Source organism: Populus nigra, chromosome 15 (genome assembly GCF_951802175.1).
Source record: "Populus nigra chromosome 15, ddPopNigr1.1, whole genome shotgun sequence".
NCBI lineage: Eukaryota > Viridiplantae > Streptophyta > Magnoliopsida > Malpighiales > Salicaceae > Populus > Populus nigra.
The window spans coordinates 4,927,588-4,978,200 of NC_084866.1; the positions used below are offsets into that span (position 1 = coordinate 4,927,588).

Consider the following 50,613-nt stretch of genomic DNA (forward strand, 5'->3'; position numbering starts at 1 on the left):
ATGATCAAGACATTAGATGATTTCATCTCTTTTTTCTTCTAGCAATCATATGTCGTAGGGTAACCGAGCAACTCTGAAGCAGTACTCTCAAATCAGTGCAACACTACATATTCATCTTCATTACATATACGCTTACATATACGCTTATGATTGCAACTCGATGTCAGAGTGGGAAATGCATTTATGGGTTTTGATCAATGGCCCTAAGGACAAATAGAGGCATGTGCTATGTAGGGTACATCAACCTTAACCTTAAATGCAGTAAAAAAAAAAACATATTGCAAGCTGTGTATATAACTGGTATTTCTTCATGGAGTTAATTTCGATCTGGTAATGGGGCGAATACAGCAGATACGGATTTGTCATACTGAGTCGAGTAGTAGCAGTCTACACCTCCTTGTAATTTGTCTTCATATAATTTGTTTGCTTGGGTGACATGTGGTCACGTGAAAGGCTTTCAGGCCTCTTCTTGCCCTTTACCCCTTCCTTTATAAGACTCCTGCTATTATTAATTAAAGCCCTTTTGGACTTGCTCGCTCGCTATTCTATCCTATCCCATATTGTCCATCTTTACTGGACAGCGGGTGCAGCAAAACTCTCTATTATCTTTCTCCCCCTCGCCCTCCATGACTCCCGTCTATCTGAACCCAGCATCCTCTTCTTTCCCTTTTGTGGATCTTAAAGAGGAGCAACACCTGCAGCTCTTTCTGTCACCACATCAAGCTGCCACTTCTCTCTCAGGTCCTACTAATTTCTTTAACACGACTCATGATCAAAGAGAAAGCAAACTTGCAGAGTCGCGCCAGCATGATGATCATGAGGCAAGGACAGCATATTTTAATTGCATGGTTTCATTTTTCTTTTTGTCTTACCATTTTATTTTTCAATGTGATCTCAACTTCTGGTGTAGAGAAGCACTGTGTGGTGCCCGTACATCCTTTTCTAATGCCAATATTTACATGATCATAACATGATGAGTGTTTGTGTCGTGTAATTAATCAATAACTGTTTGCATTTAATCTCACAGAATCTTTTGATCTTAGTTTTTTTTCTTTAATTTCATCCTCTACTAATTCTTAAGTTCCATGAGGATTAGTGTTTATTAACATTCATGATATATATAATTGTAATATTCTTTGACCAATTAATAGGTGTATGTATGGCCTGCTTGAGTAACTTTGTATACTTTGATGTTGATCTGATCAGGTTGACAAGTACAGCATATCACTTGGCAGATTGAGTGATCATAAACTATTTCCATCATCTTCATTCCAACCTGTGGTAAATGATGATGATGATAGCAATTTCCGCAAATTATTCTCATCGAAAACGGAGGACGGTATTGAAGGAAGTGGTGATAGTTCAGTCAATTGGATGCCCTCAAGGATGAAGACGATGCAAGAAATGACCAACTCAAATCGCTCAGAAACTGATCATCAACCAATGAAATTTATGCTCAAGTTTCACAATCAGCAATGTCAGAATAACGACATCAACTCCTCCAGCAACAGCAATATTAGAGTCTGCTCTGACTGTAACACCACCTCAACCCCACTTTGGAGGAGTGGCCCTCGCGGTCCTAAGGTTTATATATATATAAGAAATTATAAACCAAAGCACACACGATAAATTAAGGAGAATTAATGATGTATGCATAAAAAATGATTGCTAAAAAATGCAAATTTGTTTTTTTTTATGATGCAGTCACTTTGCAATGCCTGTGGGATTCGGCAAAGGAAGGCCAGACGAGCTATGGCAGCGGCTGAAAATGGCGCGGTTATTTCCGTTGAGGCATCATCTTCTACGAAGAGTAAGGTAAACAGCAAGGTAAGGAAATTGCGGACGAGCCATGTTGCGCAAGGCAAGAAACTGAGCAACAAGCCTCCTAATCCACCTCTTCAGAGCCAAAAGAAGCTTTGTTTCAAGAATCTTGCATTAAGTTTGAGTAAAAATCCAGCCTTACGACAAGTGCTTCCACATGATGTGGAAGAAGCTGCAATCCTACTAATGGAACTATCTTGTGGCTTTATTAACAGTTAAATCTTTTTTATTTTCTTTTGATCTTTGATTTTGTTCCTAGGAATTTGTCAGCTTGTTTAATTTCTGTCAGCGAGAGAGATCTTTTTTTTTTTCCCTGCATGCCGCAAACAAAGTATGGCTGGCTTCCTATCAGTCTGTCTTGAAATAATTGAAATCAGTAATAATATCTAAGGTCTTCCAGGCACATCTATCAATATTGATTCAAATTCTTGCAGCTCTTCTACCACTTGTATATGATACTTCAATGTCCTAGAATGTTAGATTAACTAGCACAGTCCATTGTAAGATATTTTTCAGCTATATTCTATGATCGATGCCTAAATCTTCTGAAACATACACAGGTTTTTTTGTTCAAGTATTGTCAGAATGTACAATCAATCAATTTAATTTTTTGGCTAACGAGTACAGGTTATTTTTAAAAGAAAAGTGTTACATAAAATTAACCAAAAAAAAGAGAAAAAGGCAACGTATACAAGCACCGTACGTGGATTAAGAGCGTACAAAAACAAATGTACATGCGCCACAAAAATTGCTCGAGTTTCTTGTTGGTAGTTTTGTGTGATGCTGAAGTGCCACAGACAAGCTGATCCATGTCGAAAACCTTCCATTGTAGCAGCATTGACAGCGCAGAGATAGTGAAATGATTGGTCTCATCCTCCACATGGAAAGAAATCATGGAAAAAAGAAATCCGAAGCTAAGAAATAGGGCAATGGATCAGTAATGTTTGGTTAGTTTTCGAGGATAAGGTTTACAGGCCAATGAACAGGAAATTTTTTTTTATTAGTGTCGATGTTGGCCTGAAAGGTGAGTGAATTTGGCATGGAACGATCGAATGGTTGTGTTTCACAATATGAGATAAGGAAGGGAAAAAGGAATTCTTGCAAAGGTATCACAGCTCACAAGTCATTATTGTAAGTAAATCAATGTCTCTCCTCCAAAATCATCTTCCACGCCATTAATAGCACAAATACAACACAATTTAAATCAATTTTGCTCACTAATAGCTAAATAAATTACTCCTCGCTTTGTTTTTTTAGTGTGGCTGAAACTTATTCCAAGGAAAGACATGGTTTCCTTTTCATTTTTCTCATTATTTCAACTCCATCACACCCTATTATGGTCCGCATAACTCAAATTCAAGCCAATTCACATTTCCTCCAAATTGACTCCTAGAACCCTAACATTAATTTATAAAATTAAGCAATAAATTTTTTTCCACACTTCTCTTTTCTTCCCTCTTTACTGTGAGTTCTCACTTTAGAATCACATGTCTCTTCACTTGTTCTTCTTTAATTTCATGTTTTTGAAAAATTAAACACTCTTCCCTTCTTAAATAAGCTCTAAATCTTGGTTTTTCTCTAAGCGTTTTAGTATAAAATTGATAAAGAAAAGAAAAAATATTCTATTTTCTCTCTCTACTAAACTGACAGCTTATAAAAGATGGAAAAGAGAATTTGTTTTCTATTCTATTACCATTTTACCCTCCTTTAACCCATGTCTCTTAATTTTCAGGTAAAATTTCAGACTTCCGGTGTAACCCCAATATTAAAGTTGATTTATTTTATTTTTTACTTTCTCATGGTAAAATCCTCATTATGATTCATTTACTGTTATTTAAAATTCTTGAGTTTACAAATATATATCCTCTCTATTGAGAGAATTTGTTGTGAAAATAAAATCATCATTATAAAAACTTTAAGGGTTTGGTAAAAACTCTTGATATTGGTGAGGAGATTTCACCAAAGAAAAAAAAATCTTAAAGAGGATATATCTTCAAGTAGAAAAAATCTTGAAAAAGGATTTTTTTCAAGAGTTGTAAAAAGCTTTGTGTAGATTCATCAAGTAGAATTGTACTCTAAGTTTGGACAAGTAAAGAAAAACAATACTCAAATATGATTTGGTATTTGAGGTGTGGAAGTAAACTTGCTGAATCATGTTAACATGAATTTGCAAATTCCCTTCCTTAACTCTTTACTTTAAATACTTTAATAATATTGTTGATTATTATATTTACTTGAAGTAATTTGTCTTAACTGTAAATTTTAATGATACACCAATTCACCATTCTCTTAGGTGTTAAATTGCTTTAATCCTTGAATAATAATTGGTATCAGAGCTTAGTTCTTATATATAAAGTTTTCTTAAACTTTGAATAGAATTACAACCACTAGTTATAATCTCCAAAATAAAAGATCATGTACATTTATACCATATATTTTTTTATGCTCAATGCATATTGGAAAGCTAGAGTGATAATTTATCTTCAATCTATTGATTTTGATTTGTGATTTTATGTAGAAAATAGACTTCATAGATCTATTAAAATTGAAAATAGTATTGAGTTCCTAAAACTAGAAGTGAATATATGAATAATGATAAGAAATTGCTTCACATGGATGCAAAAGCCATGAACACCTTATATTGTGCTTTAAGTAAAAGTGCATTAAATAGAATTACCTCATGGAAAAATACTAGAAATATTTGGCATGCTTTGGAAGTAACTCATGAAGAAATTAACCAAGTCAAATAGTAAAAAATTAACATGTTAGTTCATCAATATGAGTTGTTTAAAATGCTTTCTAGTGAATCCATTACTAGCTTGTTAATTAGAATGAATACCAATACAAATATTTTGGAGGCACTTGGTAGAACATACATTAATACCAAAGTTATAAGCAAAATTCTTAAGTTTCTACCAAAAACTTGGGAAGCAAATGTAACAACAATTTAAGAAGCTAAAGATCTCACCAAACTTCCATTGAAGGAGCTTATTGGTTTTTTGAAGACTCATGAGATCACTATGGATAAGCAAGAACAATAAGAAAAGCCAAAGAAGAACTTGGCATTCAAAACTATTCATCACATTGGAGATGATGAGGAGGACGATGATGAAGGTGATCATGAAGGCATTAAGGAGAACATTTTCTTAATCATAAATTACTTCCAAAGTTTTTTAAAGAAGAAGTAAAGTAAGAAAGATCCTCAAACTACAAGAAAGATTCAAGCAAATAGCTCTTAAGATGCTACAAATGCAACATAACTGGTTACATCAAAGTAGATTATCCACTTCTTCAAAACAAGAAGAAGAGTCATCATTATAAGAAGGCAATGAAACCTACTTGGAGTGATGATCCAGATTTAAGCTCAAGTGATGAAGAAAAACATGTTGCAAACATGTGCTTTATGACAATAAAAAATAAAATGATGTATAATCTTCGCATGATAAATCTGACCCTATATTTGATGAATTATATGATACACGTGAATCTATACGATTAATTTAAGAAATTAAGTTCAAAAATAGTACCTTGAAAAAGAATTATGTATACTAATTTATAGAGAAATAAACTTTAGAAAAGAAAGTTTGCATTGTGATTGATAATAGCAATGAGATAAATAAACTTGAAGATGAAAACAAATCGTTAAGAGAAAAAATAAACAAGTTGAATAAAACCTTAGCAAAATTCACAGAAGGCTCTAAAATTATAGAAACGATGCTTTTCAAGCCAAATATGTGTTTTTAATACAAAAAAAGGTTTAGGTTATCAACTTAAGAAGAACCAAAAGTATTTAAAGAACTATTTTGTTAAAGCTAAACAATCTTATGACCTTAACTATAAATGTAACTATTGTAAAGCTATAAATCATTTGATTTTTGCATGTCCCATTAAAAAGGATAAAGTTTATAATGTGACTTGGGTTTCAAAAGGAACCACCTCTAATAATAAAAAACCCAAAAAGGTATGGGTACAAAATGCTTCATCTTGATTTTTATGTGTAGGAATCAAGGGAGTATAGGAAATAGTTTTTGGATAGTGATTGCTATATATATATGATCGAAACAACTCATTATTTTCAAGCATTACCAAAATAAATGGAGGAAAAGTCATATTTAGAGACAACTTAAAAGGAAAAATAATTACAGTTGGCAATATTAGAGACAAATCTTCTCCTTTCATTGAAAAAGTTTTTCTTGTTAATAGCCTAAAGAAAAACTTGCTTAGCATTAGTCAATTATGTGACAAAAGCTATAAAATTGTTACTAATCATACAAGTTGTTTAATTCTTGAAAATGATAAAGTAATCTATGTAGAAATTAGAAAAGAAAATATCTATAAGATTAAAATTGATGCATGCATGAGAATAAAAAGTTGTCTTGTTACTATTATAAATGATTTTTTTTTTTTGCATAGAAGACTATGTCATATTAGCATGGACATCATTTCTATGCTAGTTAAAAATAAACTAGTTAAAGGTCTCCCACATATAGTATTTAAAAAGAAAAATTTGTGTGATGCTTGACAAATGGGTAAACAAGTGAAAACTTCTTTTAAGAGCAAAAATCACATTTCAACAAAAAAATCTTTAGAATTACTACACATAGATATTTTTGAACCCACTGGGACTAAAAGTATTAGTTGTGATAGATATATATTTGTAATTGTTGATGACTTCACAAGACTTGGGTATTTTTTTAAAGTCTAAAGATGAAACAATTTATGAATTTATAAAGTTTTTAAAGAAAGTTAAAAATGAAAGAGTTTTTCTATATAAATATAAGAAGTGATCATAATAGTGAATTTATAATTGATTTATTTGAAATGTTTTTTTGAAGAAAAAAGATACCTTACCTTCATAACTTTTCAACTCATAAAACTCTCCAACAAAATAGAATTATGAAAAGAAAAAACTAGTCTCTTCATAAAATGGCAAGAGCTATGTTTAAATAAATTTGACACACTTAAATGTTTTTGGGTATAAGCTATAAACACTAATTGCTATGTTTAAAATCACGTTACTTTGATATCACAGTTGAAAAAGAGTCCATATAAGCTCTGAAGATGAAGAAAACCCAATATAACTTATTTTAAAGTTTTAAATTATAAAAGCTTTATTTTCAATGCTAAAGATAATTTAAATATGTTTTATTCAAAATTCAATGGTAGAATTTTTCTTGGCTATTCCTCCTCTAGCAAAGCATATAGAGTTTATAACAATAAAAAACTTTATCTTGAGGAATCCAAGCATGTTGCCAAGCATGTTGCCTTTGAGGAAAATTAAAATGAAAAAATTGTTGAGATTCTAAATGAAATAAATAAAAGTATTTAACATTTAAGTCTTAATGATAAGAACCCTGTGAAGGCAACCAACAAAGGCATAGACAAAGACTAACCAAGCTCATGCAATCAATTAGAGATGGTAAGTAACTCCTTGATGCCCCTAAAAGAGCTGATGTATGTAAGCTTTCACCCTCATAAATTAATTATCTAAAATCATTTTGAAGGGACACTATAGCTTCATTCGAAAATATTAGTGGTCATTTTGAATTTGTTTCTCAAATAGAACCTAAATCATTTTAGAAGTAAAAAAAAAGATAAAGAAAAAAGGATTTTAGCTATGCAAGATGGACTAAATCAATTTGAAAGAAACGGTGTTTTGGGAACTAGTCCCTAGACCTAATAATCAATCAATAATTAGAACAAAATATGTGTTTAGGAACAAGGTTGAGGAATATAGGACCATAGTTTTAAACAAAGTCAGACTAGTTGCTAATGGTTATAATCAAGAAAAAGGTATAGATTATAAGAAAACCACATGTTTTTGAAATTTTTCATTTTCCCAATCATGTTTTCAAACTTAAAAAAAACCTTGTATGATTTAAAATGAACACCTAGAGCATGTTATGATATACTCAAGTTTTTTCTTATTGATAATGATTTTAACATTGGTAAAATTAAGAGCACCATTTTTAGAAAAAGAAAAGACAAAGATATCTTGATTGTACAAATTTATGTTGATGCTATTATATTTGATGCTACTAATGAGTATCTTTGTAAGGATTTTGCAAAATGCTTGCAAGATAAATTTGAAATGAGTATGATGAGAGAGTTGAACTTCTTTCTTGGATTGCAAATTAAAGAAACAAAAGATGATATTTTCATCAACCAAAGAAAGTACATCAAGGATCTTCTAAAGAGATTTGGAATGGAACATTTCAAAATAGTCGATACACTAATGAGAACATCAATAAAGCTTGATATTGGTGAAAATAGTACGAATATAAACATTACCAAATATCGAGGTATGATCATATCACTTTTATACTTAATTGCTAGCAGATATGATATTATGTTTTGTGCATATTTTCAAACTTGCCTTAAAGAATCACATGTTAGTGTCGTAAAACACATTTTATTTTATTTTCATGTTATTATAGATTTAGGGTTGTGGTATTCAAAATAAAGGTAGTTGAGTCTAATAAGTTATTCGAATACAAACTTCACCGGATGTAAAGTTAATAGAAAAGGTACTAATGGATTGTGAAGAGAAGATTGTATTACCTCTTTATGTCTTGGCTACAATCAAGCCATGATTCTTTTAGGTTTTTGTTAATGTAATCTTAATTTTTATATTTTAGGACTCGATGGTGATGGTTTCCTAAAAAATTGCTTATTTCTTATGAACAAAATCATACAAATAAATTAACAAGATATTGTTCCCTTTTCATACTCAATCAACAATTTCATTCCATACAAATCAATGATATAGAAATTTCATAAATTCAATACTTTTTTTTTCAACCATGTGCAATTATATTGTATTGTGTTAAATTGTATTGCAAGTCTTTAGTGGCATTTGCATAAACAAAAACATATTATATTTAATTCCATTCATTGGCTCATTGAATTCAAAAGAATTTATTAGTTGAAAAAAACAATATATAACAAAAAGATTTAATCTAAAAAACAACTAACAATAATGTCATGGAGATATAGTTACCTTTTCAAGCCGGTTCAATCAAGATGGGAGAGAGCACTCACTCCTTCACGTTTGTCATTTGCTCCAGACCGAAACTATAGCATATAGATAGCCTAATTATGACTAGCATTTTTTTTTAATTAACGTGAGTATCCAGAATAACTTATGTACACCTTGATTAATCTTACAAGTCCTAAAGTTAACAATCATGTAATTTTTCTGTGATCGTGAGGAGACTCGAACTATAATAATTAGGAAGCAATCTCAAAACCTGATAAATTAAAACTCAACTTTGTTTTTGTTCAAACGAGAAGAAGTGATTGGTGAGGCGTAAAGATAAGCAGAGTGTGAAAGTGCTTATGCCACCAAAGAACTTCAGATCTTATGGATTTGCATTTGCATGTATTAAATATCAGATAAAATAGCTGTTGTCTGCAATGAAATTTGAACGCATCTTGATCCATGGATACCAATCCCTTTTGGTTCAATAACTTCCTTTCGTTTTTTTGTTTTTTGTTTTGTTTTTTGTTGAGATCTGCTAAATTTCTGCAGATTGTGATATCCTCGAAACTGTCCTTTTCCTCTAGTTGCCTTTGCCACTCACCACCATCGGATCTTGAAGCCTGGAATTTCTTTTTGAAACTTGGATTTTCTTAAATATTAAACACGCACACACATGACACAACCAGCCAACTTACACCATAAATATTCCAGTACTAAAATCTATATTGAGACAAAATTCACCCCAGATATTCCATGGAGCAAAAATAATCATCACTTACCTTCAAACTTTATTTCCTCCCTCCCTCAACAAACCTATTTCCTTTTTTCCTTCCTCTCGCAGTTATAACAACAACAAAAGCATTGAACTTTCTGTCCTTTTCTGTCCCTCTCTTTTTCTCCGCGTGTGTTCCACTCATGGAACGTGCAAGGAGGCTAGCTAATCGTGCCATCTTGAAAAGGCTGGTTAATAAATCAATGCAAAGCCACAACCAGGCCATAAATGAATCATCTTTGTTAAATTCTTCATCTTCTGTATCATGCACTCCTTCTAGGTATCTTTCCTCATTGTCATCATTTGGCTCTACACGTCCTAGATCAGGTTTATTTCCTGGAAACGAAAATAGTATATCCCATAATGTTGCTGCTGTTTCTGCTGGTTATTATGGTGTTGGGTCCCAGATAAAGATCCATTTCGGTTGAATCTTCGAAACCAAATGCTGTTGGACTGAAGAAACTTGGGACAGTTGAAGTACAGGGCCTTCGCTTCTGACACTGTGAAGTAAGTGTGTTGATGTAACTGCAATTGTTGATGCTGCTTACAAAAGCGAGATAAATTTGAGAGTTATAGATGCAAACACTGTAAGTGTGATCCCATCTGTTGTGTAATTTGACTAATACTCTATGTCATGCAATTATGAGAACATGGTTTGCTTTCAGATTACCGTTTCCTTTGATGAAACAACCACCTTAGAGGATGTTGATAAACTTTTCAAAGTTTTTGCTGGTGGCAAGCCTGTGAGTACTAATCTGCTACTGCATGTTTCTATTAAGGTTGTTACCATAAATCATAATCTTGAAAAAAATACTATGCACTTCTTTCTTTCAAATGTCAGGTCCCTTTCACAGCTGCATCTCTGGCACCAGAGGTTCAGAATGTGATCCCATCTGGACTAACAAGGGAGAGCCCTTATCTGGCTCATCCAATCTTCAACATGATAGACTATTCCTCAAAATCTGAACTACTCAGGGTTATTATTTGGAAGCCACTCTGATTTCTGATTGATTTTATCAGGTACCATACCGGCATAGACTGCAATCAAAAGATCTTTCTTTGTGCCACAGTATGATTCCACTGGGATCTAGTACAGTGAAATTGAATGCTACAAGTGAAATGATGCCAGTGACATTTCCTAATTTCACTGATATTCACCCTTTTGCCCCAAGTGAACAGTCTCAAGGTTACCAGGTAGATAGTTGCACGTGTTTCTTAAACAGAAATTTGAGACATGCTATGCTTTTTGGTGTACGTGAACAAATCTTGTGTATGATAAAGCAAATTAACCTTTGTTCAATTCCGGTATTGTCTCAGGAAATGTTCAATGATTTGGGTGAACTATTGTGTACAATTACAGGGTTTGACTCTTTCTCATTGCAACCAAATGCCGGTGCTGCTGGAGAGTATGCTGGGCTTATGGTTATTCGTGCCTATCATAAGGTACGGTGATGCCAACTGCAGCTGTTGCTTTTAAGAGTGGCCTTGGCAGAAATGCTTAATGCCTTCTTATTTGAGACTTCATTTTCTGTGGAGCGAACTGAACTGCATTGAGTTATACTCATCGAGACTAAGTGAAAGCATGCCTCAAAGTCAAACCTCGTTGTTTTGCTTTGACTCTCCGTTAAAAGAATTCTCACATCAGAGAGTATAGGTTTTAAAATAAGTTGTGACCCTTTTTATCATTAGAATCTTGAAAATATCTAAGCCTTTTAGTGTAATTGACAAAAGGATAACTCTTTAACATTAAAGATTTTGATATCGTTTCTTTACTTGTGTGCACAAGGGCCAAACCTTACTGTACATCATCAAATCTCGTGGGGTTTCTCTGGGTTGTGTATATGGCTGTTTCTTATGATTCTCATTTGAATGAATACAATAGGCAAGGGGAGATCATCATCGAAATGTGTGCATTATACCTGTTTCAGCGCATGGGACAAATCCTGCAAGTGCTGCCATGTGTGGAATGAAGATTGTTTCTGTTGGAACTGATGACAAGGGTAACATCAATATTGAAGAGCTAAGGAAGGCTGCTGAAGCCAATAAGGACAACCTGTCAGCACTTATGGTCTGAAGCCAATAAGCCAATAAGTTTGATTCCTTGATTGATTTAAGTTTGTACTGGAAAAAAATCAGTGGAAGAGAGGTTGGAAACTTCTTATTTGGCTCCGTTTTTCTATTAAATTTCAGGTTACATATCCCTCGACTCATGGACTCTATGAAGAAGGAATCGATGAGCTATGTAAGATAATTCATGACAATGGTGGTCAAGTATACATGGATGGGGCTAACATGAATGCTCAGGTCTGTGTTCTCAAATTATCTACATTTGGTTTTGCCATTCCATATATTGGTTATTAACGTCTTACTTCCTGTAAGCTTTCCTGTTTGATATGGTCATTTTACTTCATGAAATATTTTCTGCAATAACATAAACAGCTTCAACACCCTTCGATTCTTATATGCACCTTTTATGCCATGAGTGATGGTTGTTCTTTGAGTAGAGAAGGTATCAGCATCCTAATGTTCAAAAATTCATTCTATGCCATATAGGAAGAGTTGCACTTTGTAGGGTTGTGAATCAGACTGCTAGCCAGACCATGATGTCTTCTTAGTAATTCAAATCAGGAATGGCTTTGCATCATTTTCCTTTATAGACTGCATTTCAAATTTATGAGCAAATTATAGGAAAGCAAAGATGTGGATCTGAACTTTTAGTTTTCTTTATCCTGTGCTTTTCATGCTTGAAGATTCATGGTACCTCCATAAAGCATCTGGAGGGTTAACTGAATAGCTCATGTCATCTGAATATCAAATTTCACGGAAATGTCTGGATTAGAACTATGTAAATGAGAAATCTGTCAGTAAACATGTTACATTTTGATTTTATGTACTTCGTCCTTACAGGTTGGTCTCACAAGCCTAGGCTTTATTGGCGCTGATGTTTGCCATCTCAATCTCCACAAAACATTTTGCATTCCACATGGAGGGGGTGGTCCTGGCATGGGCCCTGTTGGTGTAAAGAAGCACTTAGCACATTACCTACCTTCACATCCTGTCGTAACTACCTCCTTCACCGTGAACAACTTCATCCATATCTTCAGACTTGTTTAGCTTCTAACTAAGGAATGATGTGACACTGATGGGAGAGATGCTTCCTTAATTTTTATCGGACTTAAGATATGCATGAAGAAACTATTTTCATTCTTTATTGCATTCAGCATCATCCAGTTGGTAATTGGAAGATGCTGCTTGAAATTGGAGCAAATCATTTCTTCTTTTGTGAAGTCATATTGCTTGATCTGTTTTTAGTTGTCATCACTCGCGTTGTATGTTTTTCTATGGAATTGTGGCAGTTATGACTACAAAATGTCTTCGACATCGTGTTTTCATCGTTCAGTTTTTAATTTCTTTGCCATTGTTCTGTAGATATCTACAGGTGGTATACCAGCCCTTGAACAATCTCAGCCACTTGGCACCATTTCAGCTGCGCGTTGGGACTCTGCACTAATCTTGCCAATATCATACACTTACATAGCAATGATGGATTCTAAGGGCCGAACTGATGCTTCAAAGATTGCTATACTGAACGCAAACTACTTGGTAAAGCGTCTGGAGAGGTAATCAATCTTTCCTTGATTCGCTTTCTTGCTGTTAACGATGATTATTCAATGTGGCCACTGGGGAGGCATTCGAAAATTCAAGAGAAGATCTTGATCTCTTGGCAAAAAAAAAAGTGTCTTTCATAAATCACTAAATACACCTACTCATTGTTTCTACTACCCACTTTGCTTAGTATGCATGGTGGCTTTTCTCTTTGTAATAAGACTTGGGGGTTGTGAAATTGCTGTTGAGATTAATTTACAAGTATTTTGACTCTCTGATTTCTTTGTTATTGGTTTGCTTCTTAGAATTAGGACCCCATTCTTTTCCACGGTGTCAATGGAACAGTTGCCCATGAAAATTCATTGTGGACTTGAGAGGCTTTAAGGTAGTTGTTATTACATGCCTGTTTTTTATTTATTCCCCTTCTGAAATGAAGCGAGTAATCGAAAACGTTCGTTTTGCAGAACACTGCTGGCATTGAGCCTGAAGATGTTGCCGAACGTCTTATGATCTATCGATTTCATGCACCTACAATGTCATGGCCAGTTCCAGGAACACATAGGATTGAGCCCACTGAGAGTGAAAGCAAGGTAATATCTGGAGAGGATTCCTCGTCTTTTTTCATAACCCAATCCCGTCCCGCCTCTCCCTTTCTTACATACTGAGTTCCAATCGTATTTGACATCTTTTGCAGGCAGTGTTAGACAGGTTCTGTGATGCACTTATATCCATTAGGGAAGAAATTGCAGAGATTGAGAAAGGAAAAGCTGATATCCACAACAACATCCTTAAGGTGAAGTTGCTTGTTGTTTTCCTGCTGTACCCTAGAAAGCACAAAGAGCATCTTTAGTTTGATTTTTTCTACCTGCATTATATTGATTCATTTTGGCATCTGTTGTTATTCATCGATTTTGGAGTGATTGTGGAAATCTAATGCAGGGAGCTCCTCATCCACCATCTTTGCTCATGGGAGATGCATGGACAAAAGTGTGACAAAACCATATTCTCGGGAATATGCAGCCTTCTCTGCTTCTTGGCTCCGTGTTGCCAAGTTCTGGCCTAGCTCAGGTATGCATGCCCATCTTACTGTTTACTTGCTTCAAACTTCCCATTTTATCATCTTTACATTCAGTTGCCTTGTTTAATCTTATCCTTTCCATTGCTTGCTTTCTTTCGGCATGGATTAAGTTTACTTTCGTTTCTGATAAACTGTTTGTCACGTGAACTACATAGTCCATAAATTGTTATTATTTTCTTAGTTTTACAGTTGTTTTTTTACTTCAAGAACATAATAACCCGAATCCAGCATACTTGCAAGCCCATCATCTGCCAATTATCTGATCGATACTTCTTTGGTGCTGTTCTATCAGGTCGTGCTGACAATGTTTATGGTGACCGCAACCTTATCTGCACCCTTCTGTCAGCATCACAGGTTGTTGAAGAACAGGCTGCAACTATTGCTTAATATTCATTTCCTCATTATGCGATGCAAGATTGCTCCACAGACATCAAAGTCGACGCTATCTGCTCTTCCTCTGTAAATAATTTCATATGCTCATTATTGCAGCTGGTGAAATTCGTTTCTCGATATACTGGTGACCAGCTGCTCTAATAACAATGGTGTTGCTAATTGCAACTCAACTTTGTAATTATCATTGCTCCCTCTCTAATGAAAAACAAACATTTACAGAGCTTGTCTAATTAAAAGACACTGCCTTGCCAATGCGAAGCGGAGTTCATCATGCAATCGGAACTACCTATTGCATGCACTATAGTCTGGTAACTTTCCGCTATCGAACCCCTTCTGTCAGCCTGGAAATGGGATTCCAAGAAGAAAATGTGTATGCCATTCAAAAGGGTACACAGACTGAATTTTATTTTCTCCGTAAGATCAAGAAGCTCTCCAGTTCCAGTCCATAATAACACAGAAATAGGGAGTGGCGAGAACCTGGTTGGCTAATAAAAAAGTCCATGCTCTGTTTATCAAAATCAAATATGCGAAGGAAACAGGTTACATATGTTCTCTAATTACAAACTTCAGCCTAATTCATAACCATAAACTATTTTTTTTATCCATAATCATAACATACAAGAGGGGGAAAGGGGCTCATTAGCATCAATCTCAAATGTTCTACCTCAAAAGTAATTGCAAGAGAACAAGGAGGAAGAAATAGGGCGAGGTCATTGTTCATTTGGATTTTAGAGAGGCGGAAACTAGAGGTGGAGGCTGCCGACGCTAAAGATAGACAGATCAGGGCGATAGAGACTGGAGATAAAGAGTGTCAGTGTCTTCGGTTTTGGACGAACCGACTTTAGAGGTGGATGCTGATGAAGCCCTTGAACAACTTAAGAAAATAAGTATTGATTTGGGACCACACCGAGCAGTCAACTGAATTTACTTGCAGCGACAACTGTCAAGCTAAAAAATATAGAACCATGGGAGAGAACAAGAGAGAGAGGGGAGGGGGAGGTGGGGTGTGGCTGCAGTGCTCAGTAGTTATTTAGGGTTAGGTCAAACTTCCTTTTATACTTTTTTTTTTACTTTTAATTCAATTGTGGTTGAACTGATTTAGTTCAATCGGTTTTAATTTTCTTAAATCAAAATCGAACTAGAATGAATGTTTTATTTTTTATTTTTGAATCGGTTTGTTTGAATTTTTTTTATCTTGGTTTAGTTTTTTAATTATTTTTTAATGGTTTTTTAATTGGTTGTTTTTTTAAAAACACCCCTAATTTTAAGATAAAAGAAACAAAAGTAGTGGATTCAGAGAGGATTTAATCTCTTGCACCTCTTAAAATAAAAATAAATTTATTTTATATCTTAATCTCCATCATTCCAATAAAATATTTTTTATCTTTTTTGCATTTGTCTTGGAATTAGGTGTATTAAAAAAAAGTGACTCATCTATATTATTTTTATTATCTTACCTAATTTGACGTGTTAAAGTTAGATAATATAGATATTTATGGATGATAGTGAATTAAAAAACTTAATAAATAGATATCATGGGTTAAGTGCGGGGTGAGATTTTTAAAACTCACTCAACTCGTATAATAACTTAATCTTTCATATAAATAATATTCTCCCTTCTATCTTTATTTTTTTTTCTTTCTTACTTTCACACTCACAACAATCTCTCATTCTTTTAATCTCTTTCCTTTAAGGTCTCCCTTCAAACTTTATTTTCTTAATTTATTATCATTTTTTGTCTTCTAGCTATCTAACTCATGTTATTTGCAAGTAATGAGCTTAAAGTTTCTTTTGAATTTTGATATACAATTATAATTTTTTCTGTTTGGTAATCAAGAGTCCATGAGAAAACAAATGAAAATATCAAGAATTCAGATTGAATTTTTTTTAGTCAAATTACAAACCCATAAATATTTTGTAGTCTCTTCCTACTAATTTGTATTTGTATCATATTGCACCCTAACTGTTTGATAAAATACTTCATTGTATTTTTTGTTTTGTTTAGGTTTTTTTGGAAAATGTGATAGTTTTTGTATTATCCCTAATATATGCATTCTAGGGGTCTTATTTAGTTCAAACAATTGCAACCCATTTTTTTTAAAAAAAGTCATCAAAGAATAAGAGAATTAATACATCTAACCTTTGGATATTTGCAATATCCACAAAAATTTTGGCCTAACCAGATTTATCCAACCCATTCTAATTCAAAAAAATTAAGTAGGATGGGTTTGGATGCAATTATGTGTTAAAACTCGACTCACTATATCCATAAACATCTCTACTTGAAATACTAACCAAACACAATCATACTCCCCTACCTCTATTCCATACTAATCAAGTTCATGGTGGTGAGGAAAACTTTTTTCCTATTGGTTGCATGGAGGTACGAGGATCTTTATTAATTTAAAAATATAATTTTTATTTTATTTTTAATTAATATTTATAGTTAATATCCAATGAAAAATTTAATATTAAGTACATATAAACATTGAGTTTTACATGACTATCATATAGTTAAATATAAATTTAACAAATTCATTTTGAAAGATGAATTATTCTAGATATATACAAGATGAAAGAAAAAAAATAATATATATTAACTAAAACTAAAAGATGTGGAGAAATCATTGTTCACATACCTTTATTGCACTATTGATTACATTAATAATTCATAATGTATTGTTTTTTTTTGTTATTGAATTTTTATTAGGATTTTTTTTTCAATTTTTTATCGATTCTATCTTTTAATATTGGGATGGTTGAGAATTGAGTTTGTAATTTATTTTGTTTTATTTTTTTCTTTCTATAGATTTAACATAGTTTGTGGGTTTGCCAAGTTAACCCAAGTTGCTCCAATTTATAAGTTTGGTTGGGTATCTTCTATCTTCTTCTATTTTTAATTGAACTTGATTTTTTATCGTTTATTTTTTTATATAGTTAAAAAAATAGTTTTAGAGAAAAATTATATTATTAAACTTTATAAAATCTATGAATTTATTCATAAATTTAGGTGATTGGGGGTTCATGAATTTGGCAAGATTAACTTTTTTTTAATTAACAGTTTTTCCGATTCTATCTATAGATATTGGATTAATTGGGAATTCAGTTTCATAATTGGTTTCATTTTGCTTTCTATGATGTTATCACGATCTAAAAAAAAACATCTCGATATTGACTTAGTATTTAATTTTATGATTGTCTAATTTTATTATCATATAGTTAAATAAAAAATAGTTTTTAAAAAATAAATTATAATTCCAGTGCAGCTTGGATTACCTGATTCACAGGTTTGATGAATTTACCCACCGATTATATATGTTTTTTTTATCATTTAATTTTTTAAATGATTTTTTTAAAATTTTATCAATCAATATTAGATTAGTTGAGAAATAGACCCCCAAAAAATACATCAAGCATATATATATATATGGGTGTCTAAACTAACTTGCACGTACCTCGACTAATCTCATGAGTCCTGAAGTTAATAACTATGTAAATCTCCAATGATCCTGAGGGGACTGGAACCCATCACCATTAAAAAGTAAATCTAAAATCTGATCAGTCGAATTACCCCTTAAAATTATTACATGAGGCATAAATTTCTCCGAAAATATATATAGATATATATATATATATATATATTTTAAATTAATATAAATATTTGGATCAACTTCCATGTATCTTAACTAATCCCGTAAATTATATATGTTTAGTTACGCTGGTGAGGGAAGAAACTTGATCTCTCTTGCATACCTCCATACATTGGACTCGAGATGTCTATAGGACTGTCGATCATTCCCTCGTACATAGACATGGGCTCAATTTGTGTCCTTTCTTTATGGACCAGCCATGAGTCTTTCTAGACTAACCTAACCTTACATTTCCCCGTGCTTAGACCTTGTTTCCTCCTTTGGTGGGCTAGCCACCACATATCCTCCTGGATTGACGTTGCATCCTTCCTTGGCAAACTGGCCACGCGTCCCCTAAGACTAACTTTGAACAGAGAAAAAAGAATGAAAGAAAGGCTGAAGTACAATGGGTAATAAGAGGCAAAAGCCAATATTACAGATATTTTGAATTTATGAAGCCTAAGTTAGTTTAAACAATTTGTACTTAGATTCCAAAATTGTATCTGTTAGAATTTTATTTTATTTTATTTTAAAAAGAGACCACATTAGAGTGAACTTCTTATTTCACATGTCCTTATGACCACAGTTTTTCAAGAAAAGTAGTAAATTTTAATGTTGTGGGCTATGGGACTCAGGATTGGAACCGATTTTGGTTTTTTTATATATTTTACAAAATTTCAGTTTAATTGTTTTTATAGATAAAAACCAAACCAAACCGAAAATAATTATCCATATAACAAACCATAATATTTGATTTGAGTATCTGAATAGCTCCATCCAAAAGGCTAATTAAGAGACCTGAAGCTTGGTGGTGATCACAAAGATGTCAGGACTTGTTTTCGAAATCAAAATTCACTCTTAAGGATCTACTTTCAAGCTTTTTATTTTTTTTTATTCGATTTGCTTAACTGGCCCTGCTTGTTTTTGTTGAGAAATTACATCTTTCTTACTTATCGTTTCCTTGATTTCTATATACATTTGAATATTTTGGATTTCTGGGTGATTTTTAATTTTTTTATTTTGTTCTTATTTGTCCAGGATAAATTATTTATAGTATAATTTTAAAACTCGGTTTGATCCGGCGGATCGATCAGGAACCAGCGACCCGGAGTTGGAACATATATAATTGATTTTTTTGAAAAAAAAGAAGATGACAAATATTAAAATAATCTCAATTTTGTGAGGTACAAAAACATGGCCCAGACAATGAAATTAAAAGAGAGATAACTATCAATTTCTCATGTAAGTGGAGCCCTTGAAAGAAATTCTAAAACCCGCACCAAATGTCAAGATCTGAATGAAAAGAAGAAATCACTGCAAATTTATGAGGAAAATTCAATTGCAATCATCACAAAAATGTCTCAATTCTCTCCTCCCACTTGTCCCAACCCCATTTGTTCTTCCTCACATTTATCCAAATCCCTTTTGTCTGTGTGGATGCGAGCTTGCGTGTTTCGAGTTTGGACACTGATGATTGCAATTGTCAAGATCTATTAATTATAGCCACCAATGAAAATTGAATTTCAATTTCCTATCTATAATCAAAGTTTTAAATCTCGTCCGGTTTAAGATTTGGTTTTGGTTCATCTAAATTAATATTTTAAAATAAATTTAAAATAATATGTTTTCAGTAAAAGAACAAAAGTCAATAAGTTACAATTAGATTTTTGATCAGGTCTTGTTGGATTAACCGGATTACTTCAGATTTTTTTTTTCTTTATTTTTTTAAAATCTCATTTAATTTCAGTTTCGAATCAGTCGGATTTTAGATTTAAATCAAGTCTACTATAAAAATTATGATATAAAAAACTTTGGATGTGAGATGTGCTTAACCTTGCCTTGACAATTATTAAACAATTATCTATGGTGAATTGGTCAATTTTATTTTTAAAATTATGCCACATTCCTCATTTGTAGACGAAGATACGTAGCATAAACCAAATATTCCTGCTTCATTCATTCATTCGACAAAAGGGCATTCAAGTGAGTGAGTGAAGCATTGAAAAAAAAAAAACACCAGATGCTCCAGTCATGGGGCAAAGGATAGGAGTTGAATAATTGATGATTGTCAATGTAACAACACTTTTCAATCCAACAATAATTTAATAATTTTATTTATTATTTGAGGTTTTAAGAATAATTTTATATTATTTTTTAATATTTTTTAGGTAAAAATTCTTTGAATAGATTTGAAATATTTTGTGTTTAATTTTTTATTAATTTTTTTAGGTCTAGAAATATATTTCTTGTATTAATTATATTCTACTCCTTAATTTCTGAAATATATTTTATCATGTCATACTTAATTATATCATCCCAGATTAATTTATGATTAATGATTTTTAATGTGTGTGACCCATTAAGTTCCTAATATGTTGGCTTAAATATAAATTATAATTTTGATTAAATAGAATTAAATAAATTAAATAATTTATTAATTTGTATTTGGATATCAAGTGGTTAACAACGTGTCATGATCCCTCAAATATTAAAAAAGTCATTAGTGGTTTGACTTAATCTTTCAGTGACTGATATTTTAGTGTAATTAATATCATTTCATCAATAATATTCTAATTTAACATTAAAGCATGAAGTATGTCTGCCATGTTAAATCATGTTTTTTCTCTACATAATAGTCATTGATCATTTGAATAAGATTTGAAAATTTTTTCAAATCTTACTCTACTTTGTCCAATAATTAATCGGTCAATATTATTTGTGAACAAATGAAATTTTTTTCCTAATTCACCTAGGGTGATGAATTTTCTTTTGATCACTCAAGTACTTTCATATAATTCATGTTATACCTAATGTCTGCCCCTTCGTTACCTCAATTAAGATAATATGTAACAAGATCAAAACATAACATTCTCTATATAAAATAACTTAATGATCTTAAGTCTAAAAATCACTTACACAACTGTCATGTGAGTGTTTCCATAGATATTGGTGATCTCTCCGTATGAAATTCTCATGCAGGTTAGTTTAGCATATACGTCTTATGACAAACACCTACATATTAGTTTTAAGTATCTATTATACCTCAACTTATGAGAACAACTACTTCCTTTTATAAAGAAAAGAACATATTTAAGAGAGCATCAACTAAGAACAATTTAGGAACAATGCTTCGATGCAATAAAAATCTCATAATTATAACAACTTTATAATTTACTTTGCAAGGTATTTTTATCGGATGAATTTTATTTTTACTCTAAATTCATAAATCAAATATTAGATTCATTAATATAATATTATATGAATATTAAAAATAAATTACTTCTTTATTACTAATAAATATATATTTATATAAATATAATAATAACATGTATAACCAACTATATGGTATAATAAACTAACACCACCTGATCTGGTGACCCCACATCCAATCGTGCCAATAAACAATCTTTGCCTGTTCCACTGGTGCCAGAGGTAAAAATAGTATAAGCAAAGGAATCACAGGAAAGCCATTGATGAACCTCCCTAAAGCCTTAAGAAAAAAGGCAAGCAATGACAACGCAGAGTGTCAAAAACGGAGAAGCAATATATAGCAGAAGGGAGCGTCAAACCTCAACACAAAGGAAGCAAGCAAAACAAAACAAAACAAGCAGCAACCTCAGCTGCAATGGGGATTCTGGACCTGCATGCAAGGTAAAAAAAAGTTAACTTTCTTTTTTTTTTAAAAAAAAAGCATGCAATGGAAAAGTAAAATGATATGAAGGTCAAAATGTCTATAAATGAAAGAACAATGAAGAACAATAGATTCGCAGGTAATAATCAAGGAAAGTAACAAACTGCTAAAATTGTAGCAGTAATAGCAAGCTATCTCAAATCTTAAATGGACTCCTCTACTGGTGCACGATAAACAGGCACAGCTCCAATGATCGGATTATCCAGGAAGAATGATTCAAGGAATGGCAGCAAGCCAATTCGAACGGATAAGCAACGGTCACATTTTTGAATCAACTGTATCCTGAGCCCGCCTTCCTTTGACATTCTTCCTTCTCCTGTTGAACCTACAGCATCTACCCTGGAAGGATCAAACAACTTGCTTTTTCTATCAACCCCCACCAGATAATTAGTTGTCTCCTCACAAACCTGGACAGCAACCAAAAATAGTTTAGTTAAGGCAATAATTACTGAAATGAGCTTCAGGAAGTTTATAACATTCACCGTAATCGCTATGGTAGTAAAAAAAACATAACTTGCTTCCATTAGTAGCAGGAAAATCCTTTTTTTCAGAATTCTCTTTACTTAAAGATGACTTTCTTTTTGTTTATGAAAAGAAAGCAAAAAAAGATGGGTTGCAGTTCAAATTCTCACGATACTGTTAATAAAAAGATAATTAAATAATACAACTCATTTCTGTGTAGTTTCTGTCATGAAAGAAAAGGGAATCAAGAAATATCATTTTCCCGTGGTTTGCTGCCATGAAAGAAAGAAAAGAAAAGAAAAGAAAAGAAAATCAAACTTACAATTTTGTTGACTTCAATTTCTTGATAAATTCTTTAAAGCACATCATATTACATATAGGCGGTCCTTGAGTCTAAGGGAATTTGGAGAAAATCTTCTTTAATTAATATATGACAATTTATTGTTAAATCAAGAAATTTATTGCTAAATAAAAAACTCCAAGTCAAGTACTAAATTTATTGACTAAACCGATTGATTGATCGTTTCTGAATTTTTCAGAATTCAAAATCTGATTTACTTTCATCATTACACCCCCAACATCTCCTTTTACAGAATATTGGTAGTTTCATGTCCATGTAGAGCTGTTTCATTCAGTTTTCGCTTGCAGGGCATCTAGTTATGCAGCCATGAATGCGCTTTTTGCAGATCTTGCAGAACGTCATTCCGCTTTTCATTCTCTTACACTGCGCTGCTATATTCATCTCTTTAGAGTTCATCTGGCATGTATTCTGGATTCATTGAATGAACTGTATTTAGTTAATGCAGCTTTTGTTTTTTACGTAAGCTTCACAAAAGTACAAGCAACTGATATTTAGTTGCTGGATAAGCTTGCAGCATGGCGCCGGCAACCCACCTAATAATATAAATAAATATTTTTTACTATTCAAAAACTTATTAATTTCTCTGTTAATTTCTCATCTATGATAAAAATATACATTAGAAATACATTAGAATTCTCCCGCTCTTCAAAATGTTTATAGAAAAAGAGAGAGAATTAAGCATGAGATCGATGTTAATAAAGAGTTAAATAACACTGCACTAAGTAAAAGAATAACACAACAATTTCTTTTTTATTATTTTTGAAAGGACATCCTTTTACTTTGTAAACTAGAGTTGTACCATAATTTTATTTTATTTTTTTAATTATTTGACGATAAGAGCATATATATATTAATCGAGAATAAATCTCATTCTCGAAAGATTTTAAGTTGCGCCTCCACATAAGGTTAATGCAATCAATTTAATATTTGAACCCAATAAATCAAAAGCATAGAATACATGTCGTATTAATTCCAAATAAATGTAACTTTTCGCCTAAGGTGTACCCTAACTACATAATTTATATATTGATGGCAGATCATATAGCTAGTAACATTGAATTGAAACTAATATATATTATCAGTAAACTAAAAGATCTAGGAAAATGAATGAAAATCAAATTTAACCAAAAAAAAATAAAACAAGCCCTACTTTTAATTGGGCATGAAAAACTTTAGTTTGGTCCCTATAATTTTAATTTATGCATTATTTGTTCTGTTTTAGCATTTTATGTTTTAGTTTTGAACTTTATTTTTTTACATCAGTTTTTTTACTTAATTTTCATTACCCATCTTATCTTACATCCAATAGAAGTAACTAGCTTTTTAACTCGAATAGCACCATGGGTCATATATTTTTTTTCCAACAAATATTTTTTTATATGTAAACTTCTCAAACCTGTTTTTTTACATAAAAATATCTCATAAGTCAAAAAACTTATGCATGCACCTAATTAAATAAACTAAAAATCATATGTATCAATAAATAAAATAAAAAATCATTAACGATGACTAAAGATATAAATAAAAAAAATCAAGAGACAAATATAGATAGATATTTGATTTTACAACATGGACCATATATTTGGTTGTGTTCAATGACTTTGTTTATTAAAATTATTTTTTTTTAATCAAATAATAATAGAAATATACATATAGTTAAAACTAATTGACTAAAATAAAAGGAAAAATATTATGTAAGGTTGCATATATTAAAATAAATATTTTTTTATTTTTTTTAAATGCTCATTTATATAAAAGAAAATAAAAAAATCATAGAGGAGGGATAATATTAACTTAAACATAATTTAAAAATTATTTTTTAAAAAAGAAAAGAAATATTAGAAACGGTATCAATTAAAATAAAAACCAAAATGAAAATAAAAAAGGGAAAAAGATAGTGATAGTCTAGATGATGCAAGGGTGTTTAAAAGAAATTAAAAAAAAAACAAATGACTTGGGTTACAAGCCTAACCGAGTTTAATAAGTTGGTTATAATTTAATTGACAATAAAAAAAAGGCAATAATAGTAAATGGATAAAAACTTTATAAAAAATAAAAGATTGTGTTAACTTAGAAATACAAGATTGGATTAAAAAATGGACAAAAAGAATACTCTGAGTCAATTCGAGTTAGCATGATAGACATGTAACCTGAGTAATAAAGGGTGAGCCAACCTAGGTTAACTTACAAAACTCGATGTCTAAGTCATGAGACCATGATAACATGATAGAAAAGAAATTGAGAAAAACTGTAAAGCCATTTAAAAAAAATAATGTCGAACAATGAAACAAAAAAAAGTAAAAAAAGATGTTAACTCGCGTTAATATTTTAAAGTCATTAGATCGGAAGTACCATAAATAAAAAAATCACGAAACTCAATTCTCAATAAATCTAAAGGATAAAGCCGAGAATAAAGATTAATTGCACAAAAGGATAAAAAAAAAGAGAGTGAGGGTGAAAACCAGAATAAAGAATAAATGAGAGGAAAACAAAAAAAATATTTGAGAATTACATCGAAAAGAAAAATAACTTTAATACAAGAAAGAAAAAATCAAAAGAATGAAGACCAAGTTGAAAAAAATAATATACCATAAACTTTGATTGAAGGATAAAATTGAGAACCAATAAAACTTTAAGAAAAAAGCCAAGGGAAAAAATTAGAAATCAAAAGACTAAGGACCAAATTGAAAAACATAATATATGACAAATTATAATTGAATGACTAAATTAAAAACAAAAAAACTTTTATAAAATGGCTAAGAAAAAAATAGAAACAAAAAAAAGGACTAAAATTGAAACACTAAAAACAAAGAGGATCAATGTGTACTTTTTAAGTGAAAAGAGAGAAAAGAAGGGAAAAAATAGCCACCGGCGACAAATCTCTCATTATCTGCCAAAACACATGGCATCAAGAGGAAGAGGAAGAGGACGCTTCCAATAACATAGAGGAAGGCATCATTTGATGGCTAGACTCCAATGCATGCGTTGTCTAAAAGGTGCGAGCGACGTCCACTTGATGGCACGTACATTTCATGTATCAATAATTTTTTCTTTTTTTTTATATTTTATATTATTGAAAAAAAGAAATGCCCCTAACCCTACCCAAAATAACAAAAAAAAAACTAGACATAAAGATGAAAATTCATTGAAGTCATTTTATTGTTCATTAAAATTATTTAATCATGATGGCATTTAAGTCATAAAAAAACACTATGAATTCATCGTGAACATCCATAATATTTTCCCTACATGATTTAGAGTTTCTTTTAATTTTAATAATTGTGCACTATCTTCTACCCAAAAAAATCATGTTAATAAAATCTCTCATCTTCATTTTTATCATTTTCTTTCTTTCTTTTTTTAATTCTCTACTCATATGTATGTATTAACCATGTAACGGTTTGTAACTATTTAATCAAACGCCAAAATATTAATAGAGTTATAATATTATCATTAATCTAATTGTAATTGCTCCTTTGGTGGTAATAGTAAAAATAAATCATGAAATAGACATAAAATCGAATACGAGAAAGACAATTGGCATTCCAAATCATGAAATAAATCATGGATTTGGAACGTTCCTTTTGAAGTTTGGCTAACCAAGCGAATACGTTTGGGCTATACGCCGATTTTGAGTCAGTGAAACTTCTAAATTAGATAAAAACATAACCATAATCAAATTATTCCACTTTCTTTCTTGGGTGATAGGCAGATTCAAAACTTTCTAAATTTTACGATGAGAATAGAATACCTATTAATAAACTAGATCATTGTAGATATGTTAAAGATATATTTACTTCTAAAAAGTGAAAACCTAACCAGTCATTTTTTTCTTAAAATTTAAATTATTTGCTCTATTTTTTTCTTTTATTTTTTCAATTCATGTTCTTTGAAGTTTTTTTTAACAATTTTAGATTGTGCTAGATATGGGTCTGCGCTATGTCACGGGTCCGTATTTGTTTTTGTATAAAAAATAATGTCTAGGTACCAGAAGTATGTTTCAAAAATAAAAATAAAAAAATAAACAATACGAGTTATAGGCCTAACTGAGTTTAATATATTTATTTTAATAAAACGATAAAAAAATTTGGCAATGATAATAAACGTACAAAATTAATAAAAAAAGAAAATATCACAATAACCTGGAAAAAAACCCCTTGGAAACACATAATTAGATAAGAAAAAATAGACAACAAAAACCCTACTCAAATCAACCCGAGATAGTCCGATAGATATGTAACTTAAATAATAAGGGGCGAGCCAACTCAGGTTAACATATGACCTCGGTTATGAAATTTGAATAATTTGATAGAAAAGAAATATAAGAAAATAACAAAGCCATTAAAAAAAACTTATGTCAAACGATGAGATATAAAAAAAAAGCCAAAACAAGATGACGTTAACCCACATTAACTTTTCAAACCCGTGACCCGAGTCATTAAACCGAAAGTACCATATATGAAAAAAAATAATGAAACTTAATCCCCAACAAATCAAATGTCAAGGAAAAAATTATTATTATTATTATTATTATTATTATTATTATTATAAAACATTACTATTAATATAATAATTATCATCAGTAATATTATTGGTATTATTACTACTACCATTACTACTACGACTACTACTATTAGTATTAGTAAATCTAAAATAAAAAATAACAATTAAAAGAATAAGGATAAAAGTCAAAATAAATAATAAATAATACTACTAATAAAAAAAAACTTTTAGGCATCACATGCATGTTTTTATGAAATAAGAAAAGGATATGGCCCGGGGTAAACTTAAATAATATTTAATAAATATGAAAAGACAATAATACCCTTGAACACCCTGATAATTAAAAAAACAAATCTTGGTAAGAAGACCTAAAGACCCCTAGCCCTATTTTATAATTATTATTTTTAATCCTAATAGCATATATGACAACGTACTATATATAGATAAATGAAAAGACCTTTATAACTCTTTTTATCAATATTAAAATTTCTGGATTTGGGGGTAATTACATCATTTTACTATGCAAAAATGAAATATACAACTATGCCATTGAGCAATCTTTTAATGACTAATGTCACGTGAAAAGACTAAAATAATCGTTGTCGCACCCTCGCGACCGAGCGGGGCAATCCTCGATTGATTTTGGGGTTGTTTTTTTTGTGAATAAGGGTGTCGCACCCTCGCGGCGGAGCGCGGCGTTGCGGTGATCCTCGATTGATTTCAAGGTTTTTTTTGTTTTTGTTTTAAAGAGAGTCGTCACCTAGTATTATGGTCACTAGGGAATTTAACTGGTCTTTCAGAGATTATAAGGCAAGGGACTGGTTGCATAAATGGAAGGTTTTAGCACCCCTAGTACGCCCTACCTTAGATAAGTTGCTTGGTGTTTGGTTTGCCTTATGATTGCTAAGGTATTGGTGTTCTCTAATAAGTTTTTCTAGGATATGTTCACTATGATGAATGATTTGGGTTCAAAGTTTAAAAGTAAAAATCCTTGGCCAACATAGATCATACCTTTAAATATGTCTACAAAGTGCCAAGGGGGATTAATGCAAATATCTCAAAATTTGTATTTGATTTGAACTAAATTTATAACCTATGAATTAAAAGGTCACTAAGATAGAAATCTAAGGAGATTCAATGTGCTTAGGAGCTCATTTTTCCCTTAGTATTTTAAGTGTTCGCGACTCGTAAATCGCAAGAAAAAGAAACAAAGATTTAGAAATTTAAGGAAATTCAGAGCGCTTTAAAAGCCTCCTTTTGCCTTAGTGTTTCATATTCTCATGGCTCGTAAACCGTGGAGTAAAAAAAAATTGAAATGTCTTCAATTATAATCGAGGCTTCTTTCAAGGATGTGTGATGACTTATTATTCCTAAAAAAATATTTTGAATATTAACCACTTGGGGTTTATTTATCCAAACATTAACAATGAATAATAATAAGTTATTCTTAATAATATTTTGGATATTTATCCCTTTAGGATTTCATTATCCAAACATTGACGGTGAATAATAGATGAATTTTCCCCAAAAATAAAATATTTATATTTTTAGAATATTGACCAACACCCTTTGGAGTTTTACAAACATGTTGTAAAATCCAAAATGCAAGAAAATAATTTTTTGTGTTTAAGAAATCCATGCTAAAACACATTTTCTTTTAAACTTCAAATATTGGTTTTTTTTTAAAGGAAATTCAAAATGTGTTAGGGTATTGGTCGTATGTAACACACAAAAAAACATTTTTTTTGTTTATTTTTAATATATATATATATATATATATATATTTGCAACATTTCATGGAAAATCAGGTATTTTAATACCAGATTTATATTTTCACAATATAAAAAATACAAACCATAAACTAAATACACGAGAAAACCAACGATATTACTCATTTTTTTTTGCTGGGTCCAGCCGGGTCATAGCCCCAAACCAGTGACCCGGCTGAGCACTGTTGCAGATTTGCATGCGTGAATTACTCACGCATGCACTGCACAGTGCAAAGGTAATTAATTTACCTTCGCATAGTGCCCAAATCCTTCACGTAAATGCAAAAACAGAACAGGGAAAGAAAGAGTTACCTGGCGAGACAGCGGTTGGAGGCGAAGTGGAGGAAGACGACTGGTTGCTACTCACGAAGGACATCCCTGCTCGCTGTTCATGGTGGAGTCAGGTTTGCTGGTTGTTGTCGCTGCTAGTTTCAAACGCGGTTGCAGACGAAACGGGAAATGGTGGTCCACTGGTTTGTCGATATTTCTCCTCTGTTTCTCGTGTTGCTGGAAGGGAAGGATGGCTTCTGCTGATTCTACTACTACGGTTGAGGAAAGGTGTGGCTTTTGCTGGTTCCATCATTGTGGCTAAGGAAGGATATGGCTGCAGAGGAGGCTACAGCTAGGCGAGTGGCTCAGCTCGTTTCTGGTTGCTGTTGGTGTTGGCTATGGTTCAGTAGAGGTGGTGCTGCTAGCTGCTGGGATTTTTCGAGAGAGGCTGATTCAACCATATTATTCGATAGTTTCACCCACATTTAACTAGTGTTTTGCCTGTGTTTTATATATAAAATGCCTTGATATTCTTTATTTTATGTTTTGAAGGCACTTTTGGATGAAAGATGCATAAAGAAGTAAATTGAAGATAATTGGCAGATTTGACCTTCAGTCGATGTTTTGTGCAGAGCGTGAGCTCTAGAGGTTAAAATAAAGTGATTCTAGTGGCATTAAAAAACTAACATCCATACCTTTCTGGACATCTAAGGCAAGAAAATAAAATAAGGAAGAACATGGAAATCGCAGCTTTCAAAGTCAAATATCGCAATCTGCCAGTGTTGACCTTCGGTCATTCCAACTTGAATATCTGGAACTACAGATGTCCAATTGATGAAAACCCAATTTTTTTGGATTCATATCTCAAATTTCTATAAACGCTCCAAATTGTAGACAAAAAAGATGTCATATGAGGGAGATATGATTTTTCAAAGATGACATCTGAATTCTGGCAGCAAACAGGTTTCGTGAAGAAACGAGTCCAAATTACGTTCCAAAGCATCTAAACTGATATCCAAGTTTTTATTTTAGCAATTTAGCTCCTCTAAGTCAAAGCTTGAAGATTTCATGCAAGGTTATTTCTCTTTTTTTAGGAAAATAGTTATTGAAGTACTTAAATGTAAATAGTCTACTTAATGGAGGACTATTTTGTAAAATAGAGACCTAGGGTTTCCTAGGATATAAAAAGAATGAGAGAAGAGAAGAGGGATAGCCAGCCAAAAAGATAAAAACGCCCCCTTCCTCTAAGAAACCCTAAATTATGCATTCTTCCTTCTTTTTGATTAGTTGTTCAACAAACATACAAGGGTAAACACTTTTTCTTGGTTGCAAGGACACGGAAACCTTCGGATTTCAAGAACTGTGAGATTTATTTTACCTTTTCTTTTCAGTTTATATGATGAATATATTTGTTCTCCTATACTTATTTTTCCTATGATTGTTTATTTTAATTTCTAGAGCGGACTCTAAGTTATTATTGTAGACAATCTATTGCTAAGTTTGATATCAAAACCGGAGTTGTGGTATATGAACTTGTTAAGCAACTGAGTTTAATAATTGTGGTAGATCTATGTTATTAATCTTAGGGAGAACATTCAATCAAATCAAACATAGACTGCGGACAGTTATGTTTTCTTGATTAATCAACTTATCTAGTTCTTAAGGCTGCTATTGAATTAAATTACTAGTGCGGACACTGTGGTTGTTTGATGGTTAAGGTTAGTTATACGGCGGATCCGTTAACTAACCAATGTTAAGAAGAGATAAATATTCAGAATATAAATTGATGTTTCGTTTCCATGATCAGTTCTGATTTCTGTAGGTGGATGTGTGCTTGTGACCAAGGTTTGTTCTCTTGATAATTTTCTGATTTTATTAAATTTTATTTGATAGTTTTCTGTTTTTTTTTTCTTTAGCCTAGATAATGTCCAAACCCCCCCGAAATTGCATATCATCTAGCATAAAAATCTGACTTGAATCTTCCTCGTGGGATCGACCCCTTGCTTGCTCTATACTATCTTGTGTGTTGTGTTTGAAATTAGGGTAATTAATTTGTGTGACCGTGACATCGCAACAGAGGCCAGTCTGAGGTTCTGGTGTTGCTTCTCTATTACTGTCGGTGGAAGGGTTGGCTGTGGCTTCTGGTTTTGAATGTTTATTAGGCGGGGCTGAGCTGAGGGAGAGATGGGATGAGTGGAGAGCCGTTTCCTAGGGTTGTGTTGACAGAGAGTGAAGGTCTGTAAGTGGTGTTCACAGTGGTTGCAAGCTGGGGGAGTGAGGTCTAGCGAAGGGAGAAGAGAAGCTTGTGTGCAGAGAGAAAGTTTTGGTTGAGAAAGGGAGAGGAGTAGTGACGACTGTTGTGGAGAGGGAGAGCGCAAGTGAGTGGGGAAGAAGAAGCAAAAGGGCGAAAAGCTAGGGAGGGGCGTCAGTTTTGCTTTTTTTCTCTAGACCCGTGGGGGGCTGGCTAGCTTGATAAATATGGTTTTTTTAGGGTTTTTGTGTCCTTCCTTTAAAATTCCCCCTGAGGTTCACTTATATATAAAATCTCTACATGTACTATTTAAGAAAATATTGTAATAATTATTACAAAGATTGTCTTTTATAACCAGCACAACAAATCCTATATATATATAGTATTTTATATTGCATTGATTATTTTCCATAATCATCATGAATCAAATCATATATCTATGGTATTTTATATTGCAGTAATTATATATGATTCAGTAATTATCTCCTTGACATATTGCTTCCTTAATATTAGCTCTAATACTTTATGTTATCGCCACATGTAAATTTTTATTTTTTTATTTTTTTTTGAAAATTTATCAAAATATAGATCAAAAATTGGGTAACAACAACCATAATCCAAAGACAAGTTGTTTTTAGGAATGACATAGATGTCCTTTCACTATTGAATAATGAAATGTATGCCATGTGAATAAATTACAGTGGAATGACAAAGATGTCATTTCACTATTGAATAATAAAATGTATGCCATGTGAATAATTATAGTGGAATGACAAAGATGTCATTTCACTATTGAATGTGCCATGTGAATAATTTTATATGTTTAGATTTTCTATATTTTGCATGCCCTCGTATAAGGGTATTGTTAAAAGAATATTATGACATTGTTTTTTTTTTAAAAAATTACACAGACAATGTGTCATTCAATTTTTTTCATTAAAAAAAAACTTAAAGTGGTGCCCTAAACTTCCAGTCTCAAGTATGCTCGAGCTTTTTTTCTTAAGTTAGGCACATGAGCTTGGCCTACCAAGTCGAGCAACACCTGACCTCTTTATTTACTATATTTTAAAATAATATCCTCTCTTTTATTTTTAGTTTTTAGTTTTTTTTAAATAGTAATTAATCTTTTAGATTGTTTTTGTAATTTTTCATAATATCTCAATGTGATTATTGTATATAGATTTTTCTATAATTTTGGAGTAACTTTTTCCCCTATACCTTTATGTTTTTTTTTTTGTATATATATTTTTCCCTTATATAATACTTATATGTATATATATTCTACAATTCTACTATATATATTACATAGTATTTCCTTTTCATTATATTATGTTAAATTATGTGATGTGTATCACATATCTGTAAATTAACTGATAAGATCAATATTATAAAAAAAAATAAAAATACATAAACAAAGTGAAATAACACACAATGGAAATTTATTTAATAAATAAATAAAGCAGCTTATCAAAATATTATAGGATAGTTTAACATAAGAGTTTTAATAACAGTATGATATTACTAACTCACTTGTAAAAAATGACTATTTTAACTTTAATTGATGAAAACAAAATGAATATCAGAACTGATCAAGTAATTAAAACAAAAAAATAATATTATGAATCATTGAATATAAAACAAGTTTTATATTATATGAAAAAGGGGTTAACCCTAAGTTCAATTTTTTATATTATATGAAAAAGGGGTTAACCCTAAGACAAACTTAATCAATGATTTAGCCTAATAAATTTAAATGAGTCTTATAGGCTCATCATAAACATGAGTCTACTGCACCAAGATTTAAAAAAAGTGAAAATTGATTTATATTATTAAATAATTCTTAACAAGCATCTATTAGCAGCATTCTATTAATATTATCAATATTAAAAAAAAATGTCAAATGATATTTCATTTCAAGCAATAAAAGGGATAATAATTTTTTGCAGACTTCCATTAGGAGATTTGCAACCAGACATTTCACGCTACTTTGGTTTATAGTAGACTTCACGAATGAACAATAACATGCGTCAAAAACTGATGAAATTTAAAGTAGAAAAAAATACTAATTACTATTAAGGGACACAAGACCACCTATCACTGTTTTATTTTAAAAAAAAGAAACGCATGACCTATCATCTACCACATTAAAAAAAAATAATACTGGCTACACATGCAAACTAGCCTCAAGTATACAAGTATGTTCTTATGAACAACATCTTATCCAAAGCAAAAACAATTACATCCCAACATAACCATTCAAGATGAATTAAAATTGACAATATAAAAAAAGCTTGAGGTGCTTATAATTAATTATGTACTTTATTCATGTGTTGATGGTCGATAAAAATATACATAATTGTATGCGAGGAACATAGAATACAAATGCACCCCTATTGAGTTCTTTTCTTACGACTACGACGAGGCTTTGAAGGTGATGCAACTACTCGAAGACAATGATCGTAAACCTTTTGAGTCCGTTCAAAAAACTCTGGCACGGTCAATATGAAATCCGGTGTAGTGGCGACAAACAACCCTAAAGCATGGTAGCAAAATTTTGAAAACTTGGTGACTTCGGGACAACACTTGTTGGGAATACGTTTTCTCTTGAATATTGCTGCCATGGTTGCGTTACTACAAGATGGAAATTTTGTTGCTAGAGGCTTTTCACATCGATCCAAAACCTCAAAATATCCCGGGACTGGTTCGGGATACTTTGATGGGTTCCAAAAGGCATTTGTGTGTTTTGGAGAATTTAGCATTACTACAACAGCAAAGAGCGTAGCCGTAAAAATAAAAAGGTTATTTCTAGCTCCCATGATAATGGATGTCAGATATGGATAAATGTTTCAAAGATATTTTTTAAAATGAGGATTATGTAAGGTTAATATATAGACCTAGAGATGGAGGGGGTAAGAATGCTCAATGATTCATAACATTTTTTCAGTTTCTATTATATACTCATTTAATTATTCATTAAATGAAGACAAAATATGTATATTTATTCAATGTGAGTTAGTAACAACACATTGCTATTGAATCTCTTAAGTTAACTGTCGTGTAAAATCTTTGTTAGATGCTAACTCACTTTATTTTACTTTCTAATAATTTTTTATTGGTTCTGGTTTCTTAGTTTATTTTTTTTGTTTTTTATGTATTTTTATTTTTCAGATAATATTGATCTTATTGGTCAATATACAGATTTTCAACACGTGTCTCATAATGGAAATATTATCAAAATATACAGTAGAGTGGTAAAACAAATAAATAACAACTATATAAGGGCAAAATCAAAAAGAAATTTTTATTTTATTTTATTAAGGGTGCTGGTGCAAAAGGTGCCAACAACCTTTAATATGTGAAGGAAACTCTAGATTTGCAGCCATGGCTACTACGGATACAACAATGTTGGTATAATTTATTTTGCATCGTAAAACGACGACGTGTTTTGGTTTATTAGATATAATATAGGGTTTTTTTTAATCAATTTTTTTAAGTTGAAACACAAATATAATATATCACAGAATTTATAATGAAGAAAAATAAACATGTTTTATAGTTATTTTATTATGTTGAATCCTTTTACATTATATGAGAAAGCGATTAGTTTATAATATTATACATGTGTAAAAGTTTAAGACTAGCCTGTTTATATATTTTAGGAAACAATTCAAACGAGTCAATCTCGAGAGTATCCAGTGATTTTTCAGATAATAAATTTAAATAAGTCATAAACACGAGTATATTGCCAACAGTGGCACCCTATTAATATTATACTAAATAATTCCCAAGAAGGCGCCAATTAGCAAAGCTCTGCTAATTGCACTGTCAATATTACCATAAAGGATTGCCATGGAGGGGTGCCCTAACCATTGAAACAAAAATAAAACTTTACCGCCTTTATTGATTGATGGTATGGACATTCTTTTTTATTATGACTCGTTACTATTGTTTAACTTCTATTGTTTTTTTCTTGGACTACAAAATCAACACAATTCAGCTCAAGGGGCTTCTCAATAACAGTAATTACGCTAAAGCATACATTTTTATATTAACCCATAAAAGCACAACAAGACCCTAATCTCAAAGTAGTCTAACAAAAAAGGCTCCTGGATAGGTTAAATACTCGCCTAAGTATATTGTGATGTGATTGCATAAGGCCAGGTTCAATCTTAGCCAATTAGTCTGCCAACTTTCTCGCTGCAAATTACAAACACAAATACAAAAGTGCATGTTTCCAAAACCAGTTTTAAATGTGGCCAATTTAACCCTACAATCCTCACCGGACATAAGGTGTTTAAGTGTATTCGTATGAACAACTGTCTTATAAACAACAGAAACCAATTGCTCCTCACAAAACCATCCAAGATGAATTAAAATTGACAATATAAAAAAAGCTTGAGGTGCTTATAATTAATTATGTACTTTATTCATGTGTTGATGGTCGATAAAAATATACATAATTGTATGCGAGGAACATAGAATACAAATGCACCCCTATTGAGTTCTTTTCTTACGACTACGACGAGGCTTTGAAGGTGATGCAACTACTCGAAGACAATGATCGTAAACCTTTTGAGTCCGTTCAAAAAACTCTGGCACGGTCAATATGAAATCCGGTGTAGTGGCGACAAACAACCCTAAAGCATGGTAGCAAAATTTTGAAAACTTGGTGACTTCGGGACAACACTTGTTGGGAATACGTTTTCTCTTGAATATTGCTGCCATGGTTGCGTTACTACAAGATGGAAATTTTGTTGCTAGAGGCTTTTCACATCGATCCAAAACCTCAAAATATCCCGGGACTGGTTCGGGATACTTTGATGGGTTCCAAAAGGCATTTGTGTGTTTTGGAGAATTTAGCATTACTACAACAGCAAAGAGCGTAGCCGTAAAAATAAAAAGGTTATTTCTAGCTCCCATGATAATGGATGTCAGATATGGATAAATGTTTCAAAGATATTTTTTAAAATGAGGATTATGTAAGGTTAATATATAGACCTAGAGATGGAGGGGGTAAGAATGCTCAATGATTCATAACATTTTTTCAGTTTCTATTATATACTCATTTAATTATTCATTAAATGAAGACAAAATATGTATATTTATTCAATGTGAGTTAGTAACAACACATTGCTATTGAATCTCTTAAGTTAACTGTCGTGTAAAATCTTTGTTAGATGCTAACTCACTTTATTTTACTTTCTAATAATTTTTTATTGGTTCTGGTTTCTTAGTTTATTTTTTTTGTTTTTTATGTATTTTTATTTTTCAGATAATATTGATCTTATTGGTCAATATACAGATTTTCAACACGTGTCTCATAATGGAAATATTATCAAAATATACAGTAGAGTGGTAAAACAAATAAATAACAACTATATAAGGGCAAAATCAAAAAGAAATTTTTATTTTATTTTATTAAGGGTGCTGGTGCAAAAGGTGCCAACAACCTTTAATATGTGAAGGAAACTCTAGATTTGCAGCCATGGCTACTACGGATACAACAATGTTGGTATAATTTATTTTGCATCGTAAAACGACGACGTGTTTTGGTTTATTAGATATAATATAGGGTTTTTTTTAATCAATTTTTTTAAGTTGAAACACAAATATAATATATCACAGAATTTATAATGAAGAAAAATAAACATGTTTTATAGTTATTTTATTATGTTGAATCCTTTTACATTATATGAGAAAGCGATTAGTTTATAATATTATACATGTGTAAAAGTTTAAGACTAGCCTGTTTATATATTTTAGGAAACAATTCAAACGAGTCAATCTCGAGAGTATCCAGTGATTTTTCAGATAATAAATTTAAATAAGTCATAAACACGAGTATATTGCCAACAGTGGCACCCTATTAATATTATACTAAATAATTCCCAAGAAGGCGCCAATTAGCAAAGCTCTGCTAATTGCACTGTCAATATTACCATAAAGGATTGCCATGGAGGGGTGCCCTAACCATTGAAACAAAAATAAAACTTTACCGCCTTTATTGATTGATGGTATGGACATTCTTTTTTATTATGACTCGTTACTATTGTTTAACTTCTATTGTTTTTTTCTTGGACTACAAAATCAACACAATTCAGCTCAAGGGGCTTCTCAATAACAGTAATTACGCTAAAGCATACATTTTTATATTAACCCATAAAAGCACAACAAGACCCTAATCTCAAAGTAGTCTAACAAAAAAGGCTCCTGGATAGGTTAAATACTCGCCTAAGTATATTGTGATGTGATTGCATAAGGCCAGGTTCAATCTTAGCCAATTAGTCTGCCAACTTTCTCGCTGCAAATTACAAACACAAATACAAAAGTGCATGTTTCCAAAACCAGTTTTAAATGTGGCCAATTTAACCCTACAATCCTCACCGGACATAAGGTGTTTAAGTGTATTCGTATGAACAACTGTCTTATAAACAACAGAAACCAATTGCTCCTCACAAAACCATCCAAGATGAATTAAAATTGACAATATAAAAAAAGCTTGAGGTGCTTATAATTAATTATGTACTTTATTCATGTGTTGATGGTCGATAAAAATATACATAATTGTATGCGAGGAACATAGAATACAAATGCACCCCTATTGAGTTCTTTTCTTACGACTACGACGAGGCTTTGAAGGTGATGCAACTACTCGAAGACAATGATCGTAAACCTTTTGAGTCCGTTCAAAAAACTCTGGCACGGTCAATATGAAATCCGGTGTAGTGGCGACAAACAACCCTAAAGCATGGTAGCAAAATTTTGAAAACTTGGTGACTTCGGGACAACACTTGTTGGGAATACGTTTTCTCTTGAATATTGCTGCCATGGTTGCGTTACTACAAGATGGAAATTTTGTTGCTAGAGGCTTTTCACATCGATCCAAAACCTCAAAATATCCCGGGACTGGTTCGGGATACTTTGATGGGTTCCAAAAGGCATTTGTGTGTTTTGGAGAATTTAGCATTACTACAACAGCAAAGAGCGTAGCCGTAAAAATAAAAAGGTTATTTCTAGCTCCCATGATAATGGATGTCAGATATGGATAAATGTTTCAAAGATATTTTTTAAAATGAGGATTATGTAAGGTTAATATATAGACCTAGAGATGGAGGGGGTAAGAATGCTCAATGATTCATAACATTTTTTCAGTTTCTATTATATACTCATTTAATTATTCATTAAATGAAGACAAAATATGTATATTTATTCAATGTGAGTTAGTAACAACACATTGCTATTGAATCTCTTAAGTTAACTGTCGTGTAAAATCTTTGTTAGATGCTAACTCACTTTATTTTACTTTCTAATAATTTTTTATTGGTTCTGGTTTCTTAGTTTATTTTTTTTGTTTTTTATGTATTTTTATTTTTCAGATAATATTGATCTTATTGGTCAATATACAGATTTTCAACACGTGTCTCATAATGGAAATATTATCAAAATATACAGTAGAGTGGTAAAACAAATAAATAACAACTATATAAGGGCAAAATCAAAAAGAAATTTTTATTTTATTTTATTAAGGGTGCTGGTGCAAAAGGTGCCAACAACCTTTAATATGTGAAGGAAACTCTAGATTTGCAGCCATGGCTACTACGGATACAACAATGTTGGTATAATTTATTTTGCATCGTAAAACGACGACGTGTTTTGGTTTATTAGATATAATATAGGGTTTTTTTTAATCAATTTTTTTAAGTTGAAACACAAATATAATATATCACAGAATTTATAATGAAGAAAAATAAACATGTTTTATAGTTATTTTATTATGTTGAATCCTTTTACATTATATGAGAAAGCGATTAGTTTATAATATTATACATGTGTAAAAGTTTAAGACTAGCCTGTTTATATATTTTAGGAAACAATTCAAACGAGTCAATCTCGAGAGTATCCAGTGATTTTTCAGATAATAAATTTAAATAAGTCATAAACACGAGTATATTGCCAACAGTGGCACCCTATTAATATTATACTAAATAATTCCCAAGAAGGCGCCAATTAGCAAAGCTCTGCTAATTGCACTGTCAATATTACCATAAAGGATTGCCATGGAGGGGTGCCCTAACCATTGAAACAAAAATAAAACTTTACCGCCTTTATTGATTGATGGTATGGACATTCTTTTTTATTATGACTCGTTACTATTGTTTAACTTCTATTGTTTTTTTCTTGGACTACAAAATCAACACAATTCAGCTCAAGGGGCTTCTCAATAACAGTAATTACGCTAAAGCATACATTTTTATATTAACCCATAAAAGCACAACAAGACCCTAATCTCAAAGTAGTCTAACAAAAAAGGCTCCTGGATAGGTTAAATACTCGCCTAAGTATATTGTGATGTGATTGCATAAGGCCAGGTTCAATCTTAGCCAATTAGTCTGCCAACTTTCTCGCTGCAAATTACAAACACAAATACAAAAGTGCATGTTTCCAAAACCAGTTTTAAATGTGGCCAATTTAACCCTACAATCCTCACCGGACATAAGGTGTTTAAGTGTATTCGTATGAACAACTGTCTTATAAACAACAGAAACCAATTGCTCCTCACAAAACCATCCAAGATGAATTAAAATTGACAATATAAAAAAAGCTTGAGGTGCTTATAATTAATTATGTACTTTATTCATGTGTTGATGGTCGATAAAAATATACATAATTGTATGCGAGGAACATAGAATACAAATGCACCCCTATTGAGTTCTTTTCTTACGACTACGACGAGGCTTTGAAGGTGATGCAACTACTCGAAGACAATGATCGTAAACCTTTTGAGTCCGTTCAAAAAACTCTGGCACGGTCAATATGAAATCCGGTGTAGTGGCGACAAACAACCCTAAAGCATGGTAGCAAAATTTTGAAAACTTGGTGACTTCGGGACAACACTTGTTGGGAATACGTTTTCTCTTGAATATTGCTGCCATGGTTGCGTTACTACAAGATGGAAATTTTGTTGCTAGAGGCTTTTCACATCGATCCAAAACCTCAAAATATCCCGGGACTGGTTCGGGATACTTTGATGGGTTCCAAAAGGCATTTGTGTGTTTTGGAGAATTTAGCATTACTACAACAGCAAAGAGCGTAGCCGTAAAAATAAAAAGGTTATTTCTAGCTCCCATGATAATGGATGTCAGATATGGATAAATGTTTCAAAGATATTTTTTAAAATGAGGATTATGTAAGGTTAATATATAGACCTAGAGATGGAGGGGGTAAGAATGCTCAATGATTCATAACATTTTTTCAGTTTCTATTATATACTCATTTAATTATTCATTAAATGAAGACAAAATATGTATATTTATTCAATGTGAGTTAGTAACAACACATTGCTATTGAATCTCTTAAGTTAACTGTCGTGTAAAATCTTTGTTAGATGCTAACTCACTTTATTTTACTTTCTAATAATTTTTTATTGGTTCTGGTTTCTTAGTTTATTTTTTTTGTTTTTTATGTATTTTTATTTTTCAGATAATATTGATCTTATTGGTCAATATACAGATTTTCAACACGTGTCTCATAATGGAAATATTATCAAAATATACAGTAGAGTGGTAAAACAAATAAATAACAACTATATAAGGGCAAAATCAAAAAGAAATTTTTATTTTATTTTATTAAGGGTGCTGGTGCAAAAGGTGCCAACAACCTTTAATATGTGAAGGAAACTCTAGATTTGCAGCCATGGCTACTACGGATACAACAATGTTGGTATAATTTATTTTGCATCGTAAAACGACGACGTGTTTTGGTTTATTAGATATAATATAGGGTTTTTTTTAATCAATTTTTTTAAGTTGAAACACAAATATAATATATCACAGAATTTATAATGAAGAAAAATAAACATGTTTTATAGTTATTTTATTATGTTGAATCCTTTTACATTATATGAGAAAGCGATTAGTTTATAATATTATACATGTGTAAAAGTTTAAGACTAGCCTGTTTATATATTTTAGGAAACAATTCAAACGAGTCAATCTCGAGAGTATCCAGTGATTTTTCAGATAATAAATTTAAATAAGTCATAAACACGAGTATATTGCCAACAGTGGCACCCTATTAATATTATACTAAATAATTCCCAAGAAGGCGCCAATTAGCAAAGCTCTGCTAATTGCACTGTCAATATTACCATAAAGGATTGCCATGGAGGGGTGCCCTAACCATTGAAACAAAAATAAAACTTTACCGCCTTTATTGATTGATGGTATGGACATTCTTTTTTATTATGACTCGTTACTATTGTTTAACTTCTATTGTTTTTTTCTTGGACTACAAAATCAACACAATTCAGCTCAAGGGGCTTCTCAATAACAGTAATTACGCTAAAGCATACATTTTTATATTAACCCATAAAAGCACAACAAGACCCTAATCTCAAAGTAGTCTAACAAAAAAGGCTCCTGGATAGGTTAAATACTCGCCTAAGTATATTGTGATGTGATTGCATAAGGCCAGGTTCAATCTTAGCCAATTAGTCTGCCAACTTTCTCGCTGCAAATTACAAACACAAATACAAAAGTGCATGTTTCCAAAACCAGTTTTAAATGTGGCCAATTTAACCCTACAATCCTCACCGGACATAAGGTGTTTAAGTGTATTCGTATGAACAACTGTCTTATAAACAACAGAAACCAATTGCTCCTCACAAAACCATCCAAGATGAATTAAAATTGACAATATAAAAAAAGCTTGAGGTGCTTATAATTAATTATGTACTTTATTCATGTGTTGATGGTCGATAAAAATATACATAATTGTATGCGAGGAACATAGAATACAAATGCACCCCTATTGAGTTCTTTTCTTACGACTACGACGAGGCTTTGAAGGTGATGCAACTACTCGAAGACAATGATCGTAAACCTTTTGAGTCCGTTCAAAAAACTCTGGCACGGTCAATATGAAATCCGGTGTAGTGGCGACAAACAACCCTAAAGCATGGTAGCAAAATTTTGAAAACTTGGTGACTTCGGGACAACACTTGTTGGGAATACGTTTTCTCTTGAATATTGCTGCCATGGTTGCGTTACTACAAGATGGAAATTTTGTTGCTAGAGGCTTTTCACATCGATCCAAAACCTCAAAATATCCCGGGACTGGTTCGGGATACTTTGATGGGTTCCAAAAGGCATTTGTGTGTTTTGGAGAATTTAGCATTACTACAACAGCAAAGAGCGTAGCCGTAAAAATAAAAAGGTTATTTCTAGCTCCCATGATAATGGATGTCAGATATGGATAAATGTTTCAAAGATATTTTTTAAAATGAGGATTATGTAAGGTTAATATATAGACCTAGAGATGGAGGGGGTAAGAATGCTCAATGATTCATAACATTTTTTCAGTTTCTATTATATACTCATTTAATTATTCATTAAATGAAGACAAAATATGTATATTTATTCAATGTGAGTTAGTAACAACACATTGCTATTGAATCTCTTAAGTTAACTGTCGTGTAAAATCTTTGTTAGATGCTAACTCACTTTATTTTACTTTCTAATAATTTTTTATTGGTTCTGGTTTCTTAGTTTATTTTTTTTGTTTTTTATGTATTTTTATTTTTCAGATAATATTGATCTTATTGGTCAATATACAGATTTTCAACACGTGTCTCATAATGGAAATATTATCAAAATATACAGTAGAGTGGTAAAACAAATAAATAACAACTATATAAGGGCAAAATCAAAAAGAAATTTTTATTTTATTTTATTAAGGGTGCTGGTGCAAAAGGTGCCAACAACCTTTAATATGTGAAGGAAACTCTAGATTTGCAGCCATGGCTACTACGGATACAACAATGTTGGTATAATTTATTTTGCATCGTAAAACGACGACGTGTTTTGGTTTATTAGATATAATATAGGGTTTTTTTTAATCAATTTTTTTAAGTTGAAACACAAATATAATATATCACAGAATTTATAATGAAGAAAAATAAACATGTTTTATAGTTATTTTATTATGTTGAATCCTTTTACATTATATGAGAAAGCGATTAGTTTATAATATTATACATGTGTAAAAGTTTAAGACTAGCCTGTTTATATATTTTAGGAAACAATTCAAACGAGTCAATCTCGAGAGTATCCAGTGATTTTTCAGATAATAAATTTAAATAAGTCATAAACACGAGTATATTGCCAACAGTGGCACCCTATTAATATTATACTAAATAATTCCCAAGAAGGCGCCAATTAGCAAAGCTCTGCTAATTGCACTGTCAATATTACCATAAAGGATTGCCATGGAGGGGTGCCCTAACCATTGAAACAAAAATAAAACTTTACCGCCTTTATTGATTGATGGTATGGACATTCTTTTTTATTATGACTCGTTACTATTGTTTAACTTCTATTGTTTTTTTCTTGGACTACAAAATCAACACAATTCAGCTCAAGGGGCTTCTCAATAACAGTAATTACGCTAAAGCATACATTTTTATATTAACCCATAAAAGCACAACAAGACCCTAATCTCAAAGTAGTCTAACAAAAAAGGCTCCTGGATAGGTTAAATACTCGCCTAAGTATATTGTGATGTGATTGCATAAGGCCAGGTTCAATCTTAGCCAATTAGTCTGCCAACTTTCTCGCTGCAAATTACAAACACAAATACAAAAGTGCATGTTTCCAAAACCAGTTTTAAATGTGGCCAATTTAACCCTACAATCCTCACCGGACATAAGGTGTTTAAGTGTATTCGTATGAACAACTGTCTTATAAACAACAGAAACCAATTGCTCCTCACAAAACCATCCAAGATGAATTAAAATTGACAATATAAAAAAAGCTTGAGGTGCTTATAATTAATTATGTACTTTATTCATGTGTTGATGGTCGATAAAAATATACATAATTGTATGCGAGGAACATAGAATACAAATGCACCCCTATTGAGTTCTTTTCTTACGACTACGACGAGGCTTTGAAGGTGATGCAACTACTCGAAGACAATGATCGTAAACCTTTTGAGTCCGTTCAAAAAACTCTGGCACGGTCAATATGAAATCCGGTGTAGTGGCGACAAACAACCCTAAAGCATGGTAGCAAAATTTTGAAAACTTGGTGACTTCGGGACAACACTTGTTGGGAATACGTTTTCTCTTGAATATTGCTGCCATGGTTGCGTTACTACAAGATGGAAATTTTGTTGCTAGAGGCTTTTCACATCGATCCAAAACCTCAAAATATCCCGGGACTGGTTCGGGATACTTTGATGGGTTCCAAAAGGCATTTGTGTGTTTTGGAGAATTTAGCATTACTACAACAGCAAAGAGCGTAGCCGTAAAAATAAAAAGGTTATTTCTAGCTCCCATGATAATGGATGTCAGATATGGATAAATGTTTCAAAGATATTTTTTAAAATGAGGATTATGTAAGGTTAATATATAGACCTAGAGATGGAGGGGGTAAGAATGCTCAATGATTCATAACATTTTTTCAGTTTCTATTATATACTCATTTAATTATTCATTAAATGAAGACAAAATATGTATATTTATTCAATGTGAGTTAGTAACAACACATTGCTATTGAATCTCTTAAGTTAACTGTCGTGTAAAATCTTTGTTAGATGCTAACTCACTTTATTTTACTTTCTAATAATTTTTTATTGGTTCTGGTTTCTTAGTTTATTTTTTTTGTTTTTTATGTATTTTTATTTTTCAGATAATATTGATCTTATTGGTCAATATACAGATTTTCAACACGTGTCTCATAATGGAAATATTATCAAAATATACAGTAGAGTGGTAAAACAAATAAATAACAACTATATAAGGGCAAAATCAAAAAGAAATTTTTATTTTATTTTATTAAGGGTGCTGGTGCAAAAGGTGCCAACAACCTTTAATATGTGAAGGAAACTCTAGATTTGCAGCCATGGCTACTACGGATACAACAATGTTGGTATAATTTATTTTGCATCGTAAAACGACGACGTGTTTTGGTTTATTAGATATAATATAGGGTTTTTTTTAATCAATTTTTTTAAGTTGAAACACAAATATAATATATCACAGAATTTATAATGAAGAAAATTAAACATGTTTTATAGTTATTTTATTATGTTGAATCCTTTTACATTATATGAGAAAGCGATTAGTTTATAATATTATACATGTGTAAAAGTTTAAGACTAGCCTGTTTATATATTTTAGGAAACAATTCAAACGAGTCAATCTCGAGAGTATCCAGTGATTTTTCAGATAATAAATTTAAATAAGTCATAAACACGAGTATATTGCCAACAGTGGCACCCTATTAATATTATACTAAATAATTCCCAAGAAGGCGCCAATTAGCAAAGCTCTGCTAATTGCACTGTCAATATTACCATAAAGGATTGCCATGGAGGGGTGCCCTAACCATTGAAACAAAAATAAAACTTTACCGCCTTTATTGATTGATGGTATGGACATTCTTTTTTATTATGACTCGTTACTATTGTTTAACTTCTATTGTTTTTTTCTTGGACTACAAAATCAACACAATTCAGCTCAAGGGGCTTCTCAATAACAGTAATTACGCTAAAGCATACATTTTTATATTAACCCATAAAAGCACAACAAGACCCTAATCTCAAAGTAGTCTAACAAAAAAGGCTCCTGGATAGGTTAAATACTCGCCTAAGTATATTGTGATGTGATTGCATAAGGCCAGGTTCAATCTTAGCCAATTAGTCTGCCAACTTTCTCGCTGCAAATTACAAACACAAATACAAAAGTGCATGTTTCCAAAACCAGTTTTAAATGTGGCCAATTTAACCCTACAATCCTCACCGGACATAAGGTGTTTAAGTGTATTCGTATGAACAACTGTCTTATAAACAACAGAAACCAATTGCTCCTCACAAAACCATCCAAGATGAATTAAAATTGACAATATAAAAAAAGCTTGAGGTGCTTATAATTAATTATGTACTTTATTCATGTGTTGATGGTCGATAAAAATATACATAATTGTATGCGAGGAACATAGAATACAAATGCACCCCTATTGAGTTCTTTTCTTACGACTACGACGAGGCTTTGAAGGTGATGCAACTACTCGAAGACAATGATCGTAAACCTTTTGAGTCCGTTCAAAAAACTCTGGCACGGTCAATATGAAATCCGGTGTAGTGGCGACAAACAACCCTAAAGCATGGTAGCAAAATTTTGAAAACTTGGTGACTTCGGGACAACACTTGTTGGGAATACGTTTTCTCTTGAATATTGCTGCCATGGTTGCGTTACTACAAGATGGAAATTTTGTTGCTAGAGGCTTTTCACATCGATCCAAAACCTCAAAATATCCCGGGACTGGTTCGGGATACTTTGATGGGTTCCAAAAGGCATTTGTGTGTTTTGGAGAATTTAGCATTACTACAACAGCAAAGAGCGTAGCCGTAAAAATAAAAAGGTTATTTCTAGCTCCCATGATAATGGATGTCAGATATGGATAAATGTTTCAAAGATATTTTTTAAAATGAGGATTATGTAAGGTTAATATATAGACCTAGAGATGGAGGGGGTAAGAATGCTCAATGATTCATAACATTTTTTCAGTTTCTATTATATACTCATTTAATTATTCATTAAATGAAGACAAAATATGTATATTTATTCAATGTGAGTTAGTAACAACACATTGCTATTGAATCTCTTAAGTTAACTGTCGTGTAAAATCTTTGTTAGATGCTAACTCACTTTATTTTACTTTCTAATAATTTTTTATTGGTTCTGGTTTCTTAGTTTATTTTTTTTGTTTTTTATGTATTTTTATTTTTCAGATAATATTGATCTTATTGGTCAATATACAGATTTTCAACACGTGTCTCATAATGGAAATATTATCAAAATATACAGTAGAGTGGTAAAACAAATAAATAACAACTATATAAGGGCAAAATCAAAAAGAAATTTTTATTTTATTTTATTAAGGGTGCTGGTGCAAAAGGTGCCAACAACCTTTAATATGTGAAGGAAACTCTAGATTTGCAGCCATGGCTACTACGGATACAACAATGTTGGTATAATTTATTTTGCATCGTAAAACGACGACGTGTTTTGGTTTATTAGATATAATATAGGGTTTTTTTTAATCAATTTTTTTAAGTTGAAACACAAATATAATATATCACAGAATTTATAATGAAGAAAATTAAACATGTTTTATAGTTATTTTATTATGTTGAATCCTTTTACATTATATGAGAAAGCGATTAGTTTATAATATTATACATGTGTAAAAGTTTAAGACTAGCCTGTTTATATATTTTAGGAAACAATTCAAACGAGTCAATCTCGAGAGTATCCAGTGATTTTTCAGATAATAAATTTAAATAAGTCATAAACACGAGTATATTGCCAACAGTGGCACCCTATTAATATTATACTAAATAATTCCCAAGAAGGCGCCAATTAGCAAAGCTCTGCTAATTGCACTGTCAATATTACCATAAAGGATTGCCATGGAGGGGTGCCCTAACCATTGAAACAAAAATAAAACTTTACCGCCTTTATTGATTGATGGTATGGACATTCTTTTTTATTATGACTCGTTACTATTGTTTAACTTCTATTGTTTTTTTCTTGGACTACAAAATCAACACAATTCAGCTCAAGAGGCTTCTCAATAACAGTAATTACGCTAAAGCATACATTTTTATATTAACCCATAAAAGCACAACAAGACCCTAATCTCAAAGTAGTCTAACAAAAAAGGCTCCTGGATAGGTTAAATACTCGCCTAAGTATATTGTGATGTGATTGCATAAGGCCAGGTTCAATCTTAGCCAATTAGTCTGCCAACTTTCTCGCTGCAAATTACAAACACAAATACAAAAGTGCATGTTTCCAAAACCAGTTTTAAATGTGGCCAATTTAACCCTACAATCCTCACCGGACATAAGGTGTTTAAGTGTATTCGTATGAACAACTGTCTTATAAACAACAGAAACCAATTGCTCCTCACAAAACCATCCAAGATGAATTAAAATTGACAATATAAAAAAAGCTTGAAGTGAAGAACTTTTATTGGGATGACCTTTACTTATTCAAATATTGTCCTGATTAAATATTTCAAAGATGCATTCCTAACAATGAGGTAAGTAGTGTCATTAAATTTTATCACTCTGAGACATGTGGGGGTCATTTCTCATCAAAGAAAACAATTGCAAAAATCTTACAATGTGGATTTTATTGGCCCACCATGTTCAAGGACACGTATGCATTATGCAAAACTTGTAAAAATTATCAAAAAGTTGATATTGGTTAAAACGTTTTGCTTTATAATTCTCGATTCCATTTATTTCTTGGAAAGCTAAGATCAAAATGGAGTGGTCCATCTATTGTGAAACATGTGTATCCTTATGGGGCCTTTGATATTAAGAATCCAAAGAATAACAATGTTTTTAAGGTAAATGGACATCGTTTGAAAGCTTACTTTGATAATTTTCCTATTGAAAATGAATCCATTGGTTTAAATGATTTTGTATATAAAGATTGATTATTTTTATTTATTTTTTTCTCACACTGTTTTTGTGTTTCTTTTTAGTGTGACTCTTGTTTTGCTAGTCTCTTTCACCCCGGTCAAATGGCGGATAACGGTACTCCGTGACTCTTAAGTCGGTTCTTTCAGTTCCTATGATAACTGATATCTGTGTATATATTTGTTCAATTCCTCATTCCTTCTCTTTTCTTTGCATCTCTTTTCCACTTCTTATCTAGAAAATAGACACCACGCTTGAAAAATTGAAAAAGTATTTTCCCGTTTTGCCTCCAAATGCGATTGCAAAAATTTATCGTGCTAGGTGTGAAAGATTAAGGTTATTAATGAACCATGGAATTCCTGAAGATATTCATTGGATGATTGAAGCAAAGGTCCAATTATCAGGTGAGTCTTCCAATTCTTTTATTTCATACGTGCATGAGACAGGTAAAAGCACTTTTGCAAAGAAATGTTGTGCAAAATAACTGAAAGTATGTCACTGATGTGCTAGATGGACTTGTAATGTACAATGTCGTTCTTTAGAAATGGTATCTATAAACTGTGAAGATAAAATACAATTCATTAAGGATGGATTGAGTAAGGAGTCTTTAGATAATCTTCTAGTAACTCTTGAGACGCATCCTAGTGGAGATGTGCATCGTGCAATTCATGATTTATGGCCCCATTTTCATAAAGAATATGATCGACTTAATCTTAGAAATCTGATTAAAAAAGACCATGTTTGTCAGTTTTTAAGAAAACTGGATGGGAAGCTTATCCCCGACCCATAGAGGACGTTTAAGTTGTTCTTGGACATAAAACCAAGGGAAAATGTGAGCCACAATCACAACTACCTATACATACACATGTTTTGACCAAAAATAAAGAGAGAGTGAGAGAGTGAGACTTCAGATGGCCTACATATAGGTGGTATGATTGTATTTTCAATTTCTCATATATAAAATCTTCTCTTTCTTCCCTTCATTTCTACTCAACCCATACATTCAACAGATATAGAAGTGTGTAGAAATGGTAGATTCCTCAAGTCATCAAATAAGAAATATTTGTGTTTTTGGTGGATCCAGTCCTGGGAAAGAAAAAGAGTTTTTAGAATCAACAAAATCATCTTGGTCAGGTACTAATTGAGAGAAAGATTCATTTAGTATATGAGGGAGGCAGCCTTGGGTTAATGGGGGGTGTCAATAGCTGTATTTTTAGGAGGCAGTCAAGTTTTAACGGTCGTCCCTAAAGCTTTAGCAAAAGGGGACATCAATGGAAAAATAATTAGAGAGAAACTATATGTCTTCACAATGTCTGATCGAATGAATGCAATGTTTAACTATGTTGACACCTTCATTGCCTTACAAGGTGATCTGGGCACATTGAAAGAGATCTTTTATATTTCCTCTTGGGCCCAACTGCACATTCACCATAAACCTATAGGTGTGTTAAATGTTAATGGTTTTTATGATAATTTATTGTCTTTTCTTGACCAAGTTGTGGAATAGAAATTTTTAACATCTTCGACACGAC

At 31.7% G+C, this 50,613-nt stretch overlaps 1 protein-coding gene and 1 pseudogene across 1 annotated transcript; both read left to right on the forward strand.

Moving 5' to 3' along the window:
- The first annotated feature begins 499 nt into the window (after positions 1-499).
- Positions 500-2,224, forward strand: LOC133674073 (putative GATA transcription factor 22). Its single transcript, XM_062095043.1, has 3 exons — positions 500-821; positions 1,207-1,584; positions 1,705-2,224. Exons 1-3 carry the CDS (start codon positions 627-629, stop codon positions 2,038-2,040), a joined length of 909 nt encoding a protein of 302 aa, XP_061951027.1. The 5' UTR covers positions 500-626; the 3' UTR covers positions 2,041-2,224.
- A 7,494-nt stretch (positions 2,225-9,718) lies between these two features.
- LOC133674682 (glycine dehydrogenase (decarboxylating), mitochondrial-like) lies at positions 9,719-14,872 on the forward strand (annotated as a pseudogene).
- The last annotated feature ends 35,741 nt before the right edge of the window (positions 14,873-50,613 follow it).

What these genes read in the sequence shown, in the direction of transcription:
- LOC133674073 (XM_062095043.1), top strand. Translation starts at nt 627, where the DNA reads ATGACTCCCGTCTATCTGAACCCAGCATCCTCTTCTTTCCCTTTTGTG. An exon ending in GCCAGCATGATGATCATGAG is followed by an intron (nt 822 to 1,206) that starts GCAAGGACAGCA and finishes TGATCTGATCAG; the next exon opens with GTTGACAAGTACAGCATATC. An exon ending in GTGGCCCTCGCGGTCCTAAG is followed by an intron (nt 1,585 to 1,704) that starts GTTTATATATAT and finishes TTTATGATGCAG; the next exon opens with TCACTTTGCAATGCCTGTGG.